The 70302-nt window shown below is 42.1% G+C and overlaps 1 protein-coding gene across 3 annotated transcripts; it reads left to right on the top strand.

Annotated features, from left to right (window-relative positions):
• The first annotated feature begins 24313 nt into the window (after positions 1–24313).
• On the top strand, positions 24314–58759 carry AST-A (allatostatin A). Of its 3 annotated transcripts, NM_001043571.1 has the most exon segments (5): positions 24339–24411; positions 54294–54506; positions 54804–54931; positions 56621–57427; positions 57914–58756. In NM_001043571.1, coding segments are annotated over 3 exon segments (615 nt in total). In that variant the 5' UTR covers positions 24339–24411; position 54294; the 3' UTR covers positions 56896–57427; positions 57914–58756.
• The last annotated feature ends 11543 nt before the right edge of the window (positions 58760–70302 follow it).

The raw sequence follows: 70302 nt of genomic DNA on the forward strand, positions 1-70302 counted from the left end.
CGCCGAGATTGGGCCCTCCGCGCTCTGACCACACTGGGGCTGGGACGCGCCACGCCCCGGGCACGAAGGTCAGCCCGCCACTGATAGTCAGCGGCGAGCGCCTCCGCTTCCAGAACCCAAGGCGGCGTCCCAGCCAGTACACACGCCGCCTCGAAGGAGATGGTGCGATAACCACGAATGACCCTGACCGCGATGGTGCGTTGCGGCTTTTGCAGCAGCCTCGCCACCCCCACGGCCAGGGACTGGCCCCACACGGGCGCCCCGTATAGGGCCATTGATCGCACCACTCCTGGGCTATTTGGCTTAAGCGACATTATTGCGACTTTACAGGAGAAACATTTCAAGTTAATTTTTTTTTTTTTTTTTAAATATAACAAGTTGAACTTCTTCAGCTATTTGAATGTGGTAAACATAATTGAAGTTTAATTTAAAAAATCAAACTGTCGATATTAATCACTACATAGTATAAAACAAAGTCGCTTTCTCTGTCCCTATATCCTTATGTATGCTCAAATCTTTAAAACTACGCAACGGATTTTAATGCGGTTTTTTTAATAGATAGAGTGATTGAAGAGGAAGGTTTATGTGTATAATAACATCCATTAAATAGTGGAGAAATCAATAATCAATTACAGTTTCCGAAGCGAAGCGAGGGCGGGTCGCTAGTACCAAATAAACCGGATCTTTAATTACAAAGATAAATGTCGCGTATTAAGCGAAATGTCGCTTAAACCAAATAGCCTTTCACCTCTCGACTTCTATTTTTAACAACAAAAGTTTTTACCCAAAAAAGGAAAGGGCGTTTGCATTTTTATCTAATGCCTGGGTTTTGCCCGCCAGTATTCATTATTTTCTTTCTGTGTAGAATGTACTGCTTTATTGCAGTTTTTATTTACTGAACAACCCTTTTTTTATAGCTTAGATAGGTGGACGATCTCACAGCCCACCTGGTGTTAAGTGGTTACTGGAGCCCATAGACATCTACAACGTAAATGCGCCACCCACCTTGAGATATAAGTTCTAAGATCTCAGTATATAGGTACCCCTCGTATGTATGTATATATTCAACCTATGTAAGTGCTGACGTTTAGTAGTTGTTGGTAATATACTGACACGCCCTTGGGATGAGTTTTATAGTAGTCGCCGACTGGACTGTCGATGTCAGCTTACGAAAAACTTCATTTTAAGACATCACTCCGAAAAGGTGAGGACAAGTAGAAAATAAGTTATCAATGACATACGCCCTGTAATCAATAACACTTGACTTTATCAGATACCTGGAGATCAAAGAATAACTGGCAAAGAATATATACGCGGAGAGAGTCAGTTTGGTGAAACCATCGGCGTTAAGTGAGATAGGCAGACTGGCCCACAACCTGTGTGCTTGTTACCAGTGCCGATGGACATCATTACCTATCATCGTTATATTTCAAACAGTAGAATGGTCGAGCCTCAATGTAGTCCGTGTTACAGCTAACACCCTATCGCCAAACATTGTCCACACCAGTCTCTATGAGTGTCCACAGAAACACACTACTGGGAACATTATATACATGGGCATCTACATATTGTATATATACAGTACTATTTTACAAAAGATAACATGTGATCAACACTGTTCGTGTGCAAGGACACTTTATTTTATGATCCTGCGTTATCTCATATTCACATCCAGCTCCCACAGCTGTGCACGACCGACCTGCCTATTAGTATCAACAAATATTCACAACTATGTGAGGCAGGATATATCCCACTCAGTCAACTGTTCCTTGAGCCACCTCTCTGTACGTCAGTTAAATAATAATAAAACACTTTAGGATAAAATGTCCTTCTGGAGGTAACGCTCTGTGCGTCGTCGTACCCTGCCCCGGTGATCGATTCTCCATCAGTCAGTGTCCACTGAGCCAAGCTGGAGGGGACTAACTCGCTTCTGATATTTCTGGAATTCATCAAAATTCGTGATTAAACTTGTCAAGTTTTTCTCCGGATTCGTTTTGTTTTCGGCGGACAATTTGCAGAGCCCCACCCCTCGTGCCGGGGGCGGGGGAGGTCGATTATGATAAAACAATTTGTCTTGGTAGGTAATAACAGATATTTTTTTTTTTATGAAGTTTGGGACATATAAATGTTAAACAAATAATGGTAAAAGTACTTTACAATCCACCGTGTGAGCAAGAATACGCTCCCACGTCTCGGAGACGCAGTTCCAATGTATAGTTAACAGTAAAATAAAACCTAGAACTACTGTTATCACTTACTTAAAAGTGGCAATAAACCGAGACAAACAGAGCTGACGCAGATCTGCAGGAGCAGCGGAATTTGAACCGGCCGCAGCAGGTGCGCTCGTACAGTACCGTGGTCTCCAAGCCCCTCACTATTATTAGTTTAGCTGATTTTGCCATTACAACGGAACATAAATAAGCTGTCACACGAGCTTCCTTGCAACAAAACTCCGAAGTTTTAGCAAAATGTGTAATACGATACGTGGAAAAGTGGTTGTTGGAAAAGAGGCTCTTTATGTATGCTCACAACGGCGCGTGGCGGGTACGCGTTTATGAAGATGGATGGAGTTTTGTTACCTGTTGCCAACAACGAACAAAACATGGATATTCCACTCAGCACGGCCTAAACAATAAGACGTGTGCTCGCATCACGCGACGCGACTGGTCAAGGCTCACAAACGGGTATCAATTCTAAGGAATACGTGAGTAGACGAACGCACTTACCCGCTTACACGACCGTCTTTCACGATGAAGGAATAAAGGATAAACAATGTAAGAGAAATGAAATCCACCAAAGTATAATTTGCGAGCCAGTAGTGGTAGGTACCGCCACTCTGCCTAGTCCTGTTGTGACGCGTTCTGGGTTTGAAGAATAGCGTCGAACACATTACACTGATACTTAAGGCTTGTGTCTCAAAGTACGTGGCATGAGGTGGACCATGAGATCGTTCACGCATCACTGTAAAAAAGTCTAAACGACTCTCCAGGACCAAGGAGTAAGTCAATAATCATTGTTCTAAAGCAAATAGTGTGCGCCGAAAATAAGCGGTAACAAAAAATGCTACAACATCAGTGATTTAAAACTAATGCGGCGCAGCGCGGCCTCGTGTGCTCGTATTGAGACCAACATAACAATGTTTGTAAAAACTTGAGCGCGTCGCGTACTGTGCTCCTCATTCACTGGTAGCGACTGCAGACTGAACACAGCCACAACGCATTAACTTTCTCACAATGAGGCAGAGGTACGGCGCTTTCAGGTATATCAATGTGTCTCGTGCGTAATAAATATCAGTTTGAATACAGAAAGGTCAGTTCACCGTCACGTTACGTTCTACTCACCACTTCAATTTTCTAGCTCGCTACTTTGACCCGACTGCCTCCAAAAGTGATTAATGAACCTGAATCCGTGGTTTGATTTCTTTATGTGCATAACGCACGGCAGAGGTCATGCAACCCCTGCTGTCTCCTGAGCTTTTTTTTTACCTACCTATGCTGATAGCCTTGAGAGGCTATTTCAGCTTGCTCTAACATGTAGGTGAGCTAACGGGGCTCAAACCGGAGTATTGCTAACACTGGCCTTAGCAAGAGCAGTGCTTCGCAGAATCTACCACCGGATCGGAAACGTGACCCACTGAGAAGATCCGGCGAGAAACTCAGTGAGCTGTGTCTATGGGTTAATTCGCTCGTCGAGCCCTTCGTCGTATGCCACGGGTTCGACAAGAACGGTGACCGGTGCTTGTGGTACCTAAAAGCACCGTTAATGGATCGGGAGGATCCGTAATGACGTGTTTTGGGTGACGTTGACTATTTACCATTCGATCTACAGGATCGGGTATGTAATTCCTTTTCAAAGTGTCTCCTGAGCGCAAGTCACCCCAACAATACGTTGGAGAGACTACGGCGATGTTATACACACGGTGTGTTGCACAAATAATTTGTCCCACATCCCACTAACTAAATACTTTTTGCCGTTTACGTTCTGTAAAGGAACAGAGCACAACACGTGCCGTCTACGAACAAGTGACACACAAAAGTTGGTGCAAGTTATTGTAGACTATTGTGGCGACGGTACACGACGCGCTCGCCATGCTGTTCCGCGGGACGTACGGACACCGTGATAAACACCTATTTTATTGGAAACTAAAATATGATACACGTTTTTAAAGGCACCTGTTAAAATAATGGCATCGATTATACGAGTATTATACCTTAACACATAAATCGGGAGGAATTTGTATTTCACAGTAACATACACACGGCTAAAGTGGCAATGGGCCGGTCACGTCTGTCGAACCAACGACGCCAGGTGGGGGAGGAAAGTCCTCGAATGGAGGCCACGGATGGGTACCAGGAGCATGGGGCGTCCTCCAACCAGGTGGACCGACGACTAAGTGCGCACGGCGGGAAATCGTTGGATGCGGAAGGTGGAGGACCGTATTCTGTGGAAGGCATTGAGGAATGCCTTTATCTAGCAGTGGGCAGATAAAGGCTGATGACGATGATACATACGGTCACACCTACTTACAACTGGAGCGTCGAGAGCAAACCCCTTCACTCAGTAGAGTTAAAAACTCTACGCAATATGAAGTGAATTGTCGGAGGAACTAACGCACAAGCATCCGCCTTCGATACCAGGCCGGGGCTCTTCGAGTTATGAACTTCTTTCTCTTTAGCAGCAGTCGCTAGTAAAAATGGTGGCACTTTTATTGGATATCAGGATTTTATTTCGGAATTCCACATGTCCCTTTATTTTCTTCTGTCCTCTTAACAAATTAACTTTGACGTTTTATAAATGTTAATGCGGGTAGCTTGGAAACGAATTAGCAAGTACTGCCGTTCGTACTACATCTCGTCGGCGGCGAGGATCATGATGACAATACGGGGCGGTCAGTCTTTCCTTGAAAAGTGTAAAGCTGCGTGCACACGACCCAGCAACTTCAACAGGATTTGAAGTATTTTATAATTGTTAACCAATGAAATAACTGGAACGGAATACAAAACCAGTGTCGATTTGTACCGACGTGACCGTGTGTACGGCTCGGAGCGTGCTCGGATCTCTCATTATTGTTTGACGGCGCGGGCGGGTGCTTCAACTACACGCCGACGACGCAATGACACGACTGTCAACAAATATTGGTCCGACTGCGGCTCTGCTGATGTTGCCGATGTCAGCGAAGTGCCCCCGGGCATGCCTGTGGGACCGAGTGCACCTCAAGGCTGGCCAACGCTGCAGGACGTCCTTGGGTGTACGCAGACCTACAAACATTTAGCGGCTGGAGGCGAGGATGTAGCTGTGTTCATATCGCCCTGTTTTAAAGATACATTTTATATATAAAATTCTCGTGTCACAATGTTAGTTACCATACTCCTCTGAAACGGTTTGTCCGATTTTTATGAAATTTTATATGCATGTTCAGTAGGCTGTATATAGTTTGCGGTAGGCAGCGGCTTGGCTCTGCCCCTGGTATTGCTGAAGTCCATGGGCGACGGTAACCATTCACCATGAGGTGGGCCGTATGCTCGTCTGTCTACCAGTGCAATAAAAAAAGGTCTGAGAATCGGCTACTATCTATTATAGTTTTCATACCCCTAACATTTATTTTTTATTTCTTGGACATTTTTTGTATTGTTTTAATGAGGCGTTATGTGGTTGAATGAGGTTTTGTTATTTTTATATTCCCTCATCGTTCACAGCGCTACATGCCTCTATCACTCATTTACCACATCCTTACACACTTACAATGAGTTTTTTTTTTCTACATTAAAAATTCACTAGAAATCTTATATATGGCAAAACAACGTTCGCTGGGTCAGCTAGTATTATGTAATATAATTTTTAATTGGACTCGTTAGGTATATTGCACACGAGGGAAACTGTAAAGTTACCGAGTTAACATTTCATAACTTCATTACGAAGTTTGTACAAGCATTGTGTCATTTGTCGAGCGACTGCAATGTTTACAGGTTCAACGTTCTGGTGATTTTAGGTTTTGCATTTGAAAAAAAAATATTTTTTTTTTAAATTAATATTAAATTTTCCACCAGGTGGACACTGAAACTTACCGACCCACCTTTAATCGAATTGTAAATAACAATAAAGGCAATATCAGAAAGTATCCCACAACGAGTTTACGAACTAAAATCGTTTCATTTTCAACAAGTTAGAGTAAAGTTCATAACAGCAGTTCAGTGTTGGTATTTCATTAATTTGGTTTGTTCGTTATTAGTTTGTGTGTTGTTGTGGACCGGGGGCGCGCCGCCCGCCCGACTGTCCTGGCGGTCTCGGCCCGCCACGGACTAACCTCAGAAACAATGCAAGAGTACCATGCCATCACCATATTGAGCAGCAGCGGCACCTCTGGGATCACTGTCCTCTATACGAAAGACCACTACTTAAGTGCGTTTTAGAATGATACGGAAAAGGTCAGTTGCTAGGGACACCATCATCCTTCTACCTGGTCGAGCTAGTTCTAGTGTTACTACTACGCTACTACGCTAAATTTCAATCAGATTTTTATTAACCGACTTAAAAAAAGAGGAGGTTATTAATTCGATGGTATTTTTTAAAATGTGTTAAACTCAGAACTTTTTAAGTGAACCGATTTTGATGAATTTCTTTTTATTTTAATTTTTTTGAAAGCTAGCGCTTCTCGTGCAGTCATTTTCATATAAATTTCATAAAGATCCGACCAGTATTTTTGTTATCCTTAATTAACTTCGAATACATTGATGGTACTCTCATTTTATGTTGTTGAGGTCGGTTTTTAATTCTGTATTATCATATCAAAAATATCCAGAGTGAACACGTCACTCAAATATATTGAATACGTTCGTAACTAATTATTTAACAAATTCGACAAGATTCAATCGAGAAATTTCCATTCAAAAGCATTCACTTACCATATTGTAAAGCCTACTCCCGGGGGTCGGACGGTACTAGCCCGGGCCCTTTCATCGGCGAGGAACATCAAAAAACTGGGGTCCCATTTACATGTGACTTTATTGAAGTCCTGAGTTTTTGTACAAAGTTCAGGAGAGACATAATTATGGAAATGAATTTTTATACAACGAAGCATAATTTTGCGAAGTCTATTTCAATGTTACCGTCATTAGTGTTACCAGCACGGTACCCAGCAGCGCGGCTGTCTCCTGGCTACCGTTGCTCTGAGCGCACTGATCCCTCGCCCTGGGACGTGCGCCAACAGGTCAACAAAAAGCCGTATACCAGTCATTTATATATTTTCACAAGTTATCGCAGCCTGGTTATTGGTGTTTACTGGCTTTATTGACGCAGACATTAAAAGCTGCTGCACAGTTTTTTTTTTATATTTCTTAGTTGGGTGGACGAGCTCACAGCCCACCTGGTGTTAAGTGGTTACTGGAGCCCATAGACATCTGCAATGTAAATGCGCCACCACCTTGAGATATAAGTTCTAAGATCTCAGTATAGTTACAACGGCTGCCCCACCCTTCAAACCGAAACGCATTAGTACTTCACGGCAGCAATAAGCGGGGTGGTGGTACCTACCCGCGCGGACTCACAAGAGGTCCTACCACCAGTGATTTTTAAGCTGACGTCAAATAAAGGAAAGGGCGAAACGGTCCAATTGTTTCAGAACCATCGCTTGAGAAGCGTGTCATCGCGCTCGGCCTGACGCCGGTCGCGGTATATTACGAGCCGGCACGTAGGGGGTTTAATAAATCATTAAGATAAGATACCGTATCAAACGTTTTATGATCAACTTAACTTATTAATTTGTCCCCACGTTGTCCCCGCTCGGACCGTGTGGGCGGTCCGCCACTGATGTCTCTGAGTCACGGGAGCCCACTCAGCGACGCCCACACGCTTCACTCTTCATATCGCGGGTAATCTCTTGTCCCGAACCACTCGACATTTAAGTCGGATCGAGCAGAAATGGTAACCTTAAGATTTCCGGAGAATGAAGACAGAAATAGGAATCTTTGATTGAAATCTTAGCAATAAACGACCAGTTTCTTTGGTGCAGTCACTTTTTCGTCTAGGGATAGCAAATATTATATAATAAAATATAATATTCCTCGAGATGGATACGCGCTCACGGTTCACCTGGTGCGAGGTAGTTATCAAGCCCATCACCACCATGGCTGGGATGTCACCACCCGACTTGAGATATGAGATCACAGCCTCAACTGCATTGTATAGAAGCTGTACACCCTACAAGTGCACGACTATGTCGCGGCCGGAGCAGGCCGACTAGTGGCTCCTGCCGACGCGGGATTAAAAGACACGCTATCACCAATAGTTACACAATACAAATTTATAATTTTTTGCTTTCAATACACATCACATGTTATCGTCTTTTATTTTTTATTGCTTAGATGGTGTACCACCTGGTGTTAGGTGGTTATCGAGCCCATAGACATCTACAACGTATATTTCCGCCACCCACCTTGAGATATAAGTTCTAAGGTCTCAGTATGGTCACAATGGCTACCTCGCCCTTCAAACCGAAACGCATTACTGCTTCACGGCAGAAACAGGCAGGGCGATGGTACCTATCCGCGCGGACTCACAAGAGGTCCTGCCACCAGTAATTACGCAAATTATAATTTTGCGGGTTTGATTTTTATTACACGATCCTTCACCGTGGAAGTCAATCGTGAACTTTTGTTGAGTACGTATTTCATTAGAAAAATTGGTACCCGCCTGAGATTCGAGCACCGGTGGATCGCTCAACACGAATGCACCGGACGTCTTATCCTTTAGGCCACGACGACAAACTGAAGGGAGTTCCTTCAGTTTGTCTAGGAAGTCATTTATGACCACGCTTTAAGAACACATTTCCTTCGAATTATTATTGATGCAAATAATTTAAGACAGTGTACGATGTATTTGAACACCGACCTGGTCGTGTCTTTATCGTAATGCATGTATTGCAGTTAAGGTGGAACAATATTAACACACGTTGAAACTTTCCGACTTGTCTATTTGAGCTATTGTCGCGCGCGGTTTTACTGTGTGTTTTGGGAGCTTGTTTGTCTTGCTAAACAGAGCCATGCAAACAATTAGTAACTCGTTCCTTGGCCGGGCCATTAATTATTACAACGAAATCGCCAGAGCTGTTTTGAATCTTTGACAGATTCCAAATAAAAGTACCTTCTTTAAGGAATGATTACTAAAAGTGACTGTCTATGTCAATGACATACCGAGTGTTGTCAGATCGTGTTCCACATACGAGTAAAAGAGTACTGAAGGGACCTTGGCTTAATGTTGGGTAGTGTAGAGCTTTTCCAGTTCTAGTTATATTTTTCATAATCTGATAAATTTTGTATATTTTTGTATCGCGATGCATATACCGTGCGTACGCAAGTTGGTAAAGAGCAGGGCCTGGGCTTCTTGCGGACTCTCCTCCGTGGTGAAGCTGAGCTCCGAATGTGAGGTCTGAGTCACGAGGATATTTTTTTTTATTGCTTAGATGGATGGACGAGCTCACAGCCCACCTGATGTTAAGTGGTTACTGGAGCCCATAGATATTTACAACGTAAATGCGCCACCCACCTCGAGATATAAGTTCTAAAGTCTCAGTATAGTTACAACGGCTACCCCACCCTTCAAACCGAAACGCATTACTGGTTCACGGCGGAAATAGGCGGGGTGGTGGTACCTACCCGTGCGGACTCCCACGAGGTCCTACCACCAGTGATTACGCAAATTATAATTTTCGGGTTTGATTTTTATTACACGATGTTATTCCTTCAACGTGGAAGTCAATCTTTTTTTTTTTTTTTTTATGATTGAAGGATTACTGGTGGCCCGGAGGCCTTTCCAGTTTCACCAGGACAGGTGGGCGAGCAAAGGCTCAGCCAGGAGGGGTGGGATTTGCTAACAGCTACCCGAGCGCCTCCGAAGGAGACCTAACAGCTCAAGAGCAGCTGCTTCGCGAATGAATCTACTACCGGATCGGAATCGCGACCCGCTGAGAAGATCCGGCGAGAAACTCAGCGAGCTGATTCATGGGTTAGGTTGCACGGCGAACTCTTTGTCGAGTTCGACGAGTACGGTTACCGAGGTCCCTAAGCCTGCTCCTAGAGCTGAAGGCGTCTAGTGCGAAGGTTATTGGATCTGATGGATCCGTAAGGACGTGTCTAGGGCGTCGACGGTGACTGGCTCCTGCATGATCAGGATTCGGGGAGTAGTCAGCGGCGGCTACGATAAGGCGATTATCATGACGCATAGCCTTATCGAAATACCGTTCCGACGCTGACTTCATGTATTTCTGTATAGATTCGAGGCCCAGGTCGTCGTGTAGGTCAACGTTCCTCACGAACCACGGAGCTCCGACGGCTAACCTGCAAAAGCGGGATTGTAGGGATTGGAGGGTGTCTATGTGCGTGCGGGCCGCGTGAGCGAACACCACACTCGCGTAAGTCATGACGGGCCTTATGCAAGTTTTGTAAAGTGTCACCTTGTTCCGAAGGGACATTTTACTCCGCTTACAAATCATGGGGTAGAGTCTACCGAGAATAAACGCGGCACGGTCACGGACTGATTTTATATGCGGGCGGAATGTCATCGATGCATCCAGGGTAACGCCCAGGTACTTGACCTTCCTGGCCCAGGGTATGGATTGACTAAAGAGAGTAATCGGGGGTGTGAGATTCCTCCTCCTAATACGGGAGGAAATCCGTGTGGAGCTTCCCCTCTGAAAGAGCACCGCAGTACTTTTCGCTGGGTTGATGTCTATGCGCCATTTTCGGAACCACTGTCCTAGGGCTAGGGCTGCGCTCTGAAGCTTCTTCGCGATTAGGGACTTGTTTCTACTGGAATAGTAAACAGTCGTGTCGTCGGCGAATAAAGCTAAATGGGTCGGCGGCGACCGGGGAATATCGTTAACGAATAAGCTAAATAGGAGGGGTGAGAGGACAGAGCCTTGCGGGACTCCAGCTGTGAGAGGTCGTGGGGAGGAGCGGGTTCCCTCGACTCGATATCGAAAAGAGCGGTTCGACAAGAAGTCCCGTATGATGAGCACGAGACTATCCGGCACACCCATGTTGAATAGTTTGAAAATCAAACCGTTGTGCCAGACTTTGTCGAACGCTTTTGCGACGTCGAAGAAGAGAGCTCCCGTGTATAACGGTTTTGGTCGATTAAGCCCCACAAGAATGTGCTCCGTGAGGCGGTGCACCTGTTGAACGCATGAGTGATTTGTACGGAATCCGAATTGTTCATCGATGAGAATGCCCTTGGATGAGACGAAGTCTCTGAGGCGTTTGTAGAGCAGACGCTCATACAGTTTGCCTAGAGACATGAGGAGGCTAATCGGGCGGTAGCTCGTCGGATGATTTTTTGGTTTACCGGGTTTATGTATGCCGATAACGTCCGCTTCTTTCCACACCGCGGGAAAGATACAGTTCGCCATAGCGGCATTGAAAATAGATGCCAACATCACGATGAGTTGGACGGGTAGAAGTTTAATAACGCGGTTGGATATACCGTCGGAACCGGGAGCCTTGCGAGGACGTAGGTCTTTGATCAAGTCTTTAACTTCCATCGAGGTGACGGGTGGTAACACATCAGAGGGTGGCAAGGAGGCTCTGCGTTCTACCTCACTGTCTACTAATTCTACATGCACAGGGTCCACGGATTGAGTGCTGGGCGTGCACTGGGTTTGCAATGTATCGGCCAGCAGCTCTGCTTTTTCGTCATCATCGAACGCCGTGAGTCGGCCTGAGGGGCCTACGAGGGGGGGCATAGTTACTACCGTATCCGATTTGAGAGTACGAGCTAAGCGGTAGTAAGACCTTTGGGAGGGCGCGAGTCCTTCTAAGAAATCAGACCATCTGGCATCTCGGACTTCGGCGATGCGAGACTTTACGTCGCGTTGTAGGGCACGCATTCGAATACGATTTTCTGCGGTAGGATACCTGTCGTAGGCGCGTATCGAGGCGTTCTTAGCTCTAAGGAGTTCCCTAATATCGTCGGACAATTTGAAGCGGTGAAGGAAGTCCTCCGCTACAACTTGTTTCGATGACCTATCTAATGTCGAGGTGATGTGTGACGTTAAGATGTCTATGGCTTCAGCGGTATCCTGAGGAGACGGGGTAGAGTCCGGGCTAAACGGTAGCGATGGTGGATCAGATTCAGCCAGGCTGATGCCCAGCGTGTGCCAATCCACCACAGTCCTCGTGACGGGAACGGAATCGGGAGCGCGACCGAGCTTCATAACGACGGGACGGTGGTCTGAATCTAACTCTGAAACTACTTCGATCGAGTGTAAGCGCAGAGTTACGTTTTTTAATAACGCTATGTCGAGTATATCCGGGCGATGCGCGATATTTAGCGGGTAGTGAGTCGGGATTAGCGGAGCGACGATATCGAAGGCGAGATTATCGACTAACGCGTCAAGCCGCCTGCCATTCGGGGTTGTGGTGTGTGAGTTCCACCTAATGTGTTTACAATTTAGGTCGCCCGCCAGAATGACAGAGCTCCCCATGCCGAGCAGCGCCTCGATATCACTGCTTAGAACGATCTTATCCGGTGGAAGATAAACGGACGCGATAACGATCGGCGCGTGTCCCGTCAGTGAGATTCGGCACACTGATGCTTCGATATTAGCGAGCGCGGGAGGATCGAGTGGGACGCAATGCAGAGCTCTTCTATAGTAAATGACGGTACCACCACCACGAGCAGAGAGCCTGTCGTTCCTGACCATGTTATAGTTCGCGATTTTAGGGTCACGGCGCGCGGGCTTAAGTAGGGTCTCCTGCACTAAAAAGATATCAATTTGATGGTCACGCAAAAAGTCAGAAACCTGATCACGCTGATTTGCGAGACCGTAAGCGTTAAAAAATCCTATCGTTACGGATAGGGGCTTTATTCTACTTATATACGCCATTGATTACCGGCGGAGTGAGGGGAGGACGTACGTATTTAATGACGCGTATACGTCGGCGTATTCTTGCACAACGGCGATAAAGTGTTGTGCAGTGGAGGCAGAGCGAATGGCGTCGCCCAAAGCGTTAACGCGCTCAAAGTTGATCGACTGAAAGAAGTCGATCGCTAAAGCGAGATTGTCGGACGCGGTCGGAGGGCAAGTCGCGGGAGAGGGACGAGTCGCGGGGGCGGGACGAATCGCGGAGGAGGGAGTTGTAGCCGTGTTCATGTACGGCAGCGGTTTCGCCCAGGCCGAGACACTGGGCACCGGCGCCGGAACGAACGCTGGCTTAGCCTGCGACACAGAGGGTGCCGAGGCTTTGATGTCTGGGCCGGAAGCTCGGAGGCGGTTTTGGCGGGCGACGCGGCGATTTATTTTCGGGGCTCGGGGGCATCCGCGGTAATTTGCGGGGTGACCCTGTGTTCGACACAGGACGCAGCTAGGCGGTTCTGTCGCGGTTTTTTGATCGCGAGTGCATAGGGCCGTGGCGTGATCGCCTAAGCACTTGACGCATCGGGGGCGCGCGTGACAGTTACGGGAAGAATGCCCGTATAATTGGCAGTTATGGCACTGGCTAGGTGTGCCTTTCTTGTGTGGGGTTTCGACTGCGATTCCGGAAAGGCTACAGACCGTTCGGATGTTGAATATTTGCTTACCCTCGGGGGTAGGCTGGAGGGCGACGAGAACCATATTATATGGCTCCCTTCCGCGGCCTGTGTGCATGCGGTGTACGGAGTTAACCGGTAGGCCTTGTTCGAGAAGGTCGGCCTTGACGAGCTCGGCATCCAACTCTTTAGGGATGCCACGTATAACGGCACGGAGTTCGCGCTCCTCCTGGAGCGTATATGTGTGGAAACTTATACGCTCCTTACGGAGGTAAGAAGAGAGGGCCCTATGGTCGTCGGATGTTCGAACCTTAATTTGAATGCCGTTCGCGAGGTTACGGGCATTCGTAAAATTGATATTTTTGGCCTTAAGGGCCAGGGAAACTCGTTCCCAAGCTGCCTTCTCTTGAAGGATTACCGGGGGAGGGGTCTGGGCTTTATTTTGTGCCACCGGACGCGGCGACGGAGTGGCACGGGCTGGAGGCGCAACGGGAGTCTGAGGGCGGGGGCGCGACGCGTTCGCGGCTTTGCTAATTTTAGCGGCCGCGGGAGCTCGAGACTCCGCGGCACGCTTCTTACCCTTTTGCACCAGGGTGAATCCATCCGTCGATGAGGCGGGAGCGAGGTCGACCTCCATCTCCGAGTCAGAGTCGGAGGACGAGGAGGCGGGCGCAGGTGACCTACGAGTAGGTGTTTTGGACGGCGCGACGGAGGCCGCGGATGATCGCGCTGCTGGAACGGTGACCACGGCGGACGACGCAGCAGTTTTACTCGCCAGTATAGGCGACGCGGGAACGGCAGGCACGACGGAGGCTGCGGTGCTCGATGCAGAAGCTTTGCACGCAGGTACAGGCGACGCAGGAGCAGCGAGCTCGGTGGAGTCCACGAGAGGGCTCGCAGTGTGATCGGCCTTGAAGGCCTGAAACTCGGAAGTGAGCTTTGGGTAGCGAAGCCGGAGAAATTCCGCAAATACAGCGTCCATGATGTCTACGTGCCCAGGTGGGGCTACCCTGGGTCTTAGAAAACACTCGCCTTGCGGCGAGGCCCCAACTTCTCGGACCTGAGCGGTTCTATTGAACACAGGTGGCGATGCGGCACGATTACTGCAGGACAAAGAAAAATCACAACAAAACGGAAATAACAAAAAGAAACAAAACAATTAAACACTTCCAGGAAGACAGTTTGTCGGCAGATGTACCACGAACACAGAAATAACAAAAGGAAACAAAACAAATAAAAACTTCCAGGAAGAGCACTTAGTCGGCAGATGTACCACGAACACAGGCCGCGCGAACAATGGCCGGGCTAACAAAAGCCGGGCGAACAAAGGCCGGGCGATCGAGTGGTCGATGAGCACGTCCGCGCGTGACGGGTGCCTCTATCGGAATCGGAAGTCAATCGTGAACATTTGTTAAGTACGTATTTCATTAGAAAAATTGGTACCCGCCAGCGGGATTCGAACACCGGTGCATCGCTCAACACGAATGCACCGGACGTCTTATCCTTGGCCACGACGATATGAAAGTGCCTGCAAATGACTAGATGAACAAACACTTTGACTATAATTTTGAATGCAACAGAAACTTTACAGTGGTACTTATATAAAATTGATTACAAATAAACCTGAAGTTTATTGTAAATTTGAGCAGTCTTACAAATCGCCTAGCTGCTATTGACAGTTTGTCAGTTTGACAGTCTGACTAAATCAGCCAAGGAATATTCTGGAATTATTGTATTTGAACTAAATTTTGATTGTTTGCCGGGAAATCAAAATCTAGAATTTTCTAAGAGGTTCGCGAGTCGTAGACACTTTCTGTTCAATGACATTTAAATTGAAATAATTATGAATTTGAATCGCGAATTCGGATCTACCGGCTGTACAATTTCCCTTTATCGTTACATTACTTAGATCATAATATATTTACACTGTCGTGATTTCGTGGGCCCTCTAGCTGACTTTAATATCTATTATGTACAGCTTAATCTTAATTTTGAATGCTAATAAATGATCTAGTGCGATATCTAAATTGAAGTGAAAATGAACATTACCTCGTTTATATAGACTAACGGATTTTTACATGAAAAAGTACATGATATATATGTACAAGCTTGTACTTCACTCTTGTGTCTCCGAGTCATGAAGTGGTTCCGTGCCGACGCGGCGACGTAGACGTGACGGACACGAGGGCGCGTTACTGTGTCGTGTTGTCGGCGGGGGAAGCGGGGACAGTGGTGCTGGCCATAGGGGCACATCAAGGTAGAATGAAATTTACTTATATTTCGAGGATTACGGCTAAGTAAAGAAGTAGATACATAATACAATTATTTTTAAAAGGGTAGTAGAAGGTTCCTAGCACGTGTACTCCCTCAATTCCAAACATATGGCTAGACATGTAGGAACGCAAAAAAATTAAATCTGCGGTTGTGCTCAGTCAACTCTTTTCAACAGGTGTACCGTAAATTCGTACACTTATCTACGTAATAAAATAAAATAAAAAACATTTAAAGAAGTACATATATGAGGATGCCATCGTCCGTGATAGCTCCACCAAAGCATATCTCATCGACTCTCGCCTCTGCTCTACAGACACGCTACAAGCAAACATGTAGGTACATACGTACATATATTGGTGGATAGTGTGAACACAGATTGGGTTGAGAAGGTTCGCTGGAACCCTCGTTATTGATATGGGCACTATAGGCAGGTGTCGTCGGCTTGACGTCCCTGTAGTTACGAGTACACACTTTTCATTTTTGCCTCAGTTTCGTGGTGACCTGCCTTTAGTATTTTTTAATTTTTACCTTGTTGTATGAATGAAGACAACCATTTCCGATCAATGACGCTCTGGGTTTAACAGTCATATTTAATTAAGGATAAAATTTCTGCGTTCATTATTCTTGAACACGTCAGACATCAGCGCTGGCAGAGATGATATTGCGGAGAAGATAGCTCCATGTGCTCCGTGAGATTGATACGCGGTGTCCACCATGACCCGGTGCAGTGAATCATTTTTAAGCAACTAAGAGTTGATTTACTTACGAGGTTAAGCCAATTTAATACCATAAATATATACATTAGAGTCCGGAACCCTCACGTCGTGCGCAGCGATGTCGTGTGTTTTTTTTTTTTTTATTCCTACCTAAGCTGGTAGCCTGGAGCGGCTATTCCAGCGGAACCGTAACTAGTAGGTGAGCTCACGGGGCTCGAACCTGACGACGTTGCTAACACGAACCCTAGCAAGAGTCGTGCTTCGCAGAATCTACCACCGGATCGGAAACGCGACCCACTGAGAAGATCCGGCGAGAAACTCAGTGGGCTGTGTCTGAGAGTTAATTTACTTGTCGAGCCCTTCGTCGCAAGCGACGGGTTCGACGAGAACGGTGACCGGTGCTTGAAGTACCTAGAAGCACCGTTAGTGGATCGGGAGGATCCGAGATGACGAGTTTTGGGCGACGTCGACTGTTTTCCATTCTGTCCGCAGGATCGGGAATGTAGTTACCGGCGGCCACGATGAGAGGGTTATTGTGTGTCAGAAGTAACAGCTGTATAGGTACTATACTAACAACTCATATGACGCAATATAGATATTTTAAATCTGATAACAATAAATCTGAACTGTACACAAACCGCAATATATTTCAATAGCACAATATAAAATATAAGAGCTGCTAAAGTGGTCACACGTTGACGTCCCCTATAATTCTGATTATGTGTAAGAAGTACGAGATTGGACGACGAGTCTGCGTCTCTACAGACGTGTCAGATGTACTACAATATGACAAGTAGTAAAATGGAAACACAGTCGGGGCAAAGTTCTTTAAGGAATTCATTGAGACGTTCCCGTGATGTGCATTGCTCCGTCCGCACATAGCTACCTCGCCCAAGGGGCTACCAGCAAATGGGTAGGGGAACAAAACCAGAGTAGACCTTTGTAATATCCGCGCGTGTGAAACTACGAAATCTGCGCTAACAAGAAACAGATTGAGATATGAGTCGCTTTATCAGTTCAGCGGACCCCCGGCCCCCCGGTCCCTCGCCCCCACGCCGCGGAACCCTAGTGCGTACCTACGGGTAAGCGATCAAACATTATTTTGACAATAAAAATATGGGTGTGAAACTACGAAATCTGCGCTAACAAGAAACAGATTGAGATATGAGTCGCTTTATCAGTTCAGCGGACCCCCGGCCCCCCGGTCCCTCGCCCCCACGCCGCGGAACCCTAGTGCGTACCTACGGGTAAGCGATCAAACATTATTTTGACAATAAAAATATGGTTAGCCAGAGCGAAGAGTGAACTTCTAAAACTTCTTATTTCAATAACATTACCCACAGTGAGCACTCGTTTGTTGTAACAAACAAGCTTGGAATCCTTTATGTCGCGGATGCTGTAGCCATGTCCATGACATTGCCGGTCAGTAGCCGGCGGTAACCACTTGCCGTCACCATTAGATGGATACCCATCGTCGTCTGCCTACACTACCAATAAAAATACTTCAGACAAAAAGTAATTTTACCATGCATCGTCTAACCATCGCTAGAGACTATCGGTGGAGACTACTAACATAATAGCTGTTTGTAATCATATTCTTGACATTGTTGACATGTTATTATAATAGTAGGATAGTTTCATTCAAGAACAACGCAGCAATATCCAATAGAGCTGCTTGTTACAAGTTTATAAGCTTCCATTATCTACATTTTGTGGTTCTCCGAATATATTAAGCAAAACAAATTAAAAACAAATTGTTATTGTATAAAGATGAGCTATTGTTCCTCGGGAAGGGCGACAAAGGGAACATCTTCCGGCGAACTTTCCGACAGACGGATAGCTCCTGTTGTTGTCCGGAGCTAGTGTGTAGTGCAGCGCAGTGTAGTTTACAAGTGTATACTCAAACTTATTTTATAAAAATCTTTAGTGAGATCAGGGTTTGTCAAATAGCGTCTACCCTGTGACAGCTACTGCTGCAGTCAACTGTGCTTTAATACTTGTGTTTCAGATGTGATAATGTGTGTGGCGTTCTTCGCTATACAGACCTCCTCGGTGAAAGATTTTTCTTTTGCAACCAGAAACATACAAGGTGGTTGCTTTCACGATTATTTTGAAACAATCATTTATTTAAAAAGATAACACCACTTAGTCTTGAGCTGGTCCTGTGAAAAAAAAAGAGAATTCAAAATTGAAAACATTGTAGCGTGTTTTGCCGAAAAATTATAATGGCGACTTGCTATCATCAACTCTATGCAAATACAATGGTGTCACCATAAAACTACAGCTTAGACCAGATAGTATGGCCGGATCGATTAACATGGCTTCCTTCTCAAAAAAATAATGGAAACCTAACGCATCTGCTAAAACTTTAAGTCCAGCATGATGTCCTCAAAACTCTGACTTAAATGTCTCAAAAGAAGCTAAAGCATATTAAGTTAATACTTTTACGAGGTGTGCTCTTCCTTATTGTCGGTTCGGGACTGAGCACGTACTGCTGATAACACCACAGGGAACTCATTTGGTCTAAAGTAATTTGGAAGAGAAGGATGCACGCAGGCGGCTTCCAGACACACTCGACGTAATGGATATTGCCGAGGGAGATAATGTGGTCTGTAGCCAACAAAGAAGACAAATTATTTAAGGCGGACTACAGGAGCTCCACCTAAGAGGTTTTCTTCCCGTTAGTCACAACTAAAGCAACAATTGGACAAGGTACAGTAATCCATATTGTTAAGAAAATATAAAAACAAACAATTTTCAAATACGCTCAAACTACTGAACCGATTTCAACGAAATTCAATAAAGAAATAATTTAAGCCCTCGGAAATATGTTAGACCTCTGCCTTCTCTACTGACGTGTCTCTGTCGACGCGGGCGAAGCCGCGGGCGGGAGGCTAGTCGCTAAGACGACTCAGCTCCGATTGTACCAGCGCGCCGGCTCCTTATATGTCTTCTTAATATTAATTTCACGAAGTTGACAGGAGCAGGCTTCGCTTGATTGTTTTCGGCAAGTTCTGCGTTCCTTCGGCTTACGGTTTCTTTTCAACAGTTCAAGCGATCGCGGTTTAACGTGAACAGATCAACATTATTATAGACCAACTCAAAATCGTCTAAACAACTGTAGTGGTTAATACAAGAGTCCTTGCATATATTCAAACTCCTAACCACAATCCTTTGACCGAGAAGAGACTTTATTCGAGGTTGAAGATCTTTCTTTTGTGGTCGTGTACTATGACAACCGTCTGATGAACACCAAAAAAGAAGCAATTTAAATTTTAAGCATCACCAAGTTAGTTCTTAGTGCTAACCCGATATTCCATCAAATGGTGACAACATTCTAGGTTACTCTATGTTCTCTATAGTTTTATGGTGACCTAGCTGTTTGATACCCGTGACCCTTCCTTAGAATGAGTAGGTCTGCCAAAGCGGAGTCGGTCGAGTTAGTAGGGACGGGGGGTGCGGAAGCATGAGATAGCACAGGTGTCGAGGTGGCTGCCGTCACCGCCCGCCGACCGGTGTTGTGTAGTTCAAAGGCCCCGCCGAGCGACGCGCGGGTCAACTCGTTCATTAAATTACGACCAGAATCGAACCCGTTGACAAAAGGATTGTGGCCTACGAGACTCAGATTACAATTATAGTCAATTTTTCCTTTTTCAATGTAATGAGTTAGAAGAATTTTCTTTGGCGTCCAAACGAGGTTACGAGCGGTAGCTTTGCTTTGAAAGCTTTATTTATCTCTGTACAATTGACGGCAGTCTTTTTATCCGAAGGCTGGAACAGTTCGATTTATTTTACAATGATGTGCAGACGCAGAGACCAGCTTTATTATTCTTTATTATTAGTAATTATTTGCAAGGCATACGCAGAAAATGCTTATTGTAAACTTTTGATTAGATGAGAATCTCGGTGAACATGACTACTTCGTACAAGCAGCATTTTCTTAAACTATTATACTGGGCACAGTCATATTTAGTCTCTTGGTCCGCCTGTCGACTGTAACCGATCTGTTGGAGTAAATGTTATTAACGCGTGTAAAGCTACACCCCTGTCTGCCGTCATTAGAGTTAACAAGAGTTTGTGCTTAAACTTATTGTTTACCTCGAGGACAGCTTTGACGTCCCAGAGGCCGGTACATTTCAAACTATTGATTGTTGTATGTCCGAGATCTGATCACTACTGAGCACGAGACGGACCATGTCCTCCGATCTATCGTACACAACATGTATAATCAATAAACGCATTAAATAAATAATAGACCTTATTTGGATATTAGTTTATTCCTCAGCAAACCCCTTCCATGCCGACTCCTCCTGTCTCCTGTCATCCCTCGACTAACATTTTAATCTGTATGTCTATAAATTCTACTGATTACTGTAGGTCATTGCAGTATCGCGTGATACTCGCGCGAGATGAATATTATCGATGTGATTACCTACTTACAAAACACTCATTGATGCGGAACGCCTCTGGATCCATTGACTGGCTCAAGTGCAGTGACTCACGGAAGAGTATCGGCTGCTCTACCCTTGGCTTGAATTGGCGAAAATGATATCCCATAATTCTGATAGCAGCAAAGAAGTGATCCTGTATGCAGACAGCAATCCAAAAGCGACGATGACCACTCATCATTAGATGGACAGTCTGCTCATCTGCCTAAAATGACAATAAAAGTCAAAAACAAAAATGATTTCTTGAATTTATAATGCAAGCCGGCTAGAACTAAATGTAAATGTTTATCTTTGGCTATACTATTTGTATCGGACTGGTTTTGGTATCATTAAAAGTTTAAATTAAAAAAATATATATTCCAAATTCAAATTAGGAAAATGTGGGATTTTTATTTATTTTTCGTACTGTCAAGATGAGTGAATCTAATGAAGATATCCGATACATTTTAAAATTTTACTACAAAAAAGGTAAAAATGCAACGCAAGCCGCGATAAAAATTAGCGCTGTTTATGGACCTAGTGCAGTGTCTGTGAGAGTAGCACAAATTACAAATTTGGTTTAAACGTTTTCAATCCGGAAATTTTGATGTCAAAGATGCACGTCGCTCTGGTCGTTCTATTACGGATAAAATGGATACCATTTTTGAAAAAGTGGAGCAAGATCAGCATATCAGTAGCTACGACGTAGCCGAAGAACTGGGAATTGAACACAAAACAGTTTTGGCGCATTTGAAAAAAACTGGATACACAAAAAAGCTCGATATTTGGGTACCTCACGAGCTCACTGAAAGAAACCTAATGAACCGTGTACTCAATCGTGATTCTTTATTACAACGTAATGAAACCGAACCATTTTTGAAAAAGCTGATAACTGGTGATGAAAAGTGGATCACGTACGACAACAACGTGCGAAAAAGGTCTTAGTCAAAGGCCGGTCAGGCTTCACAGACTGTGGCAAAACCCGGGCTAACTCGCAACAAGGTGATGCTGTGTGTGTGGTGGGATTGGAAGGGCATTATTCATTATGAGCTGTTACCACCAGGCAGGACCATCGATTCTCAACTCTACTGCAAACAACTGATGAGATCAAAGCAAGAAGTTGAGAGAAAGCGGCTGAAATTAATCAACAGAAGGAGTGTGGTTTTTCATCATGATAACGCTAGTCCTCACACATCTTTAGCCACTCAGCAAAAATTAAGAGAGCTTGGCTGGGAGGTGTTAATGCATCCGCCGTATAGTCCTGACCTTGCACCTTCAGATTTCCACCTGTTTCGGTCTCTTCAGAATTCTTTAGGCAGTGTCAGGTTAGCATCACGAGAGGACTGCCAAAACCAATTGTCGTGGTATTTTGATCGAAAGCCCCAAAATTTCTATAGCAATGGGATCATGGCCCTACCTACAAGATGGCATAAAGTTATCGAACAAAATGGTACCTACATGCTTTAGTTAAATGTAAATAAACTATATTAAGAAACGTCGTGAATTTTCTTAAAAAAATGCGAAAAACCTTTTTCCCAACCTATTATACAAAGATTGTAAATCCAAAATCAAAACTTTTGCAATTCAAGAAGGCCTTAACAAGCAAATCGTCACGGCTCGCAAAATTTTAACACACATACGGTTTAAGTTTACAATAGATGTTATCTGCTGACTGACCAACTCAAACCTTTGTGCGTTTCTTTACGTACCAATAAAAATCTAAATTCCTTCAGAGAACTTTAGTTGTATCGAACATACGACACACTAAAATAGTACCAAAATTTATTATTCCGTTGTAAAGAAGGAGAAAAACTAATTTAGAAAATAAAATACCGACTTTAAATGATAAACATGTTTGGGCAATTTGTAGTCAAATGAACGCCGTATTGGAATATGCTGCGCTAAGATTTAGAACCTGCCATAAATACATATATACCTAGTCAGGTCATAAATTCTGTCACATGTTTAATATAAAATAATTGAAACAAGTTTATTCATTATGTAACCATTCATATACCAAAATGAACTTAACAAAACATAGATTCTTATGACACTAAAGTTTATTCAAAATGACCTCCGTGATTTTGAATACAGGCCTTCAATCTGCGCGACCAGTCGTCTATCGCAGCACGAACGAGGTCCATGTCAATATCGGCGGCTGCCTTAATCAAGGATGTCTTGAGTGACTCCAAATTGGGATGAGGCTTTGAGCACGCCTTTTCCCCCAAGTGTTGCCATATCTTGTAATCTAACGGATTCAAATCTGGACTGGAGGAGGGCCAGTCTTCGTGCCGGATGAAGTCGATTTCACGCGCCGCCAGCCAGTCTTGTGTGCTCTTCGCTCTATGAGCTGGCGCCGAATCTTGTTGGAATACCCAGTGCCTGTTATTGAACATGGTATGAGAAACAGGTTCCACAAGGTTCGTCAGGACTGTATTTTGATACGCAACTGCATTCGTTTTTACACCTTTCTCACAAAAATGTACCTCTGTTAAGCCCCAATAAGAAACTCCCAACGATACCATGAGCGAGGATGGAAAATGACCTCGTTGGACACGCGGAATACGGTTGCTCGCTTCTTCACTACTGTGTGCGGACACCTTATCATTTTGTTTGTTGTAGCTCTCTTCTACGGTAAACATTTTTTCATCCGAAAAATGAATTTCCCGATATTTTTTTCCCGCGTACCGCTTCAATAAAGCGCGGCATCTCTTCAATCTCAGGTCCATTAGACGAGCATTCAAACGATGTCCTGTTTTTCTTCGATATGCCCGAAGCCCTAAGTCTTCATTTAACACCCTTTTCACCGTGGTTCTGCTTAACCCCATCTGAAGGGCCAACAGTTTCTGCTTACGTTTGGGATTTCTTTGAATTCGCGCCTTCACAGCTTTTATCACTGCTGGAGTCCTAACAGACCGAGGGCGACCACTTCTTGACCTGTCATCTACACTAGAGTGTTCATTGTATCGTTTGATGGTACGATAAACGAATCTTTTGGTTATATTCAAATTTTTCAGTATGTTAAAATTTTGAATTGGCGCGTAACCGCAACGATGCAACGCAATAACTGCAACACGGTCTTCTTTAAGCGTCCACTCCATATTTAAAAATGAGTACAATTCTAAAAGTATACATTTTTATTTTCATGAACAATTCGAAATTCAAATTCAATAAACTTTTTTGTGGCCAGCATTCTAAAAGAAAAGTTTTTACTGTGTGACAATACTTATGACCTGACTAGTTATTATGTATGTACCTATATGCTTTAAAAACGATACCCTCATTGTTGGGCAGTCGGATAAAACTGAAAAAGAAATCTAAAGTACAAAGCCTGATAGAGTCCCGCCTCCGCCCTACGCTCCGCCCGCCCTATATAAGCGTTCCGCGGAGTGTTCGCGCCCAGTACACCCAGCGACTCCGGGACAGTCCCCGACACTCGCGCCGACCACGACCCGACACTTCGATCGACACAGGCAAGTCGAAACTATTTTATTTACTTTAACTTTTCAAAACTATTACTGAACTTCATTTCTCTACGTGTCTCGTTCCAACAAATATACAAACATACCGTTGGTGTCATTTAATAAATATTACTTAGTACTTTAAATGATTCAGTTATATATATTTTTTATTGTTGAGAAAGGTAAGTCGTTTTTATATGTATATTAAATTTTATTAGAAACATGAATCATGAATCACGTACACAATAACTTGATAAACTGATGTAAAAGTAACGATCTACCACTGCCTACAGATGCTACGACAACCTTATTGGAAGTTTTGTGTAGAGGATCCCTAAACATTAGTGCATTCAAACGTTTACTTAAAGTTCCATCGACAAACAAGTCTCGTGAAACAAAAATCAACAATTTATAATAGTTTCAAATCGATTTTATAAAGCACTAGCTGACCCGGCAGACCTCGTAATGCCTTAATCGATAAATAAAAGACCTAAACTTTTGTATAAAATAAACTTAAAACAAACAAAAGGAATCCGTCCGACGGGGGACACATCTAAGGGAAAACAAAATTGTTATTGTTATTTTTATTCCGAGCATTTTTATATTTATTCACCTTTTAAACCTTCTCTGGACTTCCACAAATAATTCAAGACCAAAATTACCCAAATCGGTCCAGCCGTTCTCGAGTTTTAGCGAGACTAACGAACAGCAATTCATTTTTATATATATACCTAAGATAGATTATTTTGAGCAATTGACTCCCTTGAATCAACCCGGAGGTCGCGGGTCAGCACTAGACAAGTACCACATTTTTTCTGACAGTCGTATGTGCGTTTTTACGTACTACTACGAGTATATTCAGTCATATATTAATGTCTCCTACTGCGGGTCATTTGCATGTTGGCCGCTCTACCGACGCGATACAGCTGGGCCCATCACTGAGCACATATCTGAATATAATCCGCGTTCCGTTTCGAATCACCTCCACATATCCACCAGTTCACCCATATGACGGGTGGATGAACTCACGGGCCGCCAGATTTTATATGGCTACCGGAGCCTACAGACATCACGACACCACCACCCACCCTTAGACCAGACCCCGACCACACTGGACGGCTCTTCTGTTGAACTTGAAAAGTTGAACTCGTGTTTGTCTGTTATCAGACTACAGACAGACGACTCATTTGAAGTCGTCTAGGCCTAAAGATAAGACGTCCGGTGCATTCGTAGCGATGCAACGGTGTTCGAATCCCGCAGGCGGGTACCAATTTTTCTAATGAAATACGTACTCAACAAATGTTCACGATTGACTTCCACGGTGAAGGAATAACATCGCGTAATAAAAATCAAACCAGCAAAATTATAATTTGCGTAATTACTGGTGGTAGGACCTCTTGTGAGTCCGCACGGGTAGGTACCACCGCCCCGCCTATTTCTGCCGTGAATCAGTAATGCCTTTCGGTTTGAAGGGTGGGGCAGCCGCTGTAACTATACTGAGACCTTAGAACTTCTATCTCAAGGTGTGTGGCGCATTTACGTTGTAGATGTCTATGGGTTCCAGTAACCACTTAACACCAGGTGGGCTGTGAGCTCGTCCACACATATAGGCAATAAAAAAATAAAAAAACAAAGCCCCCACCATCGCTTATTACATTTACTAAGTGTCCCTTCACAGTGTAAATTTAATGCTATGTACATCAATCCTACGGACTAGGGCCTCAAACTGGCACCGCGTCCTCCCTGATCGTGCGTCTGGTCTGAAAGATACATGTTAGTGAAATTCTATTCAAACGTTAGTTTAATGTCAAGAAGGGCAGTCACATGCGCTTCGTAATGTCTATGAGCGGCATTCTACAGAAGACTCTTGATGTATCAAGACACAACGAATTTATATTGAATATCAACTTATTTGCCACAATAGACTATGTACATAGCTTAGAAGCTTTAAAGAAACAAATAAACTCCAAGGCATGTAGTACATACATTATCTACTGATGCCGCAGTGCTTTGGCTCTGTAGGAATCTGTTAAGACCGGTTTATCTTATGCGTGGCCTAATATGGAAAGCTTTAAACCGAAGATACTAACAGCAAATAACACTAAGTTATTAATACGAGAATGGATGGTAAACGGTTTTTAAACAAATCATGTCAACCATTGATTACAAACATCCATTACCAATATTAATCTAATAGTCCAACAAAAGTACAACAATGAAGATGTTTAGTCACCTTTTGTCGTGTGAAATCGGTGTCAGCGAGCGAGCCACCAACAAATACCCTTCACGGAGCCGCAACATTCTCCGCTATTTAAGATATACAATTTAACCATTACCGGTTTCAATATTAAAATTAAGGACTTTAATAGCGAAGATTATACAATCCACGTCTGTGTGAACCATCCTCCACGCAACAACATCACCGGCACGTCTACTGTCAGCTGATCTGCTTCACCCGGTTCTTCATGTGCTTAGAATATTGTGATGATATACAATATTGTGAAACATCATTTCCTGAGTTTCTTGCCAACTCTTCTCAGCTGTGAATTACAATTCCGAATCGGCAATAAAGTTACGGCGGCGCGCTAGTACAAGCCATATTTGAATTAAAAATGATTTTTCTATTGAGGTAAACTGTTCTGTTGTAATCGTGCTTGCTTGGGCAGCCGATGGTTGTGCCGACGCTCTAGAGACTGCAATCTTATCTTGAAATATAATCCCTTTAAGCTGAAATGCGTGATTGCTTCTCGACAAAAATATGCAGAGAAGAGTTGCGAGCCAGCAAGAGTTGATGGTGTAAGAAGTAGAAATTTAGGTATGCATGCTACCACCACAGATGGATCTCACGGTAATTGTTAGTAGATTATGGAAATAGCCGTTATGTGGCTTACAGACAGGAATTATTATTACAATTTAAAAAAAACAGCTACACGTTATCCTCTCACAAAACCACACGCAGTGTTGGACAACAATAGAAGTTCAGGTCATGTCGCTACAGGCCTTCTCCAAGCGAGGCTCAGCCAAATCATGAGTTCAGTCAGTTACACAACATGGCACAGCGTCCGGTAAATTAGTGTTCCGCTGCTTAATCTAATCGGCAACCGTTACTTTTGGTTCAACAAGTGCAATTACTAGTTGTTAAAACATCAGATTGAAGTAAAATAAACAGTAGTTGAATACAGTAGTCCACTACAAGCTCTGGGCAAGATACAATAAGGGCCCTCTCTAAATCTAATAGAATCACAAACGGGGGTTGGAACAGTACAGATAGAGACTATCGATATGTACTAAATCAATTCATTAGCGATTCAGAAAGCGTTCTACAATATCCTATTGAATTAAAACTAAAGGATTCCTATTCGACGATACTTTACAGTAACTAGAAGGTGTCTCTGGTACAAATTCACCCATTTCTATACATAAATCATCTTCAAACGAGGCTTACGGAGAGTATTTAACGGTAGGCAGCGGCTTGGCTCTGCCTCTGGCATTGCTGACGTCCATGAGTGACGGTGACCACTTACCATCAGGTGGGCCGTATGAGCGTCTGCCTACAATGGCAATAAAAAAAAAAGTATACATCTGTATGTATATGCCTTTAAGACGTGAGATCTATTGCATCTAAAGCACTGAATCCTCCTCGACAAACTGGAAATATAAGCAGGACCGTGTTGGCTGGTAATGCATACAGCATAGTACATCTAGAGCGGATGTGCATTGGCTCCGACCCCGCAGGCTGGCCCGCCGTGGTCCCTGGACCTGTGCTCGGTACTGCAGAACTGCTTCACTTTAAGTCATCCTTTTTTATCGCTAAGATGGTTAGACGAGCTCACGGCCCACCTGGTGTAAATTAGTTTTTTGCCGATTCTTCTAGTCACTTTAATTCGATAAAACGATGTATGGGATTCTAAATTATGACAAAAATTTGTATATTCATGAATATATTAATAAAATACTCGCAAATATGGACCTAATCTTAAAATATTTTATGTTTGCAAATTCCGAGCACGCACCTAGTGAGATCTCAATGTACCTACAACAAATCAAATAAAAAATCACATCCATCGCGGTTGACATTTTTCAGAAACAGAATATTCAAACACAAGGACTTAGACATAAATGTGAACAAATTAAATAATATATGATCACGTTCAGGATCCTGCATGAGGAGGCGAGTGTACGTGGAATCATTAATCAGGGGTTGATTGAGGCGCGTCTGACGCATTTATTTGACTCAAAAATATTTTGTGCAAATTTATTGTGCTTCTTACCCAAGGGCGACTAAATAAAGCGAGGATTGAGTTGCTCTTAACTTTCGTTACAAATGTAATATGGTACAATTCGTATGTGATTTATTTTAGTGATGTGAACCGACAAGTCCACGGGTCAAACCGTCATGCCTATTCAAATCAAATTTTTTTTTTTATTCAACTTAAATGGAAGTACATACTTGTTGAACGTCAAAAAGAACTACCGCCAATTCACAAAAACTAGCCTCCGTCCTGAGAAGAACTGGCAAGTCACTCAGCGGGCATGTCTTTTTTTTTAAATATTACATATTTTTTTAAATATTAATTTTTAAAAGGCGTATTATATCGTAACAATTATGGCAATATTGAAATGTCCGGAGCGAGCAATTTGTTGATGCGAGCACCACTGTCCTGTCTATATTTCCAGTTTTTTGAGGACGATTCAGTACTTCAGATGCAATTGATCTCACGTCTCCAAAGGATGACGGTGTTCACGGGTAACCACTAGACTAGCCGTATGTCAGTCAACACAAAAATAGGAAAACTATTTTCCATCATAGCCTTTGATGTCGAGCTTGGAGCTCGGGGTGCAGGTTTGAATTGCACCGCCCCCACCCACAGATCAAAAGGAGCCTTGTAGCCTTTACAACACGGGCTCAAACATCTCTTTTGAGTGGTCATCGCACCGTATAGCCGTCTACCTTAGGACTCCAAAACATAACGATAAATAAATGTACTTCCTTCCCACGAAACCGAGACGGACGTTCGGTTCATTGTTGATGATCTTCTTTACAAAGAGCTGTAGCTCAGCAACAGAAGGCTGCTTACAGTGTAATCCCCTCTGACACGAGTTTTCAAATTGTTCATCGGAACGTGTCTTGGGATATCGTCGCGCTGTCTTGTTCCAATTACTTACAAGTCTCATTACGGTTTTGCCCGTATGTTGTATTTAACTCATATATTTTGTTCAAGGAAGAGCCTCCACTAATGATCCGACAACTGTTGCGTTTCAATTGTGGCCGTTTCAAATAAACGAAGGCTGCAAGTGCTGCCACTCGTCCTGGTCTAGCATCCTTAGCATCCAATCCTTAGCATAAGCGTCCAAGAAAATGGCTTTCAACTATACTGCAATTATTCATCTCAGTGGTTTTTTTTTATTGCTTAAAAAAACTATTGAGAAAGAATTAGCTCGAGTCCATTAATAGTAAGAGATGAATAATTGCAGTATAGTTGGAAGCCATTTTCAAAATAAGAAGTGCAAAGTTTCGTCCTAGGAGTGGCGCGACGAGTCTGGTTGTAGTGTTGACCACGGGAAGCCCCTAGTCTGATCGGTTTCTAGCCTCGGGTGGAGGTCGACCGTCGCATGAAAGAGTACAGGGGAGTCGTTTAGTGGGTAGACTCGGAATAGAGTGATGTACTGGAATCATGAAAAATATAATGTCTGTAAGGTTTTTGGAAAATTGAATCAAATCAAAAATCAAAATCAAAAATTTTGTATTCAACATAAATGAAAGTACATACTTGTTGAACGTCAAAAAGAACTACCGCCAATTCACAAGAACTAGCCTCCGTCCTGAGAAGAATTGACAAGAAACTCAGCGGGCATGTCTTTTTTTTTTAAATATTAGATTTTTTTTAAATATTCATTTTTACAATATGTATTATAAAGTAACAATTATTGCAATATTGAAATGCCCGGAGCGAGCAACTCATTCCCACTTTGTGCAATCTTCTAGATAATCATTGACTTTATAGTAATACTTTATAGAATACTTCCTATTGAATTTGTAGTTACTTACAAAAACATTATTAGGAGATTAGGCTGTGACTCTCACTACAGACACTTTCTAAAATTTGTTCTTTGATTACTGGTTCTTGAGACAGGAGTTGACCTGATCCGCTCAGTGGGCGTCGACTGTAAGGATACGCGCGTTTTACAAAGAAGCCTCCACTCGCAATACAAAAGTGTACGTTTGTTTTAAATTAATTACTGTCTTAGTTATTTAAAATATTAAGAAGTTCAAATGAAATTAGACAAAGAAAGTGCTCCGTCTCAGCCGTGCGTGTCTTGCAGTACATACCAACTAGTTGAAAAATTCTTCTAGCAGACTAGAGTTTACCATATATTCTAAATAATGCTACATCGTAAATAGATTTTCCGCGACGCTCTGAGTGACACGTTCATCTTCCTCCTCTTTCAACGAGGATCAATCTCCGTTAAAGGGATGACATTACGAGATGGCAGACTCTGGTTACTTAGTGCTTCAGACACACCAGTGCGCTGGGCCTTTACATCAATATGGAATGAATAACAGTTCAATAGTAAACAATTTAACCGACAATTGATCCGTAGCACTCTTGTAACGTGCCGCATACGCCCTCATGTAGACTATGTACCCGGATTTACCCGGTCATAATTCAAAACGCATAGCTCTTAAAGCTGTATTTAAAAGAAAGTCTTATGCACAAAAAGATAGAGTATACTCGTATAGTTGCATCTATAGGAGTCTTGGTCATCATAACCACGGCGCTGTGGCGTCACGCGTCTTTGAATGATGACGCCAACAGTTACCCTTTATACAATACTGACGATCGTATCTTAGTGAGATCTTAGTTATCACTAGTACGAGACGAGACGAGACCCGTGCGAGGTGTCGCCGGTCGGAAGGAGTACGTTCAGTCGTAAACGTAGACTCCTGAAGCCGTAGCGGACATAAGGAAAACAATATTCAACAACAACAATAAACAAAAATGTGTTAACTTTATGAATCCTGGACGAGTGCATACACAGTTGGGAGTTGAACACGCGCCCCCACACGTGCATCGCTGCAATTTGGTGAGAAGCTGTAATTGATTATACCGGCACTAGACCACCAAGCAGTGACCATAATTTTTTTAGGGGTAAATTTTCATTTGGGTCATTGCCTAGGTGCTGAACCAGGATCTCGTCAACACGATGACCATTTACGGTTATCAAAAAGAATCCAATTTTCCCTAATATAAAAATCCAAAATTAATTTGTATTCAGTAATTATTGCCAGCCATAGATTTACCATTACCAGACGGCCAGTATTGTGAAACGGCTACTTCACAGATAAAGATCTGCTATTTGCGGAAATAAATTTACCGATATGACCATTAAAATTACCCACCGCTGATATAATATCAATTTGAAATATCGCAAAGTATAAAAGCACATCAGCTTTAAGGAGAGCCGAGAGGTTGAGTACAAAAGTGGCCACTCCCTCGACATTCAGGACTTAGCCCTTGATTGCTCCTTACGATTTGAACCTCATACGAGGTACTCAGTACAGTACTGTGTATTCACAATAAGGGAATGACTAATTTTTATCAAGATTCTTACGTGAAGAAAACTCTCAAGGGCTCATTTGTGGCAATAATAGCTTAAGGTAATGATCGGATGTCGCGAGGAAGTAAGTAATATTTAGAACATCCATCGTTTGATAGATATAGCGGCATAGTAGATCGCTAGGTCTGCAGTGTGCACTGCAATAGATGAAAGTATCTTGTTGGCGTGTCGTCCCGTCCCACGGAGCCCAGCCGTGGAGACAGTCCAGACTACTTGGAAGCCACATAGTAATTGGGCAGCTGCCTAGTCCCATGTTATTCGAGCACACAATATATGATAACTATTTCGGTCTCCTTTTCATTGATGTGCTAACATAAAATACTGTCCTTTGTCTTTAAAGTGAAAATAACACTCTTACATGTTGCTTCGTGTAATCGACTGTATGTATGTACTGTATTCGTTCGTCAAATATTTTACAACAAATTAGATATATACTCATAAAATGTTATTTTTAGAAAATACGGAATATCCGAGTGCTCGTTCATTATATCCGTATAGATTCGTTTATCAACATTTAAGGCGCTTCGCCCCGCAACACGCGCCGCACGACATCACACATTCATTACGAAAATAAAGTGGTGATGAACGGGATGTATACAGATCACCAAACATACATAGGTACATCGCTTTTTTCCCCTACTTAAGCTGATAACGTTGAGAGGCTATATCAGCGTCACCTTAACTAGTAGGTGAGCTCACGGGGCTCAAACCTGACGACGTTGCTAACACGAACCCTAGCAATAGCCGCGCTTCGCAGAATCTACCAGTACAGTGCACTAGTTCGCATTAAAAACTATTAAATGAAAACTTCTATGAAAAACAAAGAGGATTGTGAGGTCTCGCGGAGGCTGCGTCTCCCCGGCGGAGTTCCGGTTCCGGGCGTCTATATCCGGCGCGAAGAGGCGGCTCCTCGGAAGTGCACTAACGCAGGTAGCAATGTTGTAGGAAACCGCTTTCAAATGAACAGGAAATAGCGAACTTTATGAGACTTTTTTTTCTAATTCCATTCGAGTGACTTTTTTAGTTTCTAAACGAGTGCGCCTGTGTTGCGACTAACTCCTTGTTTATTTTTATCAATCGAACTAAAGTTGAAACTAAAGTTACTCTACTCACACTATATTATGTTATTTTCAATATTACCTACTGCTAATCTTGGTTACGATTTAAAGAATAACTTTCAGAGTCTAACCAAACGATAATCAATTTCAGTTCACAATTCCCAATGATTCAAATTCGTCATATTTATTTCCCATAGATTTTATTTACGTAGACCGTGAGTCAGGTCCATGGTCCCTGTGATATTAAACGATTCCCTACCTCAAGACGTGTGTTCTGAAATGATACATGAATCACTAATATTTTCAAAGAGATCTATCAATCAAATATACTCCAGAGATCGTGACGTCACATTACATCGTGACGTCACGGGGTCCACGCGGCGCTCGCCACTCGTCGGTATCAGAGCGGGCCGTCGAGAAACCAAAGTTTTTAAATATTAATGCAAGCTTTCTCACCTCCGATTGAAGATCAGTCTTAAGTGTCAGCTCCTGGTGAACCCTCTTCAGATGTCTAGGGCGATAACAAATTTGTGAGCATTTCATTTTATCCAACCAAGGCTGATGAGCTTTCTGCCCACCTAATGTTAAGTATATATTGATAATAATAATAATGTGATGTAATATATTGCTGTTGATAAGTAGATTAAATAAACAGCTGAAAACAAGTACTCACTAGTACACCATTTCGAAAAATCATGAATACGGACGCGCTGTGAGGGTGCGCCGGCCGGTACCCTCGTCCTGAACACTTCTGCTGCCAAGAAATCATGCGTCCTGGTTTGAAGGATGAGACAGTTATTACATTATAAAATAGATGTTTATACCTTACAGCTGACGACATTCAAATTGTAATATCTTTGGGCTACAGCAACCATTTAATACTAGATTCGCCTTATTGGAGTTAATCAATGGCTACGTATTTTCAACGCAATTAGTAAGTACAGCAGTAGTCGCGTAACCTGTCGAACCTGTGACTCCGGTGAGGCGGGCGGGCACACGGCCCCGCACACACGCGTCGTTAACACATTAGACAGGCAATCATTCAAACATAACAAGGAGCAGAGGCCTTCGGGTTAACAGAACGAGCACACGCGGCTTAATGAGCATTTCTGGATCCAATTTAATTCAAATTGATACTCATTCAAAGACAACATTATTACTTCAAATATTACATCTACTAGCGCTCAATCAATTGTGAGCCCATTTGATACAGCCTCTCCATCAAGACAAAAAGTAATAAGAGCTCAACATAAAATGAAACATTCAGAGGGTCTATTTTCTCTTGACCTTTCAATTTAAGTAAAAAAATATTAAATCAAAGATCAATATCTGTATACAACGAATAACTTCAAATCCAATGAAATATTTGTTAACGAGTTCCTAAGGTCTTTTACTGAGGCTCTAAATATGCTGGTCCATTACAAACTTGTAAAGAAAGCTTTAAACGAATATATTTTAACGGACCATTCATATTTTTAAAGGTTTAATTTCCTCAGGTTGTTTCCTGTTGAGAAAGGAAAGATCTTTCACCAGAAGCTGTGACACTGCTCGGTAGAGCGACGGTCTTATGTTGTTTTTCGGAACTTGTAGATTTACAAACTTATCTTAAAAATGTGTGTAGTGTGACGGTTACCCGCTACATGATCAACTCTAATGAAACTGTTGGTTGACATCAGAAAACGATTCATAGCTTCCCTTTAATAAACACAATATTCCTATTATGATTTAGCGTTGTAGACTGCGCAACGCGGGTCACATATGGTGTCGTCATTACTAACTTTTACAAACCCGAGTAACATTAAAATCGTAGCGCTGGTGGGGCACTCCACCCCTGAAGTACTCCCCCGGGCATCGCGTCACATACAAACGAACGCGGACGGTTTGGTTCTGTCTAATTCCGACGTTAATTAGTATTGCTTTAACTATTATTATTACTAGTGGTAGGAACTCTTGTGAGTCCGCGCGGGTAGGTGGTGGTACCTACCTATTTCTGCCGTGAAGCAGTAATGCGTTTCGATTTGAAGGGTGGGGCAGCCGCTGTAGTTATACTGAGATCTTAGAACTTATATCTCAAGGTGGGTGGCGCATTTACGTTGTAGATGTCTATGGGCTCCACTAACCATTTAACACCAGGCGGGCTGTGAGCTCGTACACCCATCTAAGCAATAAAAAAAAAATTCAATGGAATCGAGATTTAAATCGCTCGTTTCAGCGGATGCTGATCATCCTAATGGATCATAAATATGTGTTACATCCTACAGTGACCCTCCTTCGAAAATACATTTGAAAATAAATTTGTAAATTTAAAAATATATATTGTAGTTCGATTTATTAGTATTGGCACAACTACGACGAATGTTACATCCACATCCAACATATTGTGAGGTATTCGATACGCCGGTGATCGCAAAGTGAAACAAAAAAAATGCTAATCATACCAACGATTTTTCCAAGCAGATAATTTATTTTTTTACAAGCTGATCCGGCAGACTTCGTAGTGCCTCAACCGATAAATAAAAGACCTAAACTTTTGTATAAAATAAACTTAAAACATACAAAAGGAATCGGTTCGACGGGGGGCACATCAAAGGAAAAACAAAATTGTTATTTTTATATTTAATTCCGAGCATTTTCATATTTATTTACATTTTAAACCTTCTCTGGACTTCCACAAACAATTCAAGACCAAAAATTGGCAAAATCGGTCCAGCCGTTCATTTTTATATATATGATAAGATAGATAAATAGCAGTGTGCTAACTCGTAAAATGCAGTAACAGTCGCCAGTCACAGATGTAGGTACACCTCACCTTGCACCAAACGGAGGTTTTCACTCGGAGACAACCACTTTTCAATATTTTCGTGAGTAATTTGTAGGTTGAAGGACCTTTGGCAATTTATTAGTTCCAATTACAACATACAAGTGGCGATAAACAACTCTGTACTGCCTGGTGTTTACATCTCTTCTGTGTACAGGAACATATGAGGCTAACAAACAGATTGCAAACACAATTTTGTAAATTACGATCAGCATCTACTAATTAATAACGCGCTGCAAACAGCATAGAGCACGCAGTAGGGATGGCGCTTGTTGATTCATCTTATTGACTTTATCACTCACAATCAAGTAATGATCAATCAACAATAGATTATCGCGGTGTTACACAAATTACCGTCGAAACTTTAAGATATAGCCGTAAATTTGTTTGCGAGTCGTGAAAATAATAATGTTTTTATAATCGTCTCGTCCATACTCGTTGCTGTCGTCCTGAGCTAAAGGATAACACGCTCGGATTCCGTAATCAGCAACCAATTCGGAAGGATAACGTCCTGGAAAATCACCACCGCATTTTTAACTATGCAAGTAATTGTACTGGTGCGGGCGCATTGTAGACCCGGACGGCTGGGTGCGGTGGGTGGTGACTTCTGGCGGCACTTAACTATCTACGGTACAAGCACTCGGTCGCTCTGCTCACTCTTAGATCGAACAGTGGATCGATCTCTTGGTCTCTGTTAGTGGAAGCTGTTAAATAAAATGGATGCGTTGCTCCCCCTCTTCTCTATTCCCTATTCACAATAAACAGTGTCATAAAGTCACACGGGAGCGATATAAAACAGATTAATCGCCGTTAAAGTTGCCATTTTATCGAGTGGCGATAAACGTAGCAGTCTTAATAGAATTCCTAATAATAAATTATTTATTTACTATCGGTCTGGACCTGCCTCTCAAGACAGTTGGAATTTAGGTGAAATATCAGGATTTTTCTTTTGCTCACATCAGGCAGAAATATGTATAAGCATTTGTCGATCGAAAGAAATATAATTTAACTTAAGTCACAAAAATTTTAAAGGATTCTGTAACATTAATAAGGTGTCATTAGGGATCTTATTTGCAGAACATGATGTCCTTTTAGACATTCGCAACATGATCTATGTTCAAACTTTGTAACTCGCCGTATTTGACTGTAACATCGTATATATCAAAATTTTCAGACATTACAAAATTGATTCTTTCTGTATATTATTTTTGATTTAGAGTTTAACTCTGTTATTTTGACCGCCGCTAATATCATATCTGACCCCAGCGACGGGACAACACTAAGCCGCCATCCAACCGGCAAACCATCCACTCCGGACTCACTCTCGGCGCTTTTAGATCCATCAAGCATCAAGCACCTTCCTCATCGAACTCGTCGATTATGATGAGAGAACTAACCCATAGACACAAGTAAGTAGTAACCCTCACTGACTTGTACCGGGCGGGCGCCTTACAGACTACAGCACCGGCGTCATCACAATAATTAAACACTTCCAACAATATACAAAGGGTCACGGCTTACAAACGTTTGTGCAATCAGTATGCCTTTGATCTGTAACATCACAAGAACTTTTGTTATCAGTTCGAGGAAATAAGACGGCAAATTCAATAGGACACGCTCGCTTAACATCAGCGAACTGGAAACTCAGATTAATTTCAAATATTAACGACGAAACGACATTCTTACGTGCTTTTAATAACTTTAGACTATTTAAATGTTGAAGTCGTCGTGGCCTAAAGGATAAGACGTCCGGTGCATTCGTAGCGATGCACCGGTGTTCGAATCCCGCAGGCGGGTACCAATTTTTCTAATGAAATACGTACTCAACAAATGTTCACAGTTGACTTCCACGGTGAAGGAATAACATCGTGTAATAAAAATCAAACCCGCAAAATTATAATTTCCGTAATTACTACGGGTAGGTTAGTACGGGTAGGTACCAGCACCCTGCCTATTCCTGCCGTGTAGCAGTAATGCGTTTCGGTTTGAAGGGCGAGGCAGCCGTTGTAACTATACTTGAGACCTTAGAACTTATATCTCAAGGTGGGTGGCGCATTTACGACGTAGATGTCCATGGGCTCCAGTAACCACTTAACGCCAGGTGGGCTGTGAGCTCGCCAGCCACCCATCTAAGCAATAAAAAAAAATCTTGTTTAAAAAACAAAACTTATATGGAGCTTTTGAGTAAGCTTTTATTATTTTAGAAAAAGTGATATACAGATGCCACGAGGAGCTTAGTATCGCAGAGTCGAAAAGCTTATTTCAAAAATGACTTACCAGTAGAAATATTTTTAGATTATGTACTCTTATTAAAATGTGAACTGCGTACACACATTATGTACATATGTATATTGATTGTGACAATAAGAGGGTTGACATTTATCTCAATGCTGACTGACCCAATACACATCATCTAAAAGTCAATAAATTAGTTTGTGATCGTTTTGTGAATTTCCCGACTATTGCCGACATGGAAGTCGATCGTTCTCAAGCGACTAACTTACCAAGGACAAAGACTCCAGAACCATTTGTATCCACAATATCTGCGCTGTCTCTAATCAAAGCATTGTCCTCATTTAATTATAATATTTCCTTTAAAACATCAAGAACAAACAAGCTTGCCTAATAATGGAAAACTAGAATAATTTTGTAGCTTTCGAAAGCTCTAATTCACTGAAACGTCAAATGCAACGTTTTCATTTTCGAGGCTATATGAAAACCTAGTCCGAATGTTCATTTAAACATATCAATAAAGCTTTCATTTTGAGCTTTTTCGGTAGAGGGCTACAGTTGTGTCGCTTATATGAAGTTTAACGGTTATGAGCCTGGTTTGAAACGACGCGAGCTTTTATTAGAGACTTTAATTTTGCGACAGAATATTTAGACATTTTTGACTGACCTGTGCAAATGTTCTTTGTTGATTATGCTTCGTTGTCGTATATTGAAATTAGGACGAGTTTAAAACCTATCTAGCGATAAGCGGCTAGCCCAAAGCCCTTCAGAACAAGAGGCTACTGCTTCTGCCGAGCTACAGACAAGAGCTCGGTCACACAAAAATATCATTTTTCAGGACTATGCGTCTCGCAGTAACCGGTTCAATATAATGTATTCCTCTTCGAGCAATCAACAAACGTAATTCTAAAACTTTAGAAGTAATTCAATTCAAGCCCTTGCAGTATTCGTTACCTACCATTAACAACAACACGAAACACTATAAAATAACCACAATTTCCCCCTAAGCTCAGTAAATTAAGCTTCTGAATGTACCTCTAGAGAATAATTGAGACTCTCCTCGACCATGTACTAAGTTATTAATCTGTGCCGGGCGCGGGCGGGAGACTGCCGACGAGCCTACATCATAATTCTTTGAGAATTGTTTTAAACGTTAGCGTTGTCCAGTCGCGTAGAGCGGACACGTGAGACTGAAACAATCTACTGCTTATTGGGCACTGGGTAGTCGGACACAAATAAAAAAATGTGTGTGTGTGTGCAAGTCACACACGGTAGAAGTGAAACTTGTAAAAAATAAAAATAATCGCAAGGGTCAACCACTCCGCAGTGCAATAGAGCAGCCTCACCCTTGGGAAACCGCTTGCATGATCACGGTGTCTCTACGACAGGCAAATATGATTTAGATTTAGCAACGAGAACGTCTGTCAATTGTGTAAGATCTCGTCACCGCCATTCAGGAATTATTCAATTTACGTGCAGCGACATCTGTTGATAACAAACTAATTAGAAATAAAAGTATCTCAGGGCGCTCCGAGAGCCACGACAGCGTGCACGGACGTCAAAAACACACTGAACTAGTCGGGGACGCGGGACCGTGTGGAGCGCTTCGTGATTTGTCGGCGCCGCTCGGAGCCGCTTCGGCAAGCCAATCGCGGCACACTTATTTTTTCGTTTCGTTTCATAGAGTTTGAAATCACAACGATTCTAAAGAAGTTTCACTTCAATAAAATACGTTCCGTGATAAGTCCTGGATGTAGTGGATCCCGGAGCTGCCACTGTGGTGTCGTCCTCCATCTGCTAACAGTATTAGAGGCATGTGGCGGTAGAAACGTGGTCGGAATAAAACAAAAAAGAACCAAGATTCATCCTCGAATAAACCTAACATTTTTACGTCCAATATTTGTGATGCATGTAATATTTTATTCAGTTGACATCTCTCTGAAAATATTGTCATAGTTTCACGACTACGTTCAGAAACTGGGAAGAACAGGGACATTGGGTACACGTGATTTTTGTTTATTTCTCAACAGTTTGCTTGCTTCTGAACAAATTTATGGAAAGCAATGGTTATTATTGCATAGGAAAATGAGTATTTAATCTATAGAAGCAAAATGTGTTAATATATTCGTAAGGCAGACTTAGGAGTCTGGTCAAGGATATGAGTAACTGCTGTGTGCTCCTGGCACTACTGACGGTAGCAACTCACCATCAGATGGGCCGTATGCTCGTCTGTCTATATGTACACATGTACGTGCACCACATGCTATAACAATTTATCATAGACATCAGCCACTTTCGTCCCGGTCGACAAATACAGAACGAGAATATTTTAACTTGTAGAAAAATGGTTTTAATAATTGATTGAACTCCTAAGCGCTTTCATTTCTATTTGAATATGAAATACTAGCGACCCGCCCTCGCTTCGCTTCGGAAACATTAAAACACACATGAAACCAAAAAAAAAAAATAAAAAAAAAATAAAAAAAAATTGCCTATGTTCATCAGGGACAATGTCGGCTTCTAATGGAAAAAGAATTTTTCAAATCGGTCCAGTAGTTTCGGAGCCTATTCGAAACAAACAAACAAACAAATCTTTCCTCTTTATAATATTAGTATAGATATAGATTTTTTGTTTATCTGATTCGTATGTGATAATTTCTTAATTCCTATTTATGTTCATACACTCCTCATTGAACGTATCGTCACCATAGTTGGATAATAAAGGGGTGGTTGCATCTGACAGCCTCACGCGGAACAATGTGAACACAGCACAATGCTATCGGACTAATACGACAGATCTGTTCTAGTCATTAAACATATTATCAGTGAGAGTGCGTGTCCTGTGTCTATGTCTCGAGAACTTTTCAAAGCATGAAATATACATATTGCTCTGGGTAAGCAAAGGAGCTCGCGACTCAGCTAAAGGAAGTAAGCTGAGGGTGGCACGTACGTAATTCCCGCGAATATTCCGTAGCTGTCCGCGCACCGCTTGATGCGAGTGCCCTCAACACCGTACATCGACGCTTTATTAGATAAAGTGACGGTGCCTGATCGTCTTCGAAAGCAAAGGCTTGGGTGGCCGCTTAACACTGATCGAGTAAAAATTGACGTCGTAACGTTTTAACTCTTTTTAATTAACGAATAGTGTTATTTTAGGAAACACGACCAGTTTTAATTAGATCCTTTGCGTTACAAGATGGAGGAGGATGCCGTGCTTTTGTCAGCGAGAGCCCCCTTCCACTCACTAAACAATGAATGTTTAAAGAGCGCAGTCATTAAATTATGAAGAAAATTATAATTAAACGTAATGCCTTTAAGCTCTTGGAACAATTCTGATAATTTTGGCCCAGGCCGCACCACCAGGTAGTACCTGGTCTAGACAGAAAATTACAGAAATATATAATTGGCTGGTGTGGTTAGAATTCATGCATTCAAAAGAGTCTGTCTTCAAACGAGCTTTGAGACAACACTCGGCAGCACTCAGTAGGCAGGGGCTAACTTCGCCCCCAGCATTGCTGAGGTCCATTGGTGCTCACCTCTCACTCCTTCACTCACTCACACAGTGAGCCGAATGGTTCGTCGTCCGCACATCTATGCAATAAAAAAAAGGGAATAAAAAAGTTTCCTCATTGCTTATTCAGCAGTGCCTTAAACCGAATGTTTTTAACTTGTGCGTCCCACCGGAGTCCCACCGACTCAACATACAACATAGCTACTGACATCGTTAATAGAGTCGACAAAACTGCAGTTGCAGTGAGCTAGCCGAGACATTCTATAGTTTTTACAAGTTGCCGTGGTACACGCATTGGAACAGTTTCCTGATGGGTAGACGAGCTCACAGCTCACCTGGTGTTAAGTGGTTACTGGAGCCCATAGAATCTACGACGTAAATGCGCCACCCACCTTGAGATATAAGTTCTAAGGTCTCAAGTATAGTTACAATGGCTGCCCCGCCCTTCAAACCGAATCGCATTACTGCTTCACGGCAGAAATAGGCAGGGTGGTGCTACCTATCCGCGTGGCTTCACAAGAGGTCCTACCACCAGTAATTACACAAATTGTGGCGGGTAGCCATCATACAACGCAAGATAATTGACAGATGCCTGAATCTCGCTTACGACATTTTCAAGATAAGCTTGCATATATACAAGTTCCGAACAACAACATTCGGACCGTCGGTCTACCGAGCAATATCACCCGCTCGGTGGAAGATCTTCCCTCCGTCGTTATAAGCTTCCCAAAAAATTATAATTTTGCGGGTTTGATTTTTATTACACGATGTTATTCCTTCACCGTGGAAGTCAATGGTAAACATTTTTTGAGTACATATTTCATTAGAAAAATTGGTACCCGCCAGCGGGATTCGAACACCGATGCATCACTCAAAAAGATTGCACCGGACGTCTTTATCCTTTAGGCCACGACGACTTCGACATTTAGCACATGTGCCATATGCTCATATACATTCGAAGGCACTAAAATAAAACCACAACCTCATGCTAACGTACATTAAACTACATTCCATAGACACTTGTAGATATCTAAACTACATTCCACAAGAATTTATAAATTGAAAGTTAATATGTATTATGAGCGAGTTCTTCAACGTGCTGCATCTCCAAGTACAAGAAAGCTCATAAAACTTCCAACGAGTCCCTGACAAAGTTACATGCAATACTAGACGTGCCCCGCGGTCTCTCCTAGGTAAATTAGAATTGATGAGTTTGCATTCACCCCGGACACAAAGTCGCTGGTGTCACTCTCTCGTCTGTAAAGTACCAAGCAAGTTATAGATTTGTTGATAAGTAAAATCACGAGCGTGCGAACAAGAATGTCGCGTTTATTAGATATCCGCGTGTGTCGCCCGGTTCAAGTCATTTATAAAACTTATTCTATTTGTTAATCCAAGCTATATGCTGTCGTTATGAGAGGCTATTTCAGCTTCGTCCTAACGTGTACGTGAGCTCACGGGGCTCAAGGCAGAGTGTTGCTAAGACTGGCCCTAGCAAGAGCAGTGCTTCGCAGAATCTACCACCGGATCGGAAACGCGACCCACTGAGAAGATCCGGCGAGAAACTCAGTGGGCTGTGTCTATGGGATAATTCGCTCGTCGAGCCCTTCGTCGCAAGCGACGGGTTCGACAAGGACGGTGACCGGTACTTGTGGTACCTAAAAGCACCGTTAATGGATCGGTAGGATCCGTAATGACGATTTCATTTATGTCAATTACATATCATTATTGAGTGGAAACATTTTTTTTTTATTGTAACAACTGAGAGGCAAACGAGCAAGACGGGTCACCTGATGGTAAGTGATTCACCGCCGCCCACGGTCACCAGCGCTTACGCCAGTGCGTTGCCTACCCTTCAGGTAAAAATATGGTCTTTTCTTGAATAACCCATTAAAACATTAAAAGATATGAACTTTCTCGTATATAAACATAGATAGCTCTAACGTGCCTCGTCTCGCGCGCACGCACGAGGTCCCTAGTTGGAGTTTAGGCTCCTGTACATGAGGTCGATCGTCACTTCTTTGTTTGGGTTTTATTCTAAAGATCTCTCGGGATATTGGCATCATCATAAATTCACCCCATAACGTGGATAACTTATGTATAAGCAACAGTTTTGGTCATGTTCGTGTTCGTTCGTCCTCTGTACGATTGTGTTGAAGCTCAGGTACTACAATATTGCTATCGGTATTCACGGGTCGCATTCCGTTAGGTATTCATAAACCAAAAGTTTGTCTTCATTGTGAACAGCTAACCGTTTTATTGCATTTTATCTACCCCATATTGAAATCAGAAGCGTGATAGCTTTTATTTTTGATGAGTCTCAATTGCAGAAGGTTTCATAAAACCGTTTAAAATTTCGCCTGAATCTGAACACGGATAACACTTAAACCACTTCACGAGAGATGTGAACAGACTGGACTTACGATAGTATTACATGATCCTTCGCAAACAGGAAACCACTTACTAGCGGATGGGATTGCAAACAATGTTAAGCAAAATTATAGGGACAAAGCTAGGTTTTACATTCCACACGGGCGCGATGTCACACGCGCCTGATGCTAAGTGGTAACCGAAAACCGCAAGTGTCGCCGACAATCTTGGGAGATAAATTTCTTAATTTACGCGCTATTATTGGCATTGGCAGTGGCTGCTATTTGGCCATTGCTCGCCCACCGCTGACATCAGGGATATAAGAAAAACTATTGTACATTTTAAAACTTTTGTTATAAATTATTAAATACAACAAAATCTCTAAAGTTCCTTTGCTTTTATGTTAAACTAGACCACGCCTTATTTGATGTTAAGTTGTTACTGTAGTCCATAGACATCACAAAATTAATCTCGTTCATTAAAATATTTGATTTCAAATCACGACCCGGAGTCGCGCTCTGAGCGACTCAGTGGCGTCCTTAACGCCGGCGTCGTCCCAATAACTCAATCCTACAACGCGACCAATAACCACCATGTCGATACTACACCTCTCGGAACAATCCCGAAGCGATCGCGCATACACACTCCGAGATATTTCTGATTTATTCTAACAATACTTGCTATTGATTGTTCTAATGCCTCTTGATGCCATACCGCTTGACCTATTCTGGAAAGGATTAAAGAAAGGTAATTTAAGATATGAATAAAACATCCCGTGACCCGGCCGAGCAGTGGCATGCGCGAGTCACGTGAGGCGAGGGCCGCCGCAGAAAGCTCCTTTGTAAATTTTCTCAAAGAAAAGTTATCACAACATTGTACACGTTTGAAATAACAAGGCGAAATCTGTTTGTACAGGCCGCCGGCCGAGACTGAGCGCTACCGCTGCAAACGGATGAGCCTTCAAATTTTCTTTTAGACGTCATAGACTGTTAAAAAGAATGTTAAAGACTTAAGATCCAATGCGTGCTACGAGCAACTCCAGTATGAGGAGTATGTACGTACTGTCCCTCAGTACTGCTGCGTGGAGTGGTACGAGCCCCTGGACTCTGTGGCATGTTGCTACACGACATTAGACATTGGCACAAGCATGTAGGGCGCTACTTTCAGTATTGAATTATATATTTATTTCATAGGTGGGTGGACGAGCTCACGGCCCACCTGATATTAAATGGTTACCGGAGCCCATAGACATCTACAACGTAAATGCCGCTACCTACCTTGAGATATGAGTTCTAAGGTCTCAGTATGGTACAACGGCTACCTCACCCTTCAAACCGAAACGCATTACTGCTTCACGGCAGAAATAAGCAGGGCGATGGTACCTACCCGCGTGGAATCACAAGGTTTAAAATATACCGGTACCGACACTAGGTCGTCCACAACCAGGCAGCGTACTCACTATATAAATGTACTTAATAATTGAATAATTAAGACGTTTACATTAGGTGAGGATATAATTTCCCAAGTTCTCGGCGTCACCTTACCGCAGTCCGGTCTGTCTTCAGGGAAATCATTAATGAAACGAAAGTCGACTGTTTCGTAGTTTTTACGGCGAAACTTTTAGTACTTTTAGAGCTTATTGAGCTCAGGTTAATAAGTCGTATAAAGAGTCAACATTTTACTTTTGGGGATTACATTTTCTTCGTAGCTTTAAAGCGCGATGAAAGTATGACACTATAGAATAACTACCAATCAAGATTTTTTTATAATATTATGGACACTAAAAAGTGTGAGTATTTGTGTTTGTATGGTGTGTGTGTGTGTGGGTGTTAGTGCGTGTTTCTAGAGATCCGCATTCGGACGGAAAGCAAGGACACCCTTTGATCATTACTTGACCTTTTCCTTATCTAACTAACTATATGTATGTAATCATTACAAATCTAAATTTTGAAGTCGAACTTAATAGCGCCCAGTCACTGTAGGACAACGAACGAAAAGCAATCAATCCAGCAATATGCTTCTGTACAATACCTTTAAAGTAAGCACTTGGACAACAAGGTGCCCATACCATTATGACATCATCCTTACTGTATATCCTTCCCTAATAGCCAGATACCCTGATCCTAGTGTGAGGATGCACTGTGACCCCGTAGAAGGATACCTACTCAAACTTGAACCTAATACCGGATCTTACTGTCGATGCCTATGTAGTTATGAATGACCTCGTAAATAAGACATCAACAAGCCGTCAAAGTCCTCGTGTTAAGCCATTAACATATAAATTAAAATATATCTCGTGTGTCTGTACGACGACTAGAAATTAATCTTGAATAATTATTCATTGTCGACACAGATTTTGATCGTGTTATTGGCTCAGTGGCATTAAGCTTGCATGACAATCTGGGAGTCGCAGGTTCGATTGTTTATAATTTGTCACTATTTTTCAAAACACTTTTTCCTACCTATGCTGATGGCCTTGAGAGGCTATTTCAGCTTCACCCTGACGTTTGTAGGTGAGCTCACGGGGCTCAACCGGAGAGTTGCTAACACTGACCCTAGCAAGAGCAGTGCTTCGCAGAATCTACCACCGGATCGGAAACGCGACCCACTCAGAAGATCCGGCGAAAAACTCAGTGGGCTAACAAAACACTAACGTACTGCTCGCTGTAGTGGAGACCCGTAGTGTATCCACTAGTTTCGTAGAAATAAACATTTCCGAGAGCTTAAGCTCGTCGCTGTTAAACAGAGAAAAAAGCGGAGACAGTTTCAGTCCACTTGAGCTGCGGCTGCGTGGAGCGAGCTTCCTGAAAAAGTTCTTACAACAATTTTTACCAACCAATACTAAACCTCTTCAAGAATAGACTTGACGAACTTGAAATTACGGACCTTTTTTTCCTACTAAACTCGTAACGTCAAGGGCTATGCCAATTAGTAGGTGAGCTCACGGGGCTATAACCTGAGGACGTTGCTAACGCTAGCCCTAGCAAGAGCAGCGCTTCGCAGAATCTACCACCGGATCGGAAACGCGACCCACTTAGAATATCCAGCGAGAAACTCTGTACGCTAATGAGCTTTGAAACACATGCGACGAACCAGAGAAAACTGCTCGTGTGCTTTGTAATAATGAAGGGTGTATTCGGCTATCTGTTCAACATAAAACATTCTAATCTCAATCTTTATTATATCATTTCACTTAATAAGCACTTAATATTAATGTAATGTGATTAAAAGAAGCCTGTCTTATCTCAATCAGCGGGATCCTCTGACCGAGCGAGGGCCGCGGGGGGTCGGACCCTCACACGATATTATATGCGCCACATCCATATAATCTTAGGATTAACTTTGGCGCGGTAATTACAGGGATGTTATTTGAATTCGTCGCAGGGCGTAGTCTTGGACGGCACGGATGGGGACCCCAGTCCGGCCTGGACCCTTATTACCCATGAGGAACCTCGTGCATAGAGGCGGGCGGCGGCGCTGAGTCTACCACGACGCCACATGAACTGTTCACCCACTTGATATACTTTATCAATCATTAGTACAATCGGTATTTTCGAATGGCATTTGGTCTTTCGTCCAACAATTGAATAAGTCTCTGGCGTAATTCAATTATTTAGAAGTTTATTTCGGAGGACGGCTTACAAAGGTAAATTTGATGGTTATTTTTGTCTTAAAGTTCAATTAGTTTGTTGGTCGAAGCTCGATGAGACATTCTCGTGTCATTAAACTGATTCGAGATAGAGCACGTACCTTAATAGGCGTTCTATCGTTTTCTTACATCGCCTTCATTTTCATTTGGACTTTATTTCGTGGAGATACGGCTGTAATCGTTCCGCGTTTGACAGTGTCGATTAATGCGTTCTTCTAGTGAACTTGAGACTGGGGTGCTTAAAATGACGTTGTGTTGGCCACGGGCTACGGTTACATCTAACGGCAGGTGAGCCGCCGATTTGATCCGTCGTCAGGCTCGCGGCGCACGCGGCGTAGCGCTGCGGGTACTAAAGCTTTCTTGATTGTGTTTCTATTTCAGAACTAACATTAATTTGGCAGACCGGCACACAGTCTGCTTAGTATTAAGCTGCCCGCTCCCCGACCTGAACGTAAGGCTTTACTTTAGGCTGCAGGCTCATCAGCCTGACGCCAACGAGAGACAAGTAGTGTCCAGTACAGCACGCAACCCTCGCACACTCCAATCCACTCAGTGTGGTGCCCCACTCCCACTAGTTAACGAATTCTATACTGTAATCTTTCGACAAAACTTGGAGCGTTTAACTTTCTTTGTTTTATTTACATTATCATCGTTTGTAGTTGTAATATTCTGGTTCGTAGCGAAAACATGAACGGGAAGTTGGATTAAAATATGCACATACAGATGTTGTCGGATTCAGCCTATGATTGAATAATATTGTTTTAGGGGGTAGTTTGAAAATATTTCAATAATAGTACGTTGTGACGTCACTAATCAGGAGTCACCTCATCCGGAGTGGGCTCATCTACTGCGTCATTGCGTCGGCTGTATCGCGCTCTGAACACTATAATAAGTTTATTTATTATCCATTCAATTTATTATAAGATATTTCATATTGCCGTTTTATCCGCAAGAATAACATCATGAAATAAAAATCAAACCGTAATTATTGGCGGTAGGACCTCTTGAGAGTCCGCATGGGTAGGTACCACGTAATGCGTTTCGGTTTGAAGGGTGAGACAACCGTTGTGACTAAACTGAGATCTTAGAACTTATATCTTTTCAAGGTGGGTGGCGGCATTTACGTTGTAGATGTCTATGGGCTCGATAACCACTTAACACCCGGTAGGCCGTGAGCTCGTCCACCCAACTAAGCAATAAAAAAAAGAAACATATTTATTACACAAAATATGGATTATTATTTGCCATCGTAGAATGGCTCCAATACTTGTACCTAAACACAGTTATTTTTTAATAACATGATATTTATATTTTATAGGTTACACTATTTTCTAGATTATTTTCAATAAATTAATTTCAGATTTATCATTTTAGCATGAAGTGTGGTCATATTCTTAGTTCTGCTGATCTACGGCTGGCTTTGAACCCGTACTCCCGAATGCGCCACACGAAACCTAGTCAGTTAACATATACTTTAAGAGCACAATAAGCTTTAAGCTTAGAAACTTTTATAAATTATCTCTACTACGAGTATTCGAATTCACTTGAAAACAACGCTTCAAAAGCTCAAAAGGCTGCGCAGAACTTTCACTTCCGTCTTTTCGAACTTGTAGTTCTAAAGCTGTCATTACGTAGTTACATAAAGTATATCGTAAAGTTTAAAAGCTCAAAGTTTAAACCTTAACGTATTTCCATATGTAAATCAGTTTATGTTCGCGGGTGCTCACGCTGGTCACTGAGACACAGGGCGCCCCCGGCACAGTGGTGCCGCGCTGAGACGTATTAACGAAACCACATACTCAAAACTGGACCCGGACCAATATATTTTATGAATGTTGGACTCTTATTGACTATGTTAATGGACATTGTTAATGAATATTATTTACTCTGCACTACTTTACTTACACCTTTGGTTGACTGGTAGAGAATGTCTTAGGCATCAAGTCCGCCAATGTAGATAAATACATGAAGTGTAATAAATAAATAAAATAATAACACATTTGATGTATATTTAAGTCCATTGTTAATCCGGGGTCCTTGCCTGTTTCTGCCGCGACATGCCGCCGCACGACCCACACAGTCCTTCAATGCGTCGAACGCGCATCGTAAGGTCCGGTAGTGGATACTAACTTATAGGTCATTTCCGTTGTAATTACAAAATGTGTATTTTTATATACCTACGCTTACCTTGTCTCATTATGAATGAGTTAATTTTACTTGAATACATTATGTAGCCGTTTTCATTCGCTCTCCTCCGATGAGTTGTGAAATATTAAAAGCAAACAACCCCTGTGAACCCTGCTCTAAGCGTATTTAAGCACAAAATACTAAAACGTGCTTGAAAGTAAATTTCACTTTTACATACATGTATATGAGCTCTTGAGAACTCACTTCTGACCTCAATTAGGTTGCTTCTGTAGCTTCAGTATTGATCATGAACGAGTAATCAGAAATAAATGGAAGTGCGTTTATGTACTTAACAATTACTAAAGTAAATTTATTCAAATTCAAATTCAAATTCAAAATCATTTATTTCAACTTAGATGTCAGTATGACACACTTGTTGAATGTCAAAATACAAATAACAATGTTAACTCTACCACCTTTATTATTATTTATATTATATATATAATTATCCCATGTCAAGCTGGGATGATCATTGGACTAGTGTACTCACTGACCAGCTGTTAGACCATAGTTCACATCTAAGAGTACTGTTTCATTGAGATCACGGCTGCAAGAGTGTTCAACACTCTTATAGGTATAACTACCCCCATTCTATTTTAAAAAGCCAATATAAATTGAACCACCATCCCCTACAACTATTCAACCATGAAGCTCAAGGTAACTGGCCCAATTGAAACAGCTTAAGTTGAACCGCCTCTGGGCTTAAATGTTGTAAAGTGAAGCTCAAGATATGTGGTTACACTGAAAGCTCATTTGGAATTCAATCATACAGTTTTGTAAACAAGCTCTGAGGATATTCTTGGGACTTTTATTAGAATAGCCGGCATTTTTGTGTGACGCCATATAGCTTTTAAATAGTTATAGAGCTTTCGAAAGCTTATTTTATCTTGGCTGAGGTACAAGTGTGTTTGCCGAAAAGCACTCTTTTTGCAGGAGCCAAGTTGTTAAAATGTTTAACTCATAGTTTGTCGTACTTATGTCCAGCTGTCCAAGTTGAACGAAAGTTTGTGAATAGAAGTGAAACTGTTACAGATCCGACTCGTCCTCTACGTATCAAATCGTTAAAGAATAATAGTATACTAGGTATGAGCGTTAGGATATTTAATAAACTACCGAAGAAATTAAGAGACTTAGACGATTTTCATTTCAAAAAAAAAACTAAAAGATAATCTTATTAGTGAAAATTATTATCACATAAATGATTTTCTTAGGGACGACATTGAAAATAAATTGATTTTTTAATTATTAGTTGAATTATGGATGAGTGAATGGTAAATTATATAATATTATAACTATGCACTGCACTAAAATTCGCATGTCAAACAATGACAAAGCATACACCAGCTGCTTTTAACTTTATGTAATAACTCAGTTTCACTATGCTTGGCGAATAAACGATTTCTTTTTTTCTTTCTTTTTTTCTTAAATCTTGTTTTAAATAAATCGTTTTATTATGATGATAAGTGATCACTCAGCACAAAGAGATCAACAAACGTAATTAGCACCAGCCATCGTACACAGAACAACGGCTGCCTCACCTGAACGAGGTTTCTGTCTTGCCTTCCACTGGGCTACCGAGTTCTAGAAATGCAATATAATTCATAGTGAACTGAATATTAAACCCACAGACCGCCGCGCCCGGTTCGACATATTGCGATGACTTTACAAATAAACTTCGGTACTAAAGCCTTCACGAAGCAATAACTGTCTGTGTGTGCGTGGAGTATTTATAATAAGAAAGTATGTTAATAGAAGGAAAAAAACCATATAAAAATGTTAGTTGAACCAAAAGTCTTTCGAGACGTTAAGATTTGTTGACATTAAAATCCCTTATGTTTGTCTTTAATCATACGACGCGCGCGTGTGTGTGTGTGTGTGTGTGAGGACAGAAATGAGACAATCTGTGATTTTAAATACAGAATTTCCATCTTAACTCATGTACAATATGATTTGTTTCTATATACTCGTATATATAAACTAATGTTTTATTTCCGAAGATGTTAGTTACTTAAGGAACTGTTGGTCCCGCAGGAAGCGTCGTTGTCACTCGGCGGATCGATCTCCCACATGACGTGGGCATTATCATTATCACGTTATCTTGCACGTTTTGTTAGCGTGATAAGCTTTAAGAACGCCTTCCGTTCCAAGAAGAACTGACGTCATACAGCTGGTCATTAAATTTAAAATCATATTTGACTTCAACCTGCCGACCCGGCTGATCGGGGATAGGGATTCAGATAGACATCTTCTTTCTTGTACTGAAAGTAGACGAGAGCAGCCAAGTTGATAGTTTCCTAGCCTCAAACCTGTCAGGAATAAATTCTAATGTGAAGGATGAGATAGTTTGAACGGCGGGGCAGCCGTTGTAACTATACTGAGACCTTAGAGTCCTTAGAGAGCAAGATCATATTTCAAGGTGGGTGGCGCATTTACGTTGTAAGCTCTATGGTATGCTGTATGGCAGCTCTATGGTAGTAACAAAACAGTCGCTTATATCGACACTACATATTGATAAGGTACGACTTCCGGAACAACGCGTGACACTGTAAGGTGCGTCTTACAAATACAAATAACGATATAATTAATGCGCTCAATAAAACCCTAAAATACCGTTTCAAGCTCAAAATTTATAAAAATAACTAGCTGTACCCGTCCGCTTCGTTGGACATTTAAAATTAACATTATTATTTCTCACCCCCACAAAGATTCTCATCATTAACGCCCTCAACTGGTGTGGGGAGTCCAACACTCCTATAAATATTAGCCTATCCATTAAGTACATGTATTTTCTACATGGATACCAAGTTTCAAGTCAATCGGTTGTGTGGTTCAGTAGTTATAACGGGACATCCGTAAAAACCACTGTAGATTTATATATTAGTATAAATTCATTTTCCATCACAAATGTCTCCGATTAACAACGCCTCAAAGTCCAAAGTTACATACAATCGTATAACACAGGGGAAAAGCTTTCGCAAGCGCGAACTACTACGATCCCTCTTTCCGGTTGGGCTTCTATTTTGAGAACAAATTAAACATCATTAATATTTCCAAGGAGTCAGCAGGTGATCAGGAACTTCGCGTCACCGTATACTTGAACTATGTATTGTTTGTAGAGGTAGGGGTCATGACGTCATTTAATCACACACGGTAAACAGATGAATGTTTTATCCAAATTATAAAATAAAAAGATAAGTTGCAAAAGGACTCTTTTTTTATGTTTTTTTTTATTGCCTAGATGTGTGGACGAGCTCACAGCCTACCTGGTGTTAAGTGGTTACTGGAGCCCATAGACATCTACAACGTAAATGCAGCACACGCCTTGAAACTTATAGTTCTAAGGTCTCAGTATAGTTACAACGGCTGCCCCACGCTTCAAACCGAAACGCATTACTGCTTCACGGCAGAAATAGGTGTGGCAGTGGTACCGACCCGTGCGGACTCACAAGAGGTCCTACCACCAGTGATTACGCAAATTATAATTTTGCGGGTTTGATTTTTATTACACGATGTTATTCCTTCACCGTGGAAGTCAATCGTGAACAATTGTTAAGTACGTATTTCATTAGAAAAATTGGTACCCGCCTCCGGGATTCGAACACCGGTGCATCGCTACACACAAATGCACCGGATTTCTTATCCTTTTGGCCACGACGATTTCAAAATCCTTCGACTCTCTTACATCGTGTCAAAGGATACCGGGGACACGCAGCGTCTCGGCCCCAGTGCTGCTCACGAGCCACGCGCCTCCCCCCATGACCACCAGAACGATCCAGCAGTCGGATTATGTGATCAATAGAGCTCAGAGCTCCTAGTGTTTAAGCCGGCTACTGACATTTTTATTATAAGACTTACACTTCACGGAAGTTTTTCGTGAACATTAGTTGAGTGTGTGTTTTAATTAAAAATATTGGTACCCTACAGGACTTGAACTCTGCCATGGTCTCATCGCTCCATGCACCCTTCCGAATCTTATCTTTTAGGTCACGGCATCAAGTATTCTGTATTATAATAGCAAGCAGGTTGGGGAGTCAAACAGTGTAGGCCACGTTATAGCAATGAATGGCCAAACGCGTGCGTCCACCTCCTATAATACCGAGCATATGGAGCGAAGTGAACCCGACTAATCCGCTTCCTTCCATTAACTGATACCAGATAATTGTCACGCTAGCCCCGAAATAATTGACACGGCCATTTAGCGTCAAGACTTGCCCTAGCCGGGTAGTTTGCACGAACGCGGCTAAGTACAGAATAATGATCTTACACAAACAGCTTAAAAATAAACAAAGGACTTTTATTACTTTTTGGTAATTTAGAGAGACAGGTGGCCTCATGCTCCACCTCATTTCAAGTGGTCAAGGAGCCCATAGTCATCACCTCGTACACCTACCGGGCGGGCTGGCCGTGTGCGCTCTACCCGTAGATAGCAAACCTTGTTTCGTATCGCAGAATGCTGTCGGCTTGTCTCCCATTGTTGCTGGTGCTGGGCGCCGCGCTCGCCGCCGAGCAGGTTGCCGAGCATGGCGCCGAGCAAGTCGCCGAGCATGCGGCCCCGCTGGAGAAGCGCTCGCCCCAGTACGACTTCGGTCTCGGCAAGCGCGCCTACAGCTATGTCTCCGAGTACAAGAGGCTTCCCGTCTATAACTTTGGATTGGGAAAGAGGTATGTAGTTTATTTATTTATTTAGTCTACTTACAAATTAACAGTATAAACCAAAACATTTGTAAAGTATTAATAATTAGCTGAAGTAATTCCTAACAACAACCATCATGGAATATATCCATTTCCGGAGCATAGGCTAGCAAGCCATTGAGTAGCGAGACAGCACGATGCGTCGGAGAGTTAGCGGTGTGCTGCGTAGTTAATGGGATACTTTCAGTTAGAGGATATTATTATCATAATTTTGGCACGTGAACAAAGAAGGTGCTGGATGGATAGTATTACGTTGCGTGTTCCCAGGTCTCGCCCGTACTTGTTCGGTCTGGGCAAGCGGTCGGCGGGCGCGGAGCAGCCTGATGACGACATCTCCAACGAAGCCGACCAGAACACACTCGATGAACTCTTCGATCAATATGATGACTCTGCAGGTATATACTTGATACAGTTCCGAGGTACTTATACACATGTATATGTATACACACACAACCAAAGTCGCAGTTGAATATAACAAGTGTCCCGTGCTTCTAGCCGCACATAGCCGTGAGTGTGTTGTGGCAGGACTGGACCGGGTGGCACTCCCTGTGTGCTCTCACAATACGCCACAACAATTTTATACTGTACTGTCTTCAATTGAAAAATAAGAATTCTCAAATGCTAGAATGATGCTAGTAATGGCCAAAGTTGTGTTAATATGGTTCTATAAGCATCACAACGAGCTTTACGGTCATATATACACACAATTGACTCCTCTCCCCAATGTTTTCTTTATTTTATTCTCCTTATAATTTGCACTTCAGTGGGATTTATCATTTAAATAAATTATTCACACAAGCTTTGATTAAGTCGTCCAGTCAATAACAAAGATAATCTATTAATGTTGACTGTCGGCTGATGCTCAGACTTCGCGATGATCAAGTTGAGGACTAAACAAATTTTACATTTATTTATTTATTTATTATGTTGCACCAACAAAGTGATCATCAATACAAAACATTGACAAATTGACAAAAGTTCATGGCAGATGTCACCTCAATTATAGGTGCGGTGCAATCGACAGTGCATTAACAACAAAAATAAAAAATAAAATATAACTTAGATTTGATAACTTAGATTAGATTTGATTGATTGCTTAAGATTAATTTATTTAATTGCAAAATGAACCGCGACAGATTTTTACATGTCGTTGTTCCAGCACTTCACACGTCAAGGTCATGAAAAAAAATTAACGCTTCAATTTTCATAATAACGTTGGTCTCGATCCATTGAATTAGCATAATTTTGTTAAATCAGTCGATCTAATAATTTAACTTCGAAACATAACGAAACATAGTTTTTAAAATGTAGTGTACCGTGTGCCCACAAAATTATTTTTTTTTTTTTTTCAATACAAAAGTTACCCTTAACAAAACTTAATTCCTATCGGTTGAAAAGTGCCGTATTCTTACAGTCTAAAGACGATTGAATTAATTGTGAAACCCCTACTGCGACATATATTGTAAATTATAGCAAGACTAGCTGAGAGCACGGGATTTTCCGGATCTAAATTATGTGTCCTGGTTAGGATTACAACGTTTGAAGGACTTTAACCTCATGGGATATAAATGGGTCCCGGTAACCACTAAGCATCAGATGGGCTGTTTCAGAACAAATTACAACTGCCAGCCTCCACACGATCTCTCCCGGAAGAGCAATAACTGGACCCGGGAGAGATCAACAACCGGTGGTTTGCAGATTATTTTGTTTTTTTGTTATGTTTGTGCACACGGTACTTTTCCGTATAATTACGTTACTTTTGAAATGTTATATAAATAGGCTAATAATGCTATTAATGCGTAATTAGAGACATTCGAGGTTAATTTTGGAAAATTATTTAAATAATTTAATATTGTACAGGCTACGAATTCATATTCGAATTACTCTTTTAATTAGTTGACGTTGGCAGCAGCACGTAGTTAGTTGTACATCTATACTATTAACAGTCTCAACACAGTACTTCTAGTCGTCCAACAAGCGAGCAATGCAGTACATCTCGAGAACAAAGTATCTAATCTAAAAGTTGAGAGGATTCGGAGCGTCCTCCGTGATAGAAAAAAAAAACAGTAATTAATTGTAAGTAGCTGTCCCAACAGGTTACGTGGAGAAACGCGCTAGGCCTTACAGCTTCGGACTCGGGAAGCGCTTCGCCGAGGAGCCCGCGGAGGACAAGCGGGCGCGCATGTACAGCTTCGGCCTCGGGAAGAGGGCGCGCTCCTACAGCTTTGGACTCGGAAAGCGCTTAAGCAGCAAGTTCAACTTCGGGCTCGGCAAGCGGCAGAGAGACATGCATCGGTTCAGTTTCGGCCTCGGGAAGCGATCGGAAGACGACACCAGTGAGAACTACATCGACGCTTAAGTTAGAGATTGAGTCGAGTTGATTCCTGCATTAGGACTTGCGTGGTGTTTGTAAACGACTCCCGCATTATTAATAATACGCTGTTAACTGTACACTAAATAAGTTTTCTTATGTTTTTTGTGTGCCAGGTTTATATGTACCTAATATTGAATAAGACAAGCTGAATAAGTAAAGACTTTCTTGCAAAAAAATTATCCATTTTTACAAAATCATTGAAGCCTGCAATTATTTTTAATTATCCTAAAATCAATTTTAATCAGGAGTGACGGACAGATTTTCAATACAAAATTCAATTAATATTTACTTATAAAATGTCGCTCAATTATTTATCCTATTAATGTAACACAAATTGAAATTAAACCAAAAACGATTGTATTTTGGAACGAATCCGACTCATATTATTGTAAAATATACTGTTTGTAGATTGCTACAACATAATGACTAGTATTACTAAAATAAACACTACAAATAGGTCAAATGTGCTTGAGCAGGAAATAGAAGAGAATACAACTGTTATCGTGTCGTGACTCACATATCACATACATCACACTCACACATTTGAAGTCGTCGTGGCCTAACGGATAAGACGTCCGGTGCATTCGTGTTGAGCGATGCACCGGTGTTCGAATCCCGCAGGCGGGTACCAATTTTTCTAATGAAATACGTACTCAACAAATGTTCACGATTGATTTCCACGGTGAAGGAATAACATCGTGTAATAAAAATGAAACCCGCAAAATTATAATTTGCGTAATTACTGGTGGTAGGACCTCTTGTGAGTCCGCACGGGTAGGTACCACCACCCTGCCTATTTCTGCCGTGAAGCAGTAATGCGTTTCGGTTTGAAGGGTGGGGCAGCCGTTGTAACTATAATTGAGACCTTAGAACTTATATCTCAAGGTGGGTGGCGCATTTACGTTGTAGATGTCTATGGGCTCCAGTAACCACTTAACATCAGGTGGGCTGTGAGCTCGTCCACTCATCTAAGCAATAAAAAAAAAAAAAAAAAAAAAAAAAAATATTGTATATTGACTGGACCCGTGTTACTATACCAGTGCTATGACGGATGCGATCTCAAGCGAGTCTCACAGATGCAAGTGGTCCTTGCCCCTGATACTATCAATGACCATAGCTCTACTGTCATCACAGTATGAGCCCTTTGTTTTAAATAAAACATTATTAGTAGAGTCCATTTCGTTCTAAACTTATAAGAAGTTTTTATAAGAATGTAAAACCACGCAAGCTCTCTAGAGCAGCCAATACTCGACTGTATATTCTTTTAGTTTATTTTAATGAAAAAAGAATCTAGTTATTTCGAATGTCTAAGTAAAAATTCAGTATTTTAGTCTAAATATGAACTTTGAAGGGTGCAAAGCTCTCGGGGAGTTACAGCGGAATCTACATTGTCGCCAACGCTACGTTAACGTTGCGTGTGCCAGCTGCCATTTGTTAAATTTGTTCAAAAATAGAGTTTATAAGATAACAGGACATAGTATGTTGGATTTGCTTCAACTTATCAAACCAGTATGTAAGATCTAAGTATCACTGATCCAAATTCGTTGTAATGCATCCGAATCAGCCCGCAGCGCACCACGTCAGCTGCGATAAAACTTGCCTATTGACTCAGGAGTACTTGGCGAGTATTTCCAATGACACCTCTTGCGTGGCGTGTCTCGCGAGCACAATACAGATCTCACCGCCGCCGCACCGGCACCCGCAGAGTTGAGCACCACATCGTTCTTACCTCTATAGAATAATTTTGTATATTGTTGTTAGTACATATTTCGTACTAAAGTTACTCGAAATGTTAGTAATAGTAGGAATAAACGTTACATTCATAACAACATAAGCATCGTGAACATTACAAGTCGTGTTTCATTTAATCCTTTAATTATTAACTTTGACGAGGGACGGGAGAAGGTTGGGCAATCTGCGGGCGTTTTTTTATTTCATTTTTATTGCTTAGATGGGTGGATGAGCTCACAGCCCACCTGGTGTTAAGTGCTTTCTGGAGCCCATAGACATCTACAACGTAAATGCGCCACCCACCTTGAGAGATATAAGTTCTAAGGTCTCAAGTATAGTTACAACGGCTGCCCCACCCTTCAAACCGAAACGCGTTACTGCTACACGGCAGAAATAGGCAGGGTGGTGGTACCTAACCGCGCGAACTCACAAGAGGTCCTACCACCAGTAATTACGCAAATTATAATTTTGCGGGTTTGATTTTTATTACACGATGTTATTGCTTCACCGTGGAAGTCAATCGTGAACATTTGCTGAGTACGTATTTCATTAGAAAAATTGGTACCCACCTGGGATTCGAACACCGGTGCATCGCTCAACACGAATGCACCGGACGTCTTATCCTTTAGGCCACGACGACTTCAATGCATTCACACTACAATACACATAAAATATGATTGTGTGGCAAAAAAATAAGGACTTTCAACATACTTCGCTGCCATCGATATATTATGCAAGTTTTTTTTTATTGCCCTTGTAGACAGACGGTCATACGACCCTTCTGATGACGAGTGGTTACAGTCGCCCATGGACTTCATCAATGCCAGGGGCAGAACCAAGCCGCTGCCTACCGTTAAAATCAACTTGCTGCTCTAGTTTTTGGGTGGACGGACATCGCAGTGTTACCTAGTACTACTACTTATCCTTCATTGAAACCGGATACCAGAATTACCTTCAGGGTTGCAACGACCTACTTCCTGTGCTCAAGGTTACTGGTAGGAAAGACAGGACAGGACAGGAAGTAGAAAAAAGAAGCTAATACTACTACGCTTCACGGATAACAGAGACGTCGTAGCAATAGGGCGAGGAGAGACCACACTAGCAGAGCTACTGTTGCAGCCATCATGTCTTTTAAATATCTTAAAAATATATACTCTTTAAACATCGTACATAATGTCCACGTAACATGAACAGTACAAATAAAAGTCACAAACATAATTGAATACCGAGTCTGTCAGAGAAGGTTCCAGAAGGGGCGGGCTCGGCTCGATTAAATAGTTCGGGCCGGCTGTTCCCGGGAGTGCCGTGCTCGCTCTGCAACGAAAACAGAACATTTAATACGATTCTGTCTGAGCTTTTGTTGGTGTTGACTTGTTCTTAATGCTTTATAGCGCACAGGACCCAGCGGCTGCGTGCTTTATGTTGACACCGAGGGGGCACGCTCTAGACATCACGTGGCCCGTAGCTTATCAGCCTTTGGCAGACCGGTAGCCATATCAACATCTTGTGTGACGATTTAGAACTGTTTCGACTTCATTCTAGTTTCGGCACAAACATATTACAAGTTTGAAAAGTTTGAAAGTAGATGGGTCCGATATGTACCTCTTGCGTTATTTTTGATGAACGTCGCCAGCGATGAGCTTATCACCGACATGCAGGCCTGTAGCACAGACACACCGACACCCTTAGTTGCGCAATATTGCTAGAATGTATGGCGGAGTAGACCGAGCGTGTAATGTTGTGTGAGGTCACCAGCCGCGCGTGTCTCCACGCCCTTAGTCTATTCCCCGGTGGCTGCATTGGGTAACGTGCAGTAGCTACAATAATATGAGTAATTGCTTTTACATCGAACTGCCAAATAATGATAAAGTTACATTTTTAGGTAGAGATATGCGGTAGATACGATAGGGCATTCATTAGTACATCTGTATTTGTATCTTGCGGGGTTGGGTGCTGCTACAATCATTAACCGCGATTGAGTAGTGCGGCTTGAAGAATAAAGCGATGTATTTTTTTTTACACGTGGACGAGAGTGCGACCGGCTTGGGACTTCCTGGTCACCGAAACCCACAACCTTGAGACATGGGGTCGAAGCCACAAATTCTTTGTATATCAGCTGGTCCATCGGGTAGCTGGAATACTTCGGAAATAATGAGTTCGACGTGACCGGTTCAGGCGTCCGATGGTTCAGTAACGAAATAACCGGACCAAAGACCTCTGAACTTCTTTATTGGTCTTGAATCTTTAATATGGTGTCTTAGAAGTTTTATATAACATGAAAATATTTCAATTAATCTTATGAATTAGGATGTGCCTCTGTGGAAGCCGTAGGAGCTTTGATAATTTCATCCCGTTTTTATTCGAAGATTTCTATCGATAACAGATTTCAGAAGTCGTCGTGGCCTAAAGCATAAAACATCCGGTGCATTCGTATCTAGCGATACACCGGTGTTCGAATCCCGCAGGCGGGTACCAATTTTTCTGATGAAATACGTACTTAACAACTGTTCACGATTGACTTCCCCGGTGAAGGAATAACATCGTGTAATAAAAATCAAACCCGCAAAATTATAGTTTTCGTAATTACTGGTGGTAGAACCTCTTGTCCGCACGAATAGGTACCACCACCCTGCCTATTTCTGCCGTGAAGCAGTACTGCGTTTCGATTTGAAGGATGGGGCAGCCTTTGTAACTATACTGAGACCTTAAAACTCTTATCTCAAGGTGGGTGGCGGCATTTACGTTGTAGGTGTCTATGGGCTCCCGTAACCGCTAAACATCAGGTGGGCCGCGAGCTCGTCCACCCAAGAAAACAATAAAAATTTTTTTTGGATAAAAATAGTTCTTGAAGTTATATACCAATAACAAAAATGAACCAGCTAAACATTACGGCCTCAACAGACAGACATCATTACATAATTCATATTAGTATTTGCTTTTAATTCATATTAAGCTTTTGTACAGCTTCTCAAAAAACAAATATTAAACTGAAGACTAAAAGTCACTAAAATATTACCTAATATAATATTGAGACTGGTTATATTTAATGATATTTGAACAAGTGAACTATATACGAGCGAGTTAGAAGTCGCCCTGCGTGCCGCGCGGGGGGCGAGGGGGCGTGGGGAGGGGTAGCTACGAAAGATTTACCCGAAGACAAAAAACTTGATAAATTCCATAAGCTTCATTCATTGTGATCATAGTAGATTGCTTTCTCACCGTAAACAATGTTACATCCTGCCTGGTATCGGGTAGTTATGCTCATAGATCCCATGTCATGTGAGGTCGAGGATACCGACTCAGCAGCAAATAGCGAGTTGGCTGTCCCTGGTCGTGCCGACGTAAATGGGCGACGGTAACCAGACAACAGCAGGTGAAGCGAGTGCTTGTCTGGCGACGATGGTAATACATGAAAGGAATCAATCGTATTTTACAATGGTTTTCCCACCCTTCATACAGGAACGCATGACTGCTTCGTGGCAGAAATAGATGAGATAGTGTTACTTACCCATCCGAGCTTACAAGACATCCTACCGCTCGTAAGTGTAGTAGATATTGTGTGTCATGTGCTTTTAGTAGTGCAGGCAATGTAACGTTAAGATAGAGGACTCGGCGAGCGCCTGCGCCCAGTTACTTTGAGGTAACAGTTGAGGTACAGTTAGGTTGAGGCAATTTAACAGAACTATAAATCTATACTTTATTAAATTAATATTATCAATATATTTTTATTGCTCAAGTGGGTGAAGGAGTTTACGGCTAAGTGGTCATCAAAGCCCATAGACATGTAGCGTGCAACACTCGGTCGCACTCGGGCGTCATCGGATGCGATCGGAGTTCCCGAACGCGCAGGTGTCCCGTGACGTTATACTGCGAGAGACGCGCGCGTCGATTTAAGTTGATTGTAAAACGTATTATAATTTTAGTTTTAATTGGTGTCTTGTAGTGCCTAGCGACTTGTTTACTCTTTTTACTTTATAATAGAATATTGTACACATATTATATTATATTATTGTTGAATTAGTGTGTTTGACTTTTATGTGTTCGGAGCATAATATCCCGAGAATACAAATAACAAACCACAGTGGTGACCCCGACGTGATTCAGTGTACAAGTTATAAATATATTAAATCGTTGCATTAACAAGGCATAGTGATGACTTCAAATAGCGGCAAGATGGACAGTACGAGCGAGGTTTGTCGTGTTGGTGTTAAAGTCCAATACAGACATCAACAATGTATATATCGTCACCCACCGTGAGACACGAGCACTGGGTGCCCGCCCTTCAAATTAAATAGCATTACTGCTTCACAGCAGAAATAGCACCTACCGGTGCGGACTCACAAGCGTTCTACCCCCTCCTCCTTGCGTCGGTTTCCTCATTTCTGAGGGTCGTGGTCATGGCCTTGAAACAGATTGTTTTTTATAGTGCACCGCCATCTGTTCCTATCTGCAGCTGAGTGCAGAGCATCGTGCACTGTGGTATCCAGGGCTGCACGAATCTGGTCCGTCCAACGGGTCGGGTTCCTGCCTCTTAGTCGCTTGCCCTCGACCTTTCCAGTGACCATCAATTTCTCTAAGTTGTCACTGTCTTTCCTTGCGATGTGGCCAAAGTATTCAAGAATCCTTCGCATGCAAATGGTGGAGAGTCTAGTCCGGATCTTCAACTGATTCTGCCCCCAAAACTATACAAATAATATAAATTTTGTGTGTTTGTTTTTATTACACGTTTATAAACATTAGTGAAATATGCATTTCATTGTTTTAAAGTCATATTCAATAGTTATCTCTTCCTCTCAGTCTTCGGGAATATAACTAATATTCTTTCTCATCAGTTATTTCATATTTTGTCTAAATCAATATTTAACTTAACATTCGCCTCGCTGATACTCGACTTCATTATATTCATTATTAATTAGTTACTAATTATTAGAGTGCTGTTAATGATAATTAATCGATCCTCTCGAGCGACGTACTCACGGGAGAGTAAAGCCTTTTGCCGCTGTCACAAAAAACATGAATGTGATTGAGCTGCGAGACACGTAGATCTCAGTTCAAAGGGCGCAGGTTTGAGACTAGGTTCACGAGTGCTCACAACCTTTCAGCCTATTCATTCTATGAAACTAGAATTAAACCAACGTATCACGAAATCATAACCCAGCTGAAAATGTTAAACATTCAGCATGCTACCTACACCACCTACCTCTTTGTATCTGAACTCTGATACCAGTACCAAGTCACTAATTTAATCAAAAGAAAGCATTCTCCAAAGTACTTTACACTGGCAGGTTCTTAGAGCGTTGTATTGCCCGTGCAACTGTGTCTCTGGTGTCTGTTGAGTCCGATAACCACAACGACTAAAGATTATTAGTTCAACAAAGATTTGAACGCTAAAAATCAAGTAATTGATGTCACGTAATGTAATTGACTTGTTCTGGATGTCAACAAGCCGCCCCCCTCCGCCTCTCCCCACCACCCCTTACTGACCCTCGCTAACGACCTAACTGGATAAGTTTAATTCAATGAACTGCCGATGCTCCTCTGATACTCGTAAATGTTTACAAAATTATAAACTTTTATTATGAGATTGAAAAGTTCTCTGTGCTGTATTTGTTTGATGCAAGTTCAAGAAGTTTTTTGTTTGGAGTTGTAGCGTTGCGTGGTAATTGATTTATGTGCTGCGCTTCCTCCCCGTGTCTGAGGAATACTTTTAACTTCATGTTTCACTCGCTGTCCGATTTATGTACAATATGAAATTCTTGGACTTGTGTGTGTGATATAACGGAGCATGCTATCTCCAATGCTCATGTCTTCACCACGAGCCTGACCGCTCTGAGGGGCGGAGTGGCCGTTATTAAAACGAAGATCATTTGACACCGTTAGCAATTGCTTAACACCAGGTGGACTGTGGTCTAGTTTGCACACCGGAAATCATACACATCACCGAGTGTGTATCACCACCGACCATCACATACGACGCTGAAGTCTCAATTTATGATAAATGCTGTCTCATCCTTGAGAATTTTGGAAGATAATTGAAGCATGGCAATATTATAAAAATAATCACTGAGTTTTCGCTTCGTGCTAGAGCTGCTGTTAGCAATTCTCTCAGGTTGTGCCCGTGAGCTCACATCTCAGTCCGAGCATTGCTGAAATAACTGTTAGCGAAAGTTAGTGAAAAAAGGTTTAAAAATTAAAAAAATTACAGTTAAAATGACAAACTTAATTTGATTACAAAGAATAAATTTGTAACTACAACTACACTTTTGGGTTACAATTTAATAGAAATAAATCCGCATTAAATAAACAGGTCATAGTGCTATCGTCTAGTCATGTAGCAACATTACATGTACCTGACGAATAAATATTTTACGTGTAACACATCAATACTCTTGCGTCAGGAATTAATTGCTTCGGTGACAAACTTCTCATAATATTCTGCAATTAACCAATGAAGCCTAAACGGTCCTGATGTAAACAACGTTTTCTTCGAAACTATAAATGTATGAGAACAAATCTTGCTCAAATGTGTCACAATTTATTTGAGACTTATAGTAACAGTAAGTCGAGGGTCCACAGTAAAGTTTATCAGCCGCCGACAGACTCGTCGGGAGCGTTACGAGGTGCGACGCTCTGTGCTCGATATCATAAAATTGACCGTTTTGAATATATTAATTAATCTATATTAATATTATAAAGCTGAAGAGTTTGTTTGTTTGAACGCGCTAATCTCAGGAACTACTGGTCCGATTTGAAAAATTCTTTCAGTGCTAGATAGCCCATTTATCGAGGAATGTTATAGGCTATATAGAATCACGCTAAGACCAATGAATTGACAACTTCCTGTTTTGAAGTCGGTTAAAAAGCGTGACTTTGGTACCTTAAATAGCTCCTTAACATTCTATTATTCATAAATATTTTCACTTTCTACGTAAAAGAAGAAGCGGGTAATATTTAGTGTTATACCATAGTAACTATTTCGCTGATGCCCAGCGGTATCTCAGCTATAGAGGCGACTGGGCGTGCTGGAGACTGAGCATCGTACATCTAGTACAAGGTAAGGCAACCGAATTGAAAGCGTATAGACAAAGCAAGTGATTGATAGCACTTTAAAAAGTCAGTGTTTTTTTCCATCCCAAGGGGAGGCGGGCGATGTTTGCAATATTTATCCTACGTAGGAGTTATTTAGTATAGATTTTTTCCATTGCCGAAATGACCTGTGAAAGCATTAAGAAGGATAATAATAAATAATGTAATAAAGTTTAAGTACTTATATGTATTTCGCTTAACAAAATTTTAATATCATAGTATGTTATTTTCATTTCAAATTCTGACGCTGCTTCCACACCCTGCATCAATTCAAATGTAATCAAGCGGTAACTAGTGTCTGGAATAAGTCAACCTTATAATCAAACTCGCAGCGCCCTCCTTCTGTGGTCCGACGCCTCGAACGCGATGCACCGCCTACCGTATTTCTCTGCCACAGTACGCTCGAGAGACAACAACGACAGCCTCTGACGCAAACCTCGGTCACTGCGCTACAATGTCGGTAGCATACGGCACAGCCTCAACTCCCTCAGGTCGCCCCGAAACAGTCACCGGGGGGTACTGCCTCTTTACAGGGGTCGGGGCTGGTCGAACGCCCTCCCCTGACCTCCAGCTCGGCGACGGCACGGTGCTGAGAGGTACGGGCAAGTGACGCCGCCCGACTCGAGTCATTAGCCCGAACTCTGCATTTGTTCACGAGGATAGCAAAACTAGCGGCGGACCTGGCGACTGCAGCAGAGATAAGCAGATCGGTGGCGCCGGAACACCGTACCGGCACTACTCATCACAAGTAGAAACCCTCATCAGACACATGAATATCTTTATAATAATTATCGCTTCAGTCATCATCAGGATCTACCCAACCGATGGACGCAAGATCTAATGCTGGTCGCTACTGTGATAGACTCCTTCACAAACAAGGAGGGGTACTAACACCCTGCCTGTTTCTGCCGTGAAGTAGTAATGCGTTTCGGTTTGAAGGGTGGGGCAGCTGTTGTAACTATACTTGAGACCTTAGAACTTTTATCTCAAGATGGGTGGCGCACTTACGTTGTGGATGTCTATGGGCTCCAGTAACCACTTAACACAAGGTGGGCTGTGAGCTCGTCGACCCATCTAAGCAAAATAAAAAAAACAAATCGTTTAGCTCGAGTGTGCGCAGAGACCTACACAATCAATATTTACAAACAACTGATCTTATTGAAAGTCTCCTCCTAGTGTTCGTTGTGTGGAATGAGAATCCCTGGACTTAATATAAATAATACAATCCTTTCAAGAGTTCAAGAGCGAAGAGTCTCAAAGATGTTTGCTGTAGGTTTTAGCGGCAAAGCAAACACTTATTTCTGAAGTGTGCGTGCGCATGAGGTCATTCTCTTCGGCTCCCGCAAGTGCCTAGTGCCGGATACGTTCAGTGCACGATATAAAAGCCAACTATTAAGTGGCATGAGACAGGTGACACACGTATAGTGTATTTATGTCGACGGACGTCGGAACAGACATTAATGTCTTGATAAAACCAACTCATTTTTCTCCATCTGGCTTCCTAACGTAATTATTATCAAATTGAGTAATGTTCACGCGCGAAGTAATCATCGCACGGCGCGTCAACTGCGTCCATACATAACGACTAGGTAAAGTTTACGAGCTTCGCGTAATAAGCTCCCGTATGAAAGCTCTGCATGTTTCATTAAAGTCACTTATAATTAAAAGCTTTAACTAGATTGTAACTTGTCATCTATATAAAAGCCGGAAATTTTATAATTATGTTCGCTTAAAAATAAAATTAGTAATCTGAATTAAAGTGATAAGTATACTTACCTACTTCCTTACACGTTGGATACAGTCATAGACTAAATATTGAAGAAATTTGGGTTACAATTTAATATTATATGTAGTTTTATAAACGAATTCATTGTCCAGCGAGCACTGGCTGCCTACTCACGGTAGACAGGTATAACGCGGGTGCGTAATAGTGATCGAATACTCAATTATATATTTCGAATTGTCACTTAACATGTACCTACCTACATATAATTACAACACGGCGACCTTTGAACACCTAGCAGTATCCAATACGCGATCACACATAATTACACGGCTCACGTAGCTATGTAATGTGACCACCCTCGTTCTATCAATAGTCAGGAGGCGGAGGGCCCACGCGCACGCGGGACCGGTGCAGCTAACGAAGTTGTCCAAGCGACGAGGAGCCGCGTGGACTCCTGATCAAGCTACTACTTATTTTAGGTCAACAGAAATGTGACCATAAATACCTATCAATTTGTCTACCTGATGATGAGCGACTACTGGATCCCACAGACGCCGGGCATGCTGCGAACTTCGAGGATGGACATAATTTTGAATATAACTGAAACGTTTTCTATACATATTCTGACTTGGTACTTGCTTGGACTTGAAGTGCTGCGGCTCTGCAGAACCAGAATTGAAATAATTATAACAGTAGTGACACCCTCCCGGCATCTACACTACTGCCGGCCTGTGTTCTCGCGACCAGGTTCGATGCCACGTGTGGTTTTAAGGTTATGTGGAACTTTGATTTGACTTTAAGTTTAATGAAAATCTAAAAGGAACATTAGTCTTATTTTAGAACACAAAGGGTTTATGTTCAGGACAGTTCTCATTAATCTTCCTCCAAGTAAGTGTAGGACGATGAAAACACCTTCAGTTGACACTCCCCACGTCACAACCTCATTAGGACAATACTCGGAATCATATCATTATCAATCACTGATGATAGAAAAATAAATCCAAAGTATACTTAGATCCATAGTGAGATACTGTCCTCAACAGTAGGTACTCAAAACGACAAATTTAATTAGCGACGTACGCGTTGTGCTGGCGAGCAGATCGAAACCCATAGGTAAATTAATTTCTTCCTCAACAAAGATCCGGCTGCTCTGCAACACTACACAACAATCCGGCTGCTCGCTGCCATCACACAACATCACCTCTCATTGCCTGCTAAAAGATTTTAAGCAACTTTTCTGAATGCTCAATAACTCGACATCAATAATATCTTATGTACCTACCTACCTATAGTTGAAATATGGTTGATATTATATTTATTGACTACGAGTATAAGCTTAAATTTAAGGACAAATCATAAATTTCTTCCTCAGGAAGGAAGACGTAAAAAAAATTTCATTGACATTTGTTTAATAAGAAAATATCTTGTCACTGACGAATGAATCATAATAATATAATTAGTGTATTCGGTAAAAAATTAACAATATGGGTGTTGTGTATTAACCTCTTCAGGTATGAACCGTTTTTAATGTATTCTTTAATGAAATTTGTTTATTTTATATTGAAAACAATTAAATAACTAAGAAAAACAAATAACAAACTTAGTGACTGTTGGTTTTGAAAAAAATATGTCCAACCTTATATCTTTAACTACATATTTTGATGCCCAAATTTAAGCAGTTAACTAGCCAATTACCTAATCCATTTAAAAAGAATTCCTCAAATACATATTGCTGCCAAAACGTCATTGGACCAGAGTGCTAGATAGTTCTATTTGAGGGGACTGGGCTCTGGAGGTGAGTGCCTATTTTAAAACACTGATTTCATGGTATATTACAAACACTATACTATTACACATTTACAATATTTTATTTTTATATTATATAATCCTAGGATGTTTCACTGTCCGTGTCTAGATTAGAAGTACTTTGTCATAACAGAAGACAATCATCTGTTTTAACATTTCAAGAAACATTCCGATATTCAAAAACTGTCACTTCACATGTGGCTAGTGTTGCCTGCCATTACTTACACATTCAAATTCCAACACAGACCCACTGCCGACGGAGGGCCAGCATCAGGAGTGGTGAGGAACTTAATTATTTATTTATTGCTTTTGGTTGATGGACGAGCTCACGGCCCAACTGATGTTAAGTGGTTACCATAGCCAACAGACACCTACAACGTACATTTTAGCCACTTACCTTGAGATCATAGCTCTAAGGACTCAGTTTTTACAGTACAACGGCTGCCCCATTCTTCAAACAGAATAGCATTACTTCTTCACGGCAGAAATAGGCAGGGTGGTGGTACGTACCCGTGCGGACTCACAAGTCATCCTACCATTTACGCAAATTATAATTTTGTGGGTTTGATTTTTATTACACCTTCACCGTTGGTACCCGCCTGCGGGATCCGAACACCGATGCATCGCTAGATACGAATGCACTGGACGTCTTATCCTTTAGGCCACAACGACTTCATTTCCACCAGCAAGAGTACATCGAGCCGATAGGGGCTGCCCGTTCAGTAGAGTGACGCCGAATGACGAAACCAGGTTCAAATACGTGCAGCCTGATAGCTAGCAACGTCGTGCGACCGCTGTGTGTCGGATAAGTGACTTTTTTGTGTGAAGTACAGGACCACAGAAGATATTCTTTTCTTTAGCCAAAAATTCAAAGTTCTATTGCCGCCTTCGTGACATCCCTGTTACAGGAATAAACAATATAGTCTGCTAATCAGTAGCGGATTCAAATTTTTTTTTTTTTTAACAAACACGCCACGTTAACTAGTCCCGTGATAAGTTCGTAAAGAACTTGTGTTACAGGTACCAGATTACGGATATAAATG

Source organism: Bombyx mori, chromosome 14 (genome assembly GCF_030269925.1).
Source record: "Bombyx mori chromosome 14, ASM3026992v2".
In the NCBI taxonomy this organism is placed as follows: Eukaryota; Metazoa; Arthropoda; class Insecta; order Lepidoptera; family Bombycidae; genus Bombyx; species Bombyx mori.

Bases quoted from the DNA above. Each gene is read 5' to 3' on its own strand.
- AST-A (XM_062671972.1), top strand. From the start codon at position 54,295: ATGCTGTCGGCTTGTCTCCCATTGTTGCTGGTGCTGGGCGCCGCGCTC. The intron at 54,507-54,803 runs GTATGTAGTTTA...GCGTGTTCCCAG, and splicing joins AACTTTGGATTGGGAAAGAG to GTCTCGCCCGTACTTGTTCG. The intron at 54,932-56,620 runs GTATATACTTGA...AATTGTAAGTAG, and splicing joins TCAATATGATGACTCTGCAG to CTGTCCCAACAGGTTACGTG.